The sequence below is a fragment of the Drosophila suzukii genome, chromosome 3 (genome assembly GCF_043229965.1).
Source record: "Drosophila suzukii chromosome 3, CBGP_Dsuzu_IsoJpt1.0, whole genome shotgun sequence".
Taxonomy (NCBI): Eukaryota; Metazoa; Arthropoda; class Insecta; order Diptera; family Drosophilidae; genus Drosophila; species Drosophila suzukii.
In genome coordinates, this window is record NC_092082.1 from 24,697,171 (window position 1) to 24,750,261 (window position 53,091).

At 41.5% G+C, this 53,091-nt stretch overlaps 10 protein-coding genes and 1 non-coding gene across 16 annotated transcripts; 5 read left to right on the forward strand and 6 right to left on the reverse strand.

The window, feature by feature from the left end:
- The first annotated feature begins 6,882 nt into the window (after positions 1-6,882).
- On the forward strand, positions 6,883-8,474 carry CycH (cyclin H). The gene is made up of 5 exons (XM_036816105.3): positions 6,883-7,281; positions 7,563-7,764; positions 7,818-8,046; positions 8,106-8,217; positions 8,277-8,474. Exons 1-5 carry the CDS (start codon positions 6,968-6,970, stop codon positions 8,392-8,394), a joined length of 975 nt encoding a protein of 324 aa, XP_036672000.3. The 5' UTR covers positions 6,883-6,967; the 3' UTR covers positions 8,395-8,474.
- Positions 8,475-8,794: 320 nt separating this feature from the next.
- Positions 8,795-9,858, forward strand: LOC108017613 (matrix-remodeling-associated protein 7). Its single transcript, XM_017084706.4, has 2 exons — positions 8,795-9,007; positions 9,066-9,858. The coding sequence occupies exons 1-2, from the start codon at positions 8,876-8,878 to the stop codon at positions 9,438-9,440; spliced, it is 507 nt and encodes a 168-aa protein (XP_016940195.3). The 5' UTR covers positions 8,795-8,875; the 3' UTR covers positions 9,441-9,858.
- An 861-nt stretch (positions 9,859-10,719) lies between these two features.
- eIF2A (eukaryotic translation initiation factor 2A) lies at positions 10,720-13,607 on the forward strand. 2 transcript variants are annotated; one of them, XR_001767823.4, is made up of 4 exons: positions 10,720-10,871; positions 11,042-12,206; positions 12,260-12,808; positions 12,868-13,217. XR_001767823.4 is itself a non-coding variant. In XM_017084722.4 (4 exons), the coding sequence occupies exons 1-4, from the start codon at positions 10,832-10,834 to the stop codon at positions 13,296-13,298; spliced, it is 1,914 nt and encodes a 637-aa protein (XP_016940211.4). In that variant the 5' UTR covers positions 10,721-10,831; the 3' UTR covers positions 13,299-13,607. The 2 variants fall into 2 exon arrangements, 1 of the variants encoding a protein (XP_016940211.4); XM_017084722.4 differs by having other exon boundaries at positions 10,721-10,871; positions 12,260-12,537; positions 12,868-13,607.
- On the reverse strand, positions 13,492-14,053 carry LOC108017628 (small integral membrane protein 8). Its single transcript, XM_017084729.4, has 2 exons — positions 13,854-14,053; positions 13,492-13,787 (listed from the first exon to the last, which is right to left on the reverse strand). Exons 1-2 carry the CDS (start codon positions 13,950-13,952, stop codon positions 13,629-13,631), a joined length of 258 nt encoding a protein of 85 aa, XP_016940218.1. The 5' UTR covers positions 13,953-14,053; the 3' UTR covers positions 13,492-13,628.
- A 730-nt stretch (positions 14,054-14,783) lies between these two features.
- Positions 14,784-16,111, forward strand: LOC108017626 (putative nuclease HARBI1). The gene is made up of 2 exons (XM_017084725.4): positions 14,784-15,079; positions 15,136-16,111. The coding sequence occupies exons 1-2, from the start codon at positions 14,865-14,867 to the stop codon at positions 15,980-15,982; spliced, it is 1,062 nt and encodes a 353-aa protein (XP_016940214.4). The 5' UTR covers positions 14,784-14,864; the 3' UTR covers positions 15,983-16,111.
- LOC108017627 (uncharacterized) lies at positions 15,937-17,092 on the reverse strand. Of its 2 annotated transcripts, none has more exons than XM_036815860.3 (3): positions 16,509-17,092; positions 16,120-16,451; positions 15,937-16,067 (listed from the first exon to the last, which is right to left on the reverse strand). In XM_036815860.3, exons 1-3 carry the CDS (start codon positions 16,858-16,860, stop codon positions 15,990-15,992), a joined length of 762 nt encoding a protein of 253 aa, XP_036671755.3. In that variant the 5' UTR covers positions 16,861-17,092; the 3' UTR covers positions 15,937-15,989. The 2 variants fall into 2 exon arrangements, with proteins under 2 accessions (XP_036671755.3, XP_016940217.4); XM_017084728.4 differs by having other exon boundaries at positions 15,937-16,051; positions 16,509-17,091.
- Positions 17,093-17,448: 356 nt separating this feature from the next.
- LOC108017610 (uncharacterized) lies at positions 17,449-19,192 on the reverse strand. The gene is made up of 3 exons (XM_017084702.4): positions 18,463-19,192; positions 17,707-18,403; positions 17,449-17,648 (listed from the first exon to the last, which is right to left on the reverse strand). Exons 1-3 carry the CDS (start codon positions 19,011-19,013, stop codon positions 17,526-17,528), a joined length of 1,371 nt encoding a protein of 456 aa, XP_016940191.4. The 5' UTR covers positions 19,014-19,192; the 3' UTR covers positions 17,449-17,525.
- A 724-nt stretch (positions 19,193-19,916) lies between these two features.
- Nopp140 (nucleolar and coiled-body phosphoprotein 1) lies at positions 19,917-23,889 on the forward strand. 3 transcript variants are annotated; one of them, XM_017084699.4, is made up of 4 exons: positions 19,917-20,123; positions 20,332-21,795; positions 22,093-22,251; positions 22,484-23,889. In XM_017084699.4, exons 1-4 carry the CDS (start codon positions 20,025-20,027, stop codon positions 22,910-22,912), a joined length of 2,151 nt encoding a protein of 716 aa, XP_016940188.4. In that variant the 5' UTR covers positions 19,917-20,024; the 3' UTR covers positions 22,913-23,889. The 3 variants fall into 3 exon arrangements, with proteins under 3 accessions (XP_016940188.4, XP_036671313.3, XP_036671312.3); XM_036815418.3 differs by having other exon boundaries at positions 19,920-20,123; positions 23,016-23,889; XM_036815417.3 differs by lacking the exon at positions 22,093-22,251 and having other exon boundaries at positions 19,920-20,123.
- A 1,205-nt stretch (positions 23,890-25,094) lies between these two features.
- On the reverse strand, positions 25,095-28,167 carry P5CDh1 (delta-1-Pyrroline-5-carboxylate dehydrogenase 1). The gene is made up of 8 exons (XM_036815325.3): positions 28,035-28,167; positions 27,694-27,861; positions 27,024-27,497; positions 26,721-26,892; positions 26,474-26,661; positions 26,194-26,416; positions 25,760-26,127; positions 25,095-25,706 (listed from the first exon to the last, which is right to left on the reverse strand). Exons 2-8 carry the CDS (start codon positions 27,756-27,758, stop codon positions 25,472-25,474), a joined length of 1,725 nt encoding a protein of 574 aa, XP_036671220.3. The 5' UTR covers positions 27,759-27,861; positions 28,035-28,167; the 3' UTR covers positions 25,095-25,471.
- A 3,201-nt stretch (positions 28,168-31,368) lies between these two features.
- LOC108007763 (neuropeptide-like protein 31) lies at positions 31,369-32,015 on the reverse strand. 2 transcript variants are annotated; one of them, XM_017071518.4, is made up of 2 exons: positions 31,658-32,010; positions 31,369-31,578 (listed from the first exon to the last, which is right to left on the reverse strand). In XM_017071518.4, exons 1-2 carry the CDS (start codon positions 31,959-31,961, stop codon positions 31,508-31,510), a joined length of 375 nt encoding a protein of 124 aa, XP_016927007.3. In that variant the 5' UTR covers positions 31,962-32,010; the 3' UTR covers positions 31,369-31,507. The 2 variants fall into 2 exon arrangements, with proteins under 2 accessions (XP_016927007.3, XP_036671702.3); XM_036815807.3 differs by having other exon boundaries at positions 31,378-31,604; positions 31,658-32,015.
- An 18,156-nt stretch (positions 32,016-50,171) lies between these two features.
- On the reverse strand, positions 50,172-50,243 carry TRNAC-GCA (transfer RNA cysteine (anticodon GCA)). The gene has a single exon. It is a non-coding gene; the product is annotated as a tRNA-Cys (tRNA).
- Between the last annotated feature and the right edge of the window lie 2,848 nt (positions 50,244-53,091).

Below are 53,091 nucleotides of genomic sequence, written 5' to 3' on the forward strand. Positions count from 1 at the left end.
CCTTTCCGGTAAAGCCATCAGCGCCTTTTCGATTTTTTTTATCTCCTCAATCGACTTGAAACGCGTTTCCCGGAGTGATCTCTTGAGTTTTGGGAATAACCAGAAGACACACGGAGCCAAATCAGGCATATACGGTGGTTGCGGAATAATATGCGTCGAATTTTTGACGAAATGGACACGAAAAACTAGTGAAATGTGAACCAGATCGTTATCGTGATGCAAAAACAAAGAGTTGTTGTTCTTTTTAGACGAATTGCTTCACGCAAATAATATTTCTTATCTACAGTTTGGCCGAAAAAAAATGAACCTTACTTTTTCCTAATAGTTATATTTCTCTCCCAGCAAGCTGACGTAAAAAGCTTCATTTTACTGACACATGACCAAACTTTTTCTGACCATCTACAGCAGAAATTTGTTCGATATAAAAATACATATCAACAAATATATATATATTTTCAATTCAACTGTCACGACGTCTCTGTTTACGTGTATATCCATCAAGTGGAACCAGAAAATCCTGGCCAGTCAATGCGTTATTCATTACATAACAGTGCGGGCTGACATATTTCCAAATGTCAGGCTACCTAGATGTTGACTATATAAATGTAATTATGACAAGCCAAGACAGATGACACAAGTTTATATCAGCTCAACGGGAGAGCAAAGACTTGACCGGGGAAAAGAGACCAAAACAAATGACTTAGGAAACGAACTCGAACTGAAGTCGGCCAGAGAAAAAGAAAAAGTATATTGCTAAATGTGAGTAGTATTAAGTAGAAATGGGTTATAAAAGAGATAAAATGATTATTTCGATCACTTTACACATAATTTTCCTTTAGAAGAATATTTATCAATAAAAATGCGTTTATTAAAATACGATTTAGGATAAGCAGTATTGGGAAATATGACACCTGGACTTTTATTACGTTGTATACTAAAGGTTTCCGTCATGTTGACTATTTGCCACCATTTTAAGCGGGTCCTTCAGTGGAACAAACAGCCATTATAGAGCCAACCTCTTATGCATATACATATCTGCTGTCGTCTACCCATCTTCGCTGATTTATACACCTTAAACACTTCATTCCACTTGCACTTAGCCATCACTCAGTCGGAGGTGTGCATATATACGAAGACATAACTCTCTTGATTGGCTGTGAAACTCTCGAATGGCAATTCACACGTCTATTCGATGGGTCTATGTCTGTCGGTGTGTTCGGGAGAGTATCTTTGGGAACACGCCCCCGGAGAGCAGCCTGACAAAGTGAGATACAAAGCTGAATAATCGCACGACACACGCACAATTAGCCGCGCAAACAGTAGCAGCTAAGCAGAAATAATGCTCGGAGCGAAATGAATACACCGATGGCCAGGGGATAGGAATCGGGGGACTGGAGATCGTGAGCATGAAACATCGACTCGCGTGCTCAATATGCTTTTAAAATGCATTTATGCACGGTGATGGGGAATGGGGCGCCGAGATACAAGTGGCCACTGGTGTAGATGCTTGTTGAAGATACTTTCGCAATGAGTTTTATTGGTGTCGTCGATAGAGATCTACCGATCGAAGAAAATGCCCCGGGCAAGAAGGGATACAGATCAAGTTAACTTAAACTTGGTTTCGGCTTAGGCCCCAAAATGTCACAGACCACCCAACTTATGTAATACAATACCTGCTCCAATAATAATCATAACATTTTGTGACGATTTACGACGGCTGAACTTGAAGCATTCAATAAAATGAGAAAAATAAATAAATCTATGGCACAGGGAGAAAATGAAATCAGTTTACAATCCGATACAGACACAGCGGGCGAGCATTTACAAACAATGAAATTCAATGCAATAATTCAAGATTCAATTGAATTTTAAGTACGCCCAGAGCCGAGCTTCTTTTTGTATCCGTAACTAGAAACTGACGATAAGCTGAGGCCAACCGACTGTCAGTCAGTCAGTCCCGCCGACGGCAATCCATCTCATCTCCGTCCGTCTGCCTCTGTGTCATTTTGCCTGTGTGTCGCGCACGCGCATAAACTTTTCAGTCCCAAGATTGAACAATCGAAGGCGTCGTCTTGCTGAGCCAGTTAGCTCCTTAAGAGGGAATTGGCCCCAAAACTAAGACGGTTTTTGTGTGTAGGTTAAACAGTGGCTTGCATTTTCATATTTGATGAACTACGGAGATGCACTTATTTTCAAAATACCTAATCACAACCGATAACTACTGTGAGTCCCACACAGTATTTCAAATAAAAATGATCTCTTATCAGTTTAAAGCTTAAGTTTTACTTTCTTTAAATAAATTTCGCATAAAAAATTTTTCAATTGAAATTATGCTTTAAAACTGTGATTTGAATAACCATAAAGCAAATTTAAAGAACTTGTGAATTCGTCTGTTCATTTATTCGAGAAGAAATGTTCTTAAATGCAAAATAAACGTACCAAATGTAGTTTCCATTTGATTTTCAAGACGAGAGAATGTAGAACCAAGCCAAGATTATGAAAATTTAACATTTAGCTTATATTTAAAATCAATGGAACGGTTTTGTGAACTATTTTTTCCCGATATTATGGACTATCAATAAGTAAGTGACTTTCGACTCAAGATATTATAATATCCACTTATATTTATGACCAGTTAAGCGGAACAGCGTAATTTCAGAAACAATATTTTGATATTTGAATAAAATATTGTGGTTTACTCTCTGACTAACGAGTGTAATTATAAGAAAACAAAAATAATTAGATGTATATCTACCTAAAATTTCCTTAAATTTAATGTACAATTTTATTTCTAAGCCCCAAATAAAGCTGCTCTGTCCGTTCCGTTTAAGAGCACTGAAGTCCGACACCAAAACCTCCGATCACCTTGCCGCAGTGAAATCGCTGAAAGATCAACAGCAAAACGCTGCAACAAGAGTTCAGAGTTGTCAATAAAAATTAATTGCAATTTTATTGCCACAGAAGGCAGCTCCTGCATACAAAGTACTGAGTACGCATGGCTCTTGAATGCTCTTTAGGACATGGGGGATACCACACCATTCAATGCAACTTAAAACATAAACAAGAAAAGTTTAAGAAAAAATAAAAGATATACGATATACTACGCTTAAATGTCTTACAAAAAATATTTATATTTAAAATTGGAGAGGGTAAATCAATTGCAGCTTAAAGTCTTTACTTTTTGTTCACGTGTTTTTCCCGTCTAGAGATCCAAGTGACCCAATTTTGCAGCCCAATACAATAAAAACAAAGGCAAAACAATATTAATTCAATTTTGAGCCGACTGATGCTGCAGGCACCTTAAACGTTAATAAATGCATAACACGTGCGTCCCAAAATGAGACCAACAAACGAACAGCTGTAAACTGGACCCATGAATACAGCTTTGTTGTGAATCTGATGTCGAACTTCCTCCTTCTTTGCTAAAAAGCCTAAGAGTATGCATCAAAACATTTGCTTTTATTGTTACCCACACAACCTTAATCTTAATGGTAATCGTCCAGCGGTCTAGTTGCGAAACACACGATGACAAAAGATTGGAAGGGGTTGATGGTGATTGCCAGGAGATTTATACCAGCTCCCTGCTAAACCACTTCCCCATGGCAACACGTGACATTGGGTATATACGTTCGGTCTCTAAAAAGGTACATCACAGGGAACCGCTGGTGAACATCCCCCCTAAGTAGTTTACAATAAGAAAAAACTTCAAACTGTCTTTAAAAACATTTATAAAAAATAAACAGCAAGAAATAAATGTGATATAAGTCGTTAAAAAGGTATAACAAAATCCTAGTTACTCATTCCTAACGTAATCTGTCAAATTTTGGCTTATGTAGAACACATTGTTGTAAAAATTAGTAATCAACAAACAGTAAAATTGACCAATGCAGATAGTTTAGTAGCTATAACAAATTTTACTTTACTATTATAAATAAAAATCCTGACGTAAAATCTTTCCCACAGAAGTATGCAACAAAAACTTTACACATTTTCTCTCATGTGTTGCTTATATATCCCAGCTGGGTCTAGCGTCTTGTAGGTGTAATGTACATGTCTCCCAAGCAAAACTCAAAAAGGTAAGGAAGAAAAATTGTTGAACATTCGATTAAAAAAATACTTACACTTTCTAAAATGTGTTCATTCAAGCTTCTCATATTCAAAGGAATTTTCTATTACAGCGTGCCGAACGAAAAATTTTAGAAAGTGAATTTATTTAATCGAATGTACAAAAAGTTATTTCACAAAATTTTATATCAGATCTTTTGTATGTTAAAGGTGCGATCGTCACGACCCCTTACCTCGTTAAGATGTGTTTTTGATTGATATCAGACGTTTTTGTTTTAAGAATCATTTATAAAATGGGAGTTCTATTCGCTTTTGCTGTAGTAGGAACTCATATGAGCTATTGTAATAGCGTTTAAATCAATAAAAATATTTCCGTTAGCAAGGCCAAATCGATTTGGTTAACGTATTAATTAAACCAACAACATTTTTTTAGTTCTAATAATTTATTTATTACAAAAAATTTGTAGTCTTTAAACTTTTATTACAAACTTCTAAATGTTTTTCTTTTTAACGACGGATTTTTTTGAACATGTGGACTGGACCACACAGCTCTTATCGTGGTCCTGGAGTTCCTCCCAACCATGAGTGCATCCTTCACATCTGGACACATCTCCCAATTCTGCCTTGTGGGTCGTGCTACCTCGCCTACACCATCTCACCCCCCAACACGAATTTCTATTCAAACGAATTCATTTCGTTTTCACATTATAATTCAAAACTTTCTCTTAAATTCTAACATTTAATAATCCTACCTACGGTACCGAACTTTTCCATGGAACACATATATATAAATAAATAAATAAACAAAAATAAATAATATTTCAGTAGTTTTTTGTTTGCATAAATAAATAGGTTAAATAAATAAATAATTTGAATAGATATAAGTTGGAATAAATTAGTTTGGGTGGGTTACATAATCAAATATATTATCAGTCTCGTTTTTGTTTTAATTTTCGGCTTGCTGACTTTTTTAGCGGGAACAACTTTTTAATTTTCTTTGGCAAATATAATTTTAAGGGCGAATAAAAACCTGGTGCCACCCGGGGTTGAGTGGCCAATTTTCTTGCTGAAAATTTTGATCTACTCCTGGTGGCTGGTCTTCGTCTCTCCTTATATAAATCTATCTTCCTGATCCAGGCTTATCCCTCACGGAATATTCTATAAATATTTAAATTTTAACTCCACTCACATCAAGAAGTATTGGTTTTATCACTCACTGGGTAGGAACTTGACTTCTTTTAATAATATTTTTCTTGCCAACAGTACCGTCTGTAACCACTTATTTTCGCCCTTTAATTACCCTTGCTTGTTTCACTTTTCTAAGCCTCTCCTCGCCAAAAACCACTCAAATGTTTCGGCTTTAAACTTCGGTTCATTTGGGACTTATCCGGTTTAAGGAACCAGTTCCATGATTTGACTCAGCTGCACGACTCCCTGAACTCACGAGTCGTCGATAGTCGTGTATCGATTTTGTGCCTATCGTTATCTGTCTTAATGTAAACAGCTTTGTTAAATTCGTAATTTCTGTATTCTTTTGTCGTTTAGCACATAACAACCTTCCAAACAGTAATGTTTATGGAAAAAAGTATTATATATCAAAAGTTGAGGAATCTCAAGGCCTATATAGTTTAAAATTAAAAAGAAAATGTTTGACACGATTTCTGAAAATAGCCAAAAGTGGTTAAAATTAAAAACTTTTAGCTTTAACATTAAATATATTATTTTTAGACAATTTATGCAAAGGAAGCATGAATAGAAAATTGAATTACCTTTTCAGCGCCCTTTGCCACGTATCAGTAACATTTGTTGTTTAGAAACTAAAAGCCTTAAAAATATAGCTGTTTTTTTTTTAATGTATTTCCCGACAAACTGCGGCTGTTTTCAAACGTCGTATCTAAAAAAAGTTTTCTATCTTACCAGATCCCCAAAATACCAAACAAATAGGGATTCATACAAAACACACAAGCAAAGGGAAACAAGTTTTTACTTTGGAAAGTCACTTAAAATCTTGTTTTAGAATAACTTTTGAACTGAGCAGTGGATTTTTACAAATGAGGTGTAACCCGACGCGTGTTTTCAGTAAAAATAAAACTAGACTAACAGCGTGGGGCATTTATACTTCAACGCAGTGTTATTGCACTTTATTTTGTTTTTTAGGTTGTATAACTTTATAAATAATTATTTAACTACAATCCATGGGCTGGGTCCATTCTACCCTTTTTAAACGGTTTTTAAAATTGACGATTCGATGGTTGGGGACCGCTTTACTATTATGGTTATGGTTGGTTAATTTTACCAATCTATTTGTTTGTGTGGCTGTCTCTATCTATTTTGATATCATTAAGTTTGTGTTCAATTGCTTAAGTTTATTTCTTTAGTTCTATGCTTTTAAGAACCGGAAAATGTAGTCCGAAAGTAAAAACTTATTAATGTATTGTTTCCACTAAATAAATAACATTTACCACTGCTAGCAACTAATGTAAAAAGTAGACAAATTACATGAATGTTTAAATCACAAATTCTGATACAAGAAAACCTCTTAACGAGGTAAACGAACTAGTGACGGTCACACCTACAACATACAGACGTTTGGATAGTGACGAAAAATAATTATGCACTTGACCTAATACACTTGCAGGCATCCTAAAAATTTAGAAAGGATTAGAGATCTTTTCGCCTTCATTATTCGTTTTTTAACAACGATTATAAAAAAAAAGTTTTACCAGACGTGTCGATTGTTCTCAATACACGAATCCCCGCAATATTTTCAAGCAGTTTAACGAACATATACGCTCTGTGGAGTTATTTCCTCGTACTGCGATTGGTCACACTATGCCGGCTTTCTGAAAGTTTGCGGCGTTGGAGTTGTTTTTAATTTACAAATTGCCGAATAATATGCAAAATGTATCCCGTGAGCTCACAGAAGAGGTCCTGGACATTCGCCAACGAGGGTCAGCTGATGGACTTCCGCGTGGAGCAGAACAACAAGTACATCGAGAGCCATGAGGAGGAGGCACAGGGCCGCGACCTCGAGGAGCACTTCCTCACCCCGACGGAGGAGCGCCTGTTGCTGAAGCAGTACGAGATTTACCTCTTCGACTTCTGTCGCCGCTTCGATCCTCCGATGCCCAAGTGCGTGGTGGGCACGGCCTTCCACTACTTCAAACGATTCTACCTGAACAACACGCCTATGGACTATCATCCCAAAGAGATTCTGTAATAATGTCCTTTTTACTTCCAGTGTTTCGGTTTTCAGTACTTTTGATACACACACACAGTTTGTATCATCTATCGGGTCGACCCTCTTTCAATTTCCATAAACTTAACAAAAGTATACAAAAATGTTCTATAAGGAGATTCTCACCACATTATAAGGTTCTCTAAGAACCAGCAGTTTTTAAATCCCACTCATTTTGCAAAGCGTAAAGCACCTAGCCTAATCTGAAAACCAAAACAGAAATGTAAATGTACTAGTATTAAACCCAAGATCTTTTCAGAGCCACATGTGTGTTTGTCGCCTGCAAAGTGGAGGAGTTCAACGTATCTATCAACCAATTCGTCAACAACATCAAGGGCGATAGGAACAAGGCCACGGACATAGTGCTGTCAAATGAACTACTCCTGATTGGTCAGCTCAACTATTACCTCACCATACACAATCCATTCAGACCGATCGAAGGGTTCCTAATAGATATAAAAGTGAGTTGAATTGAAATTGAGATCATCAATATCTACCTTTTGGTTTATTTCAGACCCGGAGCAATATGCAAAATCCTGAGCGGTTGCGCCCACACATTGATAGCTTCATTGACTCCACTTTCTACACGGATGCCTGTCTTCTGCACACACCCTCGCAGATTGCATTGGCTGCCGTTCTTCACGCTGCCAGCAGGGAACAGGAGAATCTTGATAGCTATGTGACGGATCTTCTATTCGTTTCCGCCAGAGATAAGTTGCCCGGCCTCATCGATGCCGTGAGAAGTAAGATCATCTTATAAAACAGGGGTCCTCCTAAATACATCTTTTGCTTTTCCTGACAGAAATCCGTATTATGGTAAAGCAATATCAGCAACCTGATCGGGACAAGGTTAAGGCCATTGAAAAGAAGCTGGATAAGTGCCGCAATCAGGCAAACAATCCGGATAGCGATCTGTGAGATAAATTAATCATATAAGGTCTCCAGATTCTAATAACATTCATATTTTTAATAGGTATAAGGAGCGTTTGCGTCGATTGTACACCGATGAGGATGACATGCCTGCCGAAGATGCCTCGTTCCACATTGCCGATGTGAGTTCGGATACATCTGCAATGAATATAAGCCAATAGTTATATAAATATTTACTATCGTGATTGAAGCTGTTATATTTTATGGATTTCATGATATTAAAGTATCACGGTTTATTTAATTTATTTAAAATTTATGTCAGCTGTCTCTGACTAGTTTTGGATTATATTTTATTTTAAGGCGACCTGTTTACAGAAGAAGAAGAACTTTTCCTTAATCTTTTCAGAGAATCAAATTTGTCTTTTGATAGTCTCAGCAATTGCAGCTACTTATGTATAGGATGGATAAGCATATAAAAGTGAAACAAAAACTGGGATACATTTATTACGTACAATATTTATGAACATAAGTCAAAAAATGTAACGACCCTAATTAAATACATAAAAAACTTTAAATTTAATGATTTAAGAAAATCTCAGCGCCAATTGGGATTATTTCGCTTGCAGTCTGCGGTCACACTGCGCCAGAAGGAAAACAAAAATAGAGAAGTTAAACACAACAAATAACAAAAGAAAACACAGAATGCAGGCTATACTTCCTTCACTGGATGTCCTCTTCCTTGGATTACCGGGTCACTATTCGGTGGCCCTGATCACCCTGCTCCTGTGTGTTTTGATCGCACTCTACTTCGCCAACTTCTTCAAGGACAAAACCGTGGGTGTTGCCTAAACAAGTGGCTTTTCTCTGACTATTTTGGCTTTCCAACTTGCAGGAACTGGAGGATGAGGGACTGGGAGCCGACGAGCCGCGCGATGAAGAGGATTCAGAGTCGCGGACTCCTCAGGGGGAGGAAACCGACGACGACGAGGCCTACGAGGAGAACTCCACCGAAAGCGAAGTGGAGTTCATCGAGGAACAGCTCCCCGGCCACAACTACAACCACCTGATGGGCCAGCTCAAGGCCAAGCGGCTCCAGCACAAGATGGAGAAGGCCCTGACTCCAGGCCAGATCGAGGAGGAGCGCCGAATCGAGCGGGAGCAGCTGGCGGCCATCTTCGACCTCCTCCGCAGACAGGAGGCGGAACTGAATCTTCAGGATCGCATCAGCGATCAGGAGCTTAAGCAGCAGGTGCGTCTTTACCGCTGAAGAGAAGGGAAACGAAAGCTCAGCTTACCTGAAGGCAGAAACTCGTGTGATCTATTAGTTAAATGTTTACAATTTCCCTATTTGCTGCTACCATACGCCGCTCACTTAGAGTAGGACCGTCATTATTAAAGAAAAGTAGCTTATGAGTTTGTGATGTTGCAGTATTTAAAGAATTCCTAATGTAATTAAATTCTTATTTATTTAATACGCGAACTTGAACTTGAGTCTAAATAGCTTGTGAACTAATGTCTATTTTTCGATGGTTTAAGCTGCTTTAGGGAGTAATCGGTAGAATAACTTAAGTATTTTCGCATAATTAGTTGCCAAATCCGTTGGTTAGTTTTAAATTGCTCTTTTATAGGCTTAGTTTCATTACTAAAGGTATTCGTTGAATAAAGAATGTAAATCTGTGTTGAAATTGTATTTGTTTTTACCAGTTTTTGGTTATGGACAACATAAATTTCATATGATCACTAGGCATACCTTTACCTTGAACATGGCTCGCTAATAGCCTCTGGATCATTATCCGATAAACGGATGGGATTGGACCGATTTATTGAAGTAAGTTTCGGATTGCTAGCTCTTAAGCTGAGCTCGCAAACGGCATTAAAATGGACTGACAGACGGACATGGCTACTTTTTACATACTTTTTAGGATCGAAACGTGTCCTTCACTACGTGACAATCTTTCGAAACCAGGGTGGAGCAGGGGTCGACCGTCCCGCAGAAATTTCCAGCGAAGAATGTGGCTTTTAAAGTTCGGGATGGTTTTAAACTATTGTCCTATGCTATTTTATAAAACAAGAGCAGGAATAATACATCTTACGAAAGTTATGTTTCATAGTGATGGACTCTGTGGGAAGAGCCTATAAGGCAGATCTCGAGTCTTGTCTTGACAGTCTGGACAGGTCGAGTCTCTACCCCTCTAAAAACAATTGCTAAACTGTTCGATTTTTGTTCGCTGTTACATACAAACTCCATTTTCAAAGATTTAAGCCAGTCAACAACCATAAAATTAACTCAATGGCCGAAATCTCCTTTTGAACTTTAAAAAATGTAGGTCTAGTACGGAAAGTATTAGTAATCAACACACCTTCGATTGGACCATTCACATCCCTGACGTTTTAGTTCCGAAATTGTTAGTACTAAAATGTTTTTAAATTCACGTGGAGCAGACATTTTGTTGCAGTTCTAAACGTTCGGTTCGGTTTGTTAAACCTGTCGTTGTGGCGCCAATGCATGTTGACTATCGTTCATCGATACACCGCGTACACGGCAACCGTGTGTGACCACAAATCCGTTACCAACACTGACTGCAGCAGAGACAACAACAACATCGACGTGCGTGTAGCTCTGTAGCTCTGTGTGTGTGCGTGTGAGATTGGAAGACAATGGCTGCAGCTGCGGATCTGGTTGTTCCTACCCTTGCCAGTGAGTATATTCCGGGTGCAATCCTGACCAGCTGGTCTCCAGGATGTTGCTGAGTCCGTGGGGCATCAAAAGCAGTCTTTCGCTGGGCGCGTTGGCGGAAAAATCCAGAACCCCTTGACCTCGTGTTTCCACCTGCTAATCGGGGCCACTTCTGCTAATCTCCTCCACAGTTCGCTCTAGCGTGGGCGTGGAATTGTGGTCCACGGCGGGCCCCAAGCAGCCCTACGAGCACAAGCCCCACCTGCCCCGCGAGGAGACGAAGAGCTCCCGCTCGATCTGCTTCAGCTCCGACGGCCGGTACTTCGCCTTCTCCAATGGCCAGGAGGTCAAGGTGCTCCAGGTGAGCCAGGACAGCGCCGCCAGCTGGCCAGTCAAGTGCGTCCTGCCCAGGCCCAAGGCCTTCTACCTCCAGTTCTCGCCACGTGGCAGCTACCTGTGCACCTGGGAGCACTATGCCATCACCAAGGACCGGCCGGAGGGCTCGCCCAACCTGCTCGTCTACGAGGTGGCCACCGGCGCCGAGGTGTTCGCCATCGTCCAGAAGAACCAGACAGACTGGCAACCCTCCTGGTCGGCGGACGAGTCCATCTTCGCCCTGGTCGTTGGAGGCGAGGCGCTCTTCTATGACCTCGGCGAGGGAGCAGACAAGGGATTTGCCTCCACGTCGCGCAAAATCGGAGGAAGTCGCGGCGGAATGCTGTCGCTGGGCCCCGGAAACTGTCCCCCCTTCTTGGCTTTCTACACGCCAGGCGCCAAGGGCGCTCCTTCCATGTGCAAGCTTTACAAGTACCCAGCACTGGGCCAGAACCAGACCGTTGCCTGCAAAAGCTTCTTCCAAGCGGACCGCGTCGAAATGCTGTGGAACAAGCGGGGCAGTGGATTGCTGCTTCTGACCAGCACGGAGGTGGACAAGAGCGGTGCCTCGTACTACGGCAACCAGGCGGTGCACTTCATGGCCACGAAGGGCGACACCTGCTCAGTGCCCCTTTCCAAGGAGGGTCCGGTCCACTGCGTAAAGTGGAGTCCCAAGGCAACTGAGTTTGTGGTCGTCTACGGGTTCATGCCCTCGAAGGCGGCCCTCTACAATCTCAAATGCGATGTGGTCTTCGACTTTGGCGAGGGGCCGCGCAATTGCGCGTACTTCAATCCGTTCGGCAACCTCATAGTGCTCGCTGGCTTCGGCAATTTGCCCGGAGCCGTCGAGGTGTGGGATGTGTCCAAACGTGAAAAACTGGCAAACCTCAAGTGCGCCGACACCACGGTCTTCGAGTGGCATCCGAACGGGGAGTGGTTTATTACGGCCACCACGGCGCCCAGGCTACGCATCAGCAACGGGTAAGTGGATTAGACTTTGTTCACATCGTTACATTAACATAAACGTACTGCAGGTTCAAGGTGTACCACTACTCGGGAGCCCTGCTCCACGAGACCATGTGGCCGCAGGGCCAGGAGCTGCTGGGCATTGAGTGGCAGCAGTTCGCTGACAAGACGTTCAGCGAGCCAAAGATCACCAAGGCAAAGCACGAGGGCATTAAATCCAGCCAACCCGAGGCCAGCAAGAAGGCCTACACACCGCCCCATCTGCGGCTGTTAAAGGAAGGCAAGAATCCGGAGAAGTATCTGCCCCAGCCGAGTATTCCCGGACTGGCCCCGGCAGCAGCAGCAGGTAATACGACGCGGAAGTTTTGGCACAGGCAATACGACCTGGACAATCCGATCATGCGGCGGAGCGAGCAGGGCCTGTGCCAGGTGGTGGGGGCCAATGGCCGCGAGGGTCCGCCGACTACAGGGTCCTCGTCCAGCCGCCACAACCGGCGCTATCGTCCCTACCAGCACAAACGCTACTAGGTTCACAGACTCACGAAGCTTGTCAGCTATTTTCACCCCTCCACACATTCTGTATTAACATGCCATTAGGATTAGGGACTGACGCGGCCGTAAGTAGGCTCGGCTGTGTGTTTGCTAATTGCTGTTTGCATTTCTATTTCGCCTGCAGGTGGTGCCAATGGAAACAAGAGGCACAACAAGAACAAGCAGCGGAGTGCTAGGAAGGATGTAAACGTGAACGGCGGCGATGCGGAATCTGTCCCGGCCGAAGTGGCTGAGCCAGGTGATCTGGGTGCTCGGCAGTCTTCCGTTTCGGTGCCTAAAGTGGAGCAGAGGCAGCAGCCCACTCCCAGACCAAAGTACCAGCAGAACAACGCCGTCGATCAGTCAGAAAATCCCCAGGGACAGGGCCAGGCCAATGGGCAGAACATCAGCGAGAAGGACCGCAAGATCCGCAGCGTCGCCAAGAAGCTGTCGGACATCAAGAAGCTGAAGGTGCGCCGCAGCCAGGGCGAGAACCTAGAGCTGAACCAATTAAACAAGATTAAGATGGAAGCATTGTACCTGGACGAGCTCAAGGCTCTCAAGTTGTCAGCCTAGTAGGACGATGAAAGCGATGACGACGACGGCGGCGAGATGAAGGATAGGGAAGCGAGGAGTAATTACTCTTGTGATTGTGATACACCACCTCTTCTCAGCTCCACTCCATTTCCACCTCCTGTCCGTCCCTTCCTGCTGTTTTACGCTCACTTTGTGGCCCCCATTTGCCGCGATAAGTTTCTAGTTAAAAACATTTTTCTACTATTGTGATTTCTTAACTATTTTTTGGCAAAACAAGCAGTCTCTCCCAAACAACAAATTTATGTACCAAATTGTGCTACTGAGTAAATAAAGATGTTTCCACCAAGACCGATGTTCAGAGTGAGGGATTTACTGCTCCCAATTCGATTTCTTCTTGATGAACTTCTCCTGTCCGTTTTCCTGGACGGCCACATAGTATCCCAGACTTTCGTACTTGTACCGCATGTAGGCGATGTACCCGAAGACCCCGGCAAAAGCGGTTAGTCCCAGGCCCATGATGATTTTGTTCTGAGAATGGGAATGGAGGATTAGTAATCTAAGGGTCGTTAATATCCCCAGTTTAGATGTCCCTACCGGCTTCGTGTACAGCTCAAAGTTGATCAGACGGAAGACTCCGGTGCTTCGCATGGAGCGGATGCCATCGCCCGGGCTCTGTTGCTTACCCTCACTCATCGTGTTCCCTAGCTCAACTCAATTACCCGGAGAATTTATTGCACAATAAATTTGTAAATATAAACATGTGAAAAGAGTGGAACATTGGAGCAGTGTGACCCTTGAAGTGAAAAATACCTCTCATTTCAGCTACAGTGAAGCTTGCAGTGTTAGTACAAATTGCTGAGAACTAAGGGAAACTGTCGTTCAACGCGAAAAAAAAACAGTTTTTCTCAGTTATGCCATAAGGAATAGATCTGATATTTATCTAATAAATGATTATTACGATTTTTAAGAGCCCACGATTTATAAATTTTGAGCGAAATAAAATAAGGACTAAAAATAAGTATTTTAAATAAATTGTTACTTTGTTTAGTTTGATCTTCACCTGTCCCATGCAACCTTCGAAAAAAGTAGTTTTTATATTTTTGGTCAGAAGAAGAATAGGCAGTTTAAAATGATAAATTAAATTATTTTCAATTACTATTGAGCCAATAAAAATGTCATATTTTAAATTGAAATATAGTATAATGCGATTTTTATTTAGCTAATGGGGTCGCTTACCAAAAATAAAAAAAAAATTAAACATAGTGTCTGTAATCAAAGCAATATTTGGACAGTCAAAATTGAACTCCATCTAATGAATAGCAGATTAATATTTTATATGGGAACAGAATCTTCGTTGAATAAAAAAAATAAACATTTTTACAATCAAAAAATTGTACAATTTTGATTATTTAATCCGATTACGTAATTTTAAAATCATAATTTTAAAGCCATAAATTGGAAACACAAAAAAATAATTAGGACATTTCCAGATGGCAAGGTCCTATTTTTTCTTGCAACAGCTGACCAGTCGGCATATTAACCATTCACCAAAAATACTATTTTGAGCAGACAGCTGTCAATGTTTTCTAAACAAATTTATTAAAAATGAATTTAAGTCGCGCCATATACCTTCATTCGTTGGAAGACTCTGATGAAGAAGTATCAGTAAGGCCCCGGAAACCTAGAGTCTACCAAACCAGACCCAACTTTCTTGAGGATATGGAAGATGATGAGTTTGTGTCTAAATTCCGAGTTTCAAAGTCTACTTGCTCCCTACTTTTGGAAAAAATAGGAAAGAAGATGGAGCACCTAACATCTAGGTAATTGAGTGTTTTTCGATGAAAGTACTATATATTCAAGCATTTACTTTTTCCAGAAACTATGCCCTGAGTCCCGATGAAAAACTGCTGTTGGCGCTACGATTCTATGCCTGTGGAAATTTTTTAGTGGCCGTTGGTGATGAGCACAAGATGAGCACATCCTCCGCGTGTCGAGCGGTAAAGGAAGTTTCTCTGAACATAGCCGCACTGTCCAGAGAATACATAAAGTTTGGAGACCCCGATGAAGTCGTTGAAGATTTCCAAAGAATATCCAAATTCCCCAATGTGATGGGTGCTGTCGGCTGCACGCATATTCGGATTAAATCCCCAGGTCAAAACCAAGACGAAGAATTTCGCAACCGAAAAGGCTACTTCTCACTCAATGTCCAGGCGGTTTCGAGTGCGCAGTTGATTATCCAAGATGTGGTTGTAAGATGGCCCGGATCAACCCATAATACCACCATCTTTGACAACAGTCGATTGAAGCACAGGTGGGAAACCGGTGAATTCGAAAATAACTTCCTTTTGGGAAAGGGGTACGCATCAAGCAAATATATGATGACACCCATCAAAAATCCTACAACAGAGGCAGAAAAACTTTATAACGAGTCCCAAATACCAGCCTGCAACACCGTTTCCAGATGTTTTGAGGTTTGGAAACAACGATTTCCGGTGCTGTCTTACGGAATGCGAATTAATATTGATACTGCGAAAGTGCTAATCGTTGCATGTGCTGTGCTGCACAATATAGCCATCCAGGAGAAAGACCCATTACCTCCAGCCCCTATCGACCAGGAATTCCCTTTCGACTCGCTTGAGGATGACGAGGAATTTGATGAAGAGGTACATTTCGTCGATGGGCATCATAGAAACAATTTAATAAGTAAATATTTTGAGAGGTGATGAACTATTAGCATAGGTTTGGCACAATCTGTGTACTAAGAATAATCTGCGTCATTCCTTCGGAGAGTCCTGTAAAGTAGTAATACTAATAAGGTAGAAAATAATAATTAAAATTATGCAAACGCCTAATTCCTTACCTTGAGTTTCCTTTTCTTTTCAGCGATTTCTAAATAAAGCAATTCGCGTTTCGCACTTAATGTTTCCATTTCCTCCAGATGCTTTTCCTGCGCTCGTACATTCTCTTGTTCATAGAATCTACGCTGTGCCCTTATCAAACGTAATTTTTCCTCTTGAAATTGACTGTCAAAATCTCTTCTGGGCTGTGTCCTTTCAGTTGGTGGGGCAACCAGTTTCGCCTTAAAGGCTATAGGAGTTCTAGGTTTGGAAGTCACATTTTCACTGGAGTTCTCTTCATTGAACTCGATTATGTCTCCAAGTGATCCGTCAGTCTGTAGTTCATTCATAATACCTGCAAAATATATCGTTTAAAGGATGTCCTTAAATACAATAAATGCTCTATACTTACAGTCGCTGTCTGAGTTTTCGTCACCAGTGTCCTCATCTCCAAGAACTTGTCGGAGTTTTTCGGCAACCGACGGTGTTTTGGGAGGCTGTCCGTACGGCAGCCCAGCTGCAAGTTTCTTTTTCAAGCTCTCGTACTTGGATCGGAGGCTCAGAGCACTGCGCTGAACCCCAGACTTGCTCGCATAGGTGACCGCCAGGTTTTCCCAGGCCAATTCCTTTTCTTTCCAAGTCACGCCATCATTTTTCTTATTTTCGAAAATATTTCTCTGCTCGGCCGCCAAAGTGATGAGCAAAAACTCTTCTTCCGTGCTAAAATTTTGACCACGCTTAAATTTGTTTCTTTGGCTATTCATTTCCACTATTGTTCAGACCACTATGAGAATTCTCTCAAGCGTTGGTTTCTGGGAAAGATCCAGATACGTTTTTAAAAAGTAATATTCTTGAGTAGTTTACTTAATCTTTAGACTAAATAATGTAGCAGATATCAAGAAGTATTAGTTTTTCGCTTTCTTTTAACTACATTTTGGTAAACTAGCAAATAACACAGAACAACCTCTCAGTTAGAATTATACCTGTTAGTTAAAGCGAAACAGATGTTATGGTTGCCAATCACAGTGAACGTGCTATTATGGGTATTCCTGTCGCCTAGCTATTTTAAAGCTAAATGTCTCTAAATGGTCCGATTTCTCAACATATATTTATTTTTGTACCGTCACGTAGAAGGGTAATATTAATGAACAATTTCTTATCTCTTCTTGTCAAATCACAATCGGTAAAGATTGTCCAAGGACGCTTTCCTCAAAAATTGAGTTCTCGGTTATATATTCGATTAATCAAGTCGGCCCTTAAGAAAAAGCCTACGTCTTCGTTTAAAATTTAAAAAAAATGTAAGTAAATAAAATCTGCGGTTTTGATTTCGCGGATCTGGGAACAACAAACCATTTTTTTTCTTTTGTGCAACATAATTTTTAATAATAAATATTTTAGGTATATATGTTTGTATATTTACATATGTATTTTAAGGGCAGTCAAATTCAAATTGGTAGCCCCGGTCCACAAAGCTTAGTCCCCGTTCCGAGTCAACGGGAAAGTCGGCTGTGAAAATAATATAACCCCGATATTCCGGAGAGCTTTTAAGATTCTGCAGTGGATAAATGAGTTAGACAGACATGGTGCAATATTAGTTAGTAGTTAGTTACCGCTTTATCCACAAAATCCTCGAACCCACTGAGTTCATAGTAGAGCTGCAAAGGGGGCGACCGTCCAAATCCTGGCTTCTGCTTGTAAGGTTCTCGCTGCTTAAGGACACTCAGGGCGCGTTGTAGAAAGTTCGGCGTAAGATCTCGGCAGTAGGACACGTCAAGATGTTCTAGTCTTGGACAGAGTTCCACGAATCTTATGAGAATATCGTCGCTCAGGTCGTTCCAGTTGCGGAGGCAGAGAAGCTGAAGATCTGTCATACAGGTATAGCGCTCCAGGTAGTCTGCCGGGTGGGTCCAGCTGCAAATGGCCATGCGCCTCAGCCTGCGATGCGTCCAAATGGGCAGCTTTTCATCCCAGCCCGGTTCCAGGGGCATGTAGTAGCCGTCCACGGCAAAGCCCACGATGTCCTTTGCCATTCGCTCCATGATCTCGTAGAACTCGCTGACCTCGCGGATCTTGTGGTCATAGCTGTCCGGACTGACCAGCGGTGGGATGTGCCACTCGTTGTCCAGCAGCACCACAAGTTTTCTGAGGGAGGGCAGCTCTAACACGGCAGGCAGAATGGGTTTTAAGGTGGCCAGATTCAGCTTGAGAACGACGAGGTTCCTGAGGCTCGGCAGGCAGTTTCCCAGCTGAAGTTTACTGATCATGTCGTACGTCCGAATGTCCAGAACCCGCAGATCATGCAGCTTCCTGAGGAGCAAATGTAGAATGAGCTGCGAAAGACCCAGCACCTGTGGATCCCTACTTACTGGCACACCTCCTCCAGGTACTCCTGCTGCAGCTCATACGCCTTGTGCTGATCCTCGTAGAGATGCAACTCCTGAAGTTGCTGGAAGTGGGACAGGTACCGCCCATCGATGGGCGTGGTGAGGCGCAACTTACGCAGTCCCGGCAGCAGCTGGGCCAGTTTGCGGATGCTCCGGTTCGAGGGATAGCAGTCCACGTCCTCGGGGTCGTAGTAGAAGCTGGCCACCAGGGGCAGCTCCGCAATGTGCATTTCATCCAGATCCTTTAAAACGGCGCACAGGCAACTGCTGACCGACATCTCCCTAATGTGCGGTCGCATCTGGGTGAGGAAGTAGACCAGATCTTCATAGTTGGGAAGCAGTTCCCGCCACTTGTCCAGATCGAGGTGCTCGTAGGCACGGCTGGTGCGCCACTTGGCCAGGCAGATGTGCTGCAGTCGCTGGCAGGTTTTCGCGAAGGACACTTCGGTCGGGAGGTCCTGCAGGCGGTCGAAGATCTCGTCCAGACAGTCGTCGTTCAGCCGCAGGATCTGGGGAACCGGCTTGGCAGCCATGGCCTTTTTACCTGACCGGACTAAAGGCCTTCTGTGTTTTGCTCGAATCAAGGTATATAATATATATTTATACGTCTACATGCAGTTCTCTGGATACTTCTAGGAAAAGCAACTCAATTGAATAACAAACAAAAATACGGCACCTCCTTCTCCCTCCCCCGCAGTGTGACCGTGGGTGAAGCGTTTAAATATACCGTTAAACCAACCGTTTAAGGGTCACACGACCGTTGTTCCCTACTTAAATATTCAGGGTATTCCCTAAACTGTTGAATTGCTGAATTGTTGAAAATTCAACATAAAATTTCAGAAATTAAGGGAACGACCCTAAAAGTTCCCTGTTGAATTTTCAATTTTAAGATGTCTGCTGTTTGACATATTGTTAAATTGCCAGGCTGTGTTTACCAAAGATTATGTTTAAGATTAAGGAAAACGCCGAGAATAAGCCAAAAAACTAAACTATTAGAACTGCTAACAGGCAGCATCCTATCAGATATCCTTTACTTGCATATTTTATACGATGGCAATTCCTCCAGGTTTACAAATGACTAGAGTTACCCACTTACTTTTACTCTAAACCAGCGATAACTCTGGTTTTCAGCAACTAAACAAAATTTTCAACAGCCCCGAGGCTGTTGAATTGCTGAAATTCCTAACAGTATTAACAGCTGTTCAATAGTTTAGGGAATACCCAGGTTTATTCGTCATGCTGTTGAATTGCTGAATCGTTGAGTATTGATTATTCTATCAGGTGTTCTATAACAAAAAAAATTGTCCGAAATTTAAACTATTAGAGAACTGCTATGTCGATTCAGAGGAATATTTACTGTGCCATAAGTGTTGCAAAACCTTTCAAAGCCACGAATAGCAGAGTGGCCAAATCCGCGGCCGCCGGTTTGAGCTGCCATACCGGTGAAAACTGAAAACACGTGTGTGTGCGCATTTTTTGTGTGACGAGCGTGCGGCTAAGAATTAAGTGCGGACCGAAAATATAGAGAAATAGTTTAAACAATCATGACGGACCTGCTGAAGTTAAGCGATGCGATCGTTCTGGAGTACCTGCAGTCGAAGGACAAGAACCTGGCCAAGGTTTTCCAGCAGAAGACGAAGGCGGTGAGTGTCAATGCAAGGCGGCAAGTGCAGCGTGTTCGATTCGGATGCACCGAAAACAGGGGCCATCTGCATGCGCAGAGCAGGACCAGGATGCCGGTCTCCCGATCGGTCCATCGGATCCCTTTTGACCCGCCCACCTGTTATACCAATCCGCCTCCGTGACCACGTGTTCGCTAACCAACAACATTTTCCTCTTTCCAACCCCCAGGCTAGCGTAGCTAAGAACACGCCGAAGCTGAGTGAGATTCTGCAGTTCTACCAGACCAAGAGCACCACCAAGATCCCGGCCATCAAAGCGACGGCGGCTGACAGTAGCGATGACAGCGACTCAGACTCTGAGGCGGATGCGACTCCCAAGCAGCCAGCAGCTCCACTGACAAACGGCAAGGCCGCAAAGAAGGCAGCCTCTTCCAGCAGCGAAGACAGCGATTCCGAGGAGGAGAAGCCGGCGACAAAGGCCACTCCGGCCAAGGCTGCTCCCGCCGCCAAGAAGGCAGACTCCTCCAGCGAGGATAGCTCCTCGGAGGAAGAGGCACCTAAGAAGGCGGCGACACCAGCCAAGCCAGCTCCGGCCAAGGCGACTCCCACCAAGAAGGCCGCCTCCAGCAGTGAGGATAGCAGCTCCGAGGAGGAGGCAAAGCCCGCCGCCAAGGCCACACCGGCTAAGGCTGCACCTGCCAAGAAGGCCGCCTCCAGCAGCGAAGACAGCAGCTCAGAGGAGGAGGCCAAACCAGCAGCCAAGCCTGCACCCAAGGCTGCACCGGCCAAGAAAGCCGCGTCTTCCAGCGAGGATAGCGACTCCGATGACGAGCCTGCAGCTAAGAAGACTGCAGTCCAGCCTGCTGCTAAGCCTGCCGCCAAACCAGCCGATTCCAGCAGCGAGGACAGCGACTCCGATGACGATAAGAAGCCCGCAGCAAAGGCTCCGGCCAAGGCAGCCCCTGCCAAGAAGGCCGCTTCTTCTAGCGAGGACAGCTCCTCGGAAGACGAGGCACCTAAGAAGGCGGCAGCTCCAGCCAAGGCTGCTCCTGCCAAGAAGGCTGACAGCTCCAGTGAAGACAGTTCTTCAGAGGACGAAGCACCCAAGAAGGCGGCTCCGGTAAAGGCCTCGCCGGTCAAGGCGACTCCAGCTAAGAAGGCTGCTTCCTCTAGTGATGACAGTTCCTCGGAAGACGAGGCACCCAAGAAGGTAGCTGCTGCACCAAAGGCAACACCGGCCAAGAAGGCCGATACATCAAGTGAAGACAGCGACTCTGACGAGGAGGAGGCTCCTAAGAAACCGGCTGCCAAGCCTGCTGCAAAGGCTACTCCCGCCAAGAAAGTCGATTCAGAGGACTCGTCGGACGATAGCGACAGCTCTGAGGACGATAAGCCGGCCAAGGCTGCTCCCAAGGCTCCGGCCAAGGCTGCCGCCTCGAGCAGTGAGGACTCTAGCGACGATGAGACGCCAGCGGTGAAGCCAGCTGTCAAGAAGACAGCTGTTCCCGCTAAGAAGGAGCAGAGTAGCAGCGACGACAGTGACACTGGCGAAGAGTCCGGCGAGGTCAAGCCCCAGGCCGTGGCCAATGGCGGACCGAAGGCCGGTCAGAAGCGCAAGTTAAGTGGTGGAGACCAGGACGAGGCTACCCCCAACAAGAAGTACAACAACTTTGTCAAATCCGGAGATCAGCAGGTGAGTCGGGGTGCTTTATTACAGGCCTTTATGTTATGGTTATCTGCAGTCCGGACCTCCGGACTTATCTTAATTAAATATTCCTGTTCGGAACATATACGTTCCTTTATAACGTCGAAAACATTGTTCATAAGATCGTAGAGCATGATTTTTAAACTAAAGTACATTCTTTAATTAACAGAATTATCATTGAAAAACTAATAAAAATTCTACTAAAAGGAAGTCAAATCCGCGAGTTCCACCACTTGTCCGAATCCTGTCCAGAAAGTTCATATTTTACTTATTTGCCATTCGCAGAAGAATGAATTCGCCTCCACACCCAACAACAACTATAGTCGAAACAATCAGTTGAACAATAGCGGAGGGGGAAGTGGCCGACGGTCACCCTTCCGGCGGGTTCGCACCGAGGATGTGCTGGTGGACTCCCGAGTCCAGGACATGTCCTTCGAGGCTAAGGTGAGTGCCGCAATGGATTTGAGTCCCGCGTGTGGGTGTGTGTGTTTGGGGAGCAGGCGAAGATGGGGTGGGGTTTTCCGAGAGGCCGAGAAGAGGCGGACACACAAATTAGCAAGATGGGCCGCGTAGAAAACTCAAATCACTTGTGGCACTTTCCTGATTTATTTTGAACATGCATTTCAAATCGTTGCTAATTTGTGGTTCGCCCTCTTTGGCGTTTCTCTCCTTTCAGGACAGCGGCTTCAAGAAGAACAACGGACGCGGCGGCAGGGGCGGTTCAGGGTTCTCCGGACGCCCGGATCGCAGCACTTGGGAAACCAACAAGAACAACGGCGAGGGTGGCGGTGAAGGAGGCGGCTTCAAGAAGATTGGCGATCGCAAGAGCTTCGGAGGCTTTGACAACAACCAGCGAGGAGGTCGAGGTGGTGGCGGACGTGGAGGTGGTGGCCGCGGAGGCGGTGGTGGCTTCGGCGGACGTGGAGGTGGCGGCCGTGGAGGAGGCGGTGGTTTCGGAGGACGCGGTGGAGGCGGCCGTGGAGGTGGCGGTTTCGGCGGACGCGGCGGCGGTGGCCGTGGAGGCGGACGTGGCGGTGGATTCGGCAACAAATCCTTCGACTCGTCGGCGCCCAAGCCCAACAAGAAGATCACCTTCGATAATTAGAGATAGCTTAGTTAACGCCACCCACCCGCAAACACACACACACACACTAGATGCAGTTATGTTATCGAATTAACCTGTTTATATTATTTGTAAACCACGATAGAAAAACGCGGCCGGATCTTGGGGTGAGAGGGCCAACAAAGACCTGAAGCACACGCGCGGTAAGTCCTTCAAACACGAGAAGACCAAGAAGAAGCGCGGCAGCTATCGAGGCGGCCAAATTGACATAGGAGTCAATTCAATAAAATTTGACTAGATTTATACATACACTATGAAATAATCAATATTCTAACGGATACGTTTAGTCAGTAAGCAACAGGAGTAACTATGTAGAATAGTTCCTTTATGCAATAATTTCGCCAACTTGTAAAATCTTTCCAAACTTTTAATTTGACTCGCGGTAGTACGCACATCTGGGGTGCTACGTAAATCTTCTCCAACTTGTTTGGGACAGATTTGTGCGCCACCCCGGAATGTGAACTGATTCACACGAACTGGCGGACAGTAAAACCGTGACCAGGACAACTTTTTAGTTACATATTCACGCATTTTAGTAATGGTTATTACGACTTTAGCGGACAACAACTTCTTTCTCTGATCGCTCTGGATGTAGACGGAAGACTTCTTATAAACCTTTTTAGACGTAAATACTTATACATTATTTGTATTGCCTCTATGTAACCAATATTGTAATTCTCTATTTAAAAAGGTTTATTAAAAATCAAAAACAACACCCATCGGATTTGTCAGTCGCTTGACCAAACAGAACGACTGCCTAATTCGATTAGTGTTCAATACATTTTCCGTTAATTTGTGGTGATAACCAGTTTTTGGTTCCAAATCGTAATAATGTAAGATCCAGTCAGAACTTCAATATGTCAAAGTTTAGATCACTAATTTGTCCAAGTGGACAAACAATAAAATTAGTTCAACTTAAGTAAAATGGAAAGAAATACAAGTATTTTTTAAAAACTAAATCTATTGTAGTTTTTATTCCAGAATAAAAATCAAAAGTAATTCAAGTATCTTTCGAAGTAACTTTCGAAACTTTCGCCTGCAAAAAATAATAATTCAGGGGACAAGAAAATACTATTAGAACAAAGGAAAGGGGGAGGCTGCAATGTTCTGAAAAAAAATCCCTGAATAGCAGGGAACACCAAAAAAAGTTATTGATAACAGAAAAATCACAGTGAGGCATTATAATTTCAGTCGGAAGTTTGCATCGATTCCGACTGCATAAAGTAAAAATATTCTGGATCAGCATGACGAGACGAGTCGATCTAGCCATGGCTGTCTGTCCGTTCAATTTTAAAGCTAACGCGATGAAACTTTGCCAAGTCTTATTTTTATTGAATGCCCGAACGCGACAGATCGTACCAATATATTTTATATATGTTATATATATTTTATAGGAATATACGAAAAAATAAATGAAGCTTCGCTGCCTTCGATCATAGTTTCTGCTACTTGGGGTATAGCTTCTTTTAATATTTCTGAATATTAATTTAACGAAAAATATTTAAGCATTTACGTGCATTTTGCCGAAACTATCCAAATTAAAATTGTTAAGTTTTTAATTTCAAGTAAGCATTGTATTGTAATAAAAAGGGTTCAGTTTGAAAAAGTGTATGGTTTGTTCGATTTGAATAACAAAGAGCAGTAAAAATCAAGGTTTTCTCTAAAATATGGTTGAGAATGCGGCGCATATCTTCATCACTGTGAAGCCGCAATAAAAAAAATTCTTAGTTTTGATTTTTTTGATAAAAGTAGAAAATCATTCCTAACTTGTGATTTTTAAAATAAAAATGATAGTTGTCATATTTTAAAAATAGTCAATGTTCTCAGGGAAAATAATTAAAATGCAATGGAGCTGGATATAATTATTGGTCTAATAATATAATAAATCAGTAAAGTAAAGGTATGTTATGGGCGTTAGAAATACATCCATTAGCATTGAAATTTATTTATTTATTTATATGAATTTGATGCTTACGTTATATGTAACTAGGTTTCAATTTATCTCTTCATGATCTTCCACATTTAGTAATCAAAATGTATTGTCAAGTGTTTGCTTTCACATACTTAGGTGTGTACATAGACGCGCATATATAGTTTATAACTGGAAAGGGTGTTACGGAACACGAGTAATATCGGTATAGATAAAAACAAAAGACGGGCCATGTAATTATAAATCATATAATTAAATAATCACATTGCGTAAATCGTACGTTAAATTAATGATTTTACATAGTATTAATTTAAAATATCCATGTCACGGTGTGTTTGTGGTTCGAAAGGTATCAGCATATCAATTTACAATCTTTTCTGAGGCATACTCATGGTAGTTCTGAGATTCTTAGAGTGTGTGTGTATACGAATTGTAGCTAACTGAAGTAGATAGGTGTTACGGGGTAGGGCATGGGGTGGTGTTTAAAAATATTTCAACAAAATACATTTATATATATTTATATAGTTAGTAGTTATATGAGATTCCTGTCGGTTTTTTCTGCTTCTACTAATTCTCATCCCACTCCCCATTCACATCCTACTTCATTCAGCTTATTCGCACATATATGGATAGTTGACATCACGCAGAGGCACAAAAGTCTCCTTGATGGATTGCGGAGACGTCCAGCGCAGAATATAATGTGGTCCTCCGGCCTTGTCATTGGTGCCGGACATTCGACCACCGCCGAATGGCTGCTGGCCCACCACGGATCCAGTGGACTTGTCGTTGATGTAGAAGTTTCCGGCGGCCATTTTGAACTCCTGCAGAGCGCACTTGACGAATTCCCTGAAAGAAAATGTTATAAAATAAAGGTTATTTCATTTGGGGACTCGGCTTACTCGTCCTGGCCGAATACTGCTCCGGTTAAAGCAAATTTGGTTGAGGTGTGCACGAGCTTCATGGTTTCAAGGAGGTCCGACTCCTTGTACACATAAATCGACAGTACGGGGCCGAAAATCTCCTCGGTCATTATGCGGTCCTTGGGATCCTTGCTGAGAACAATGGTCGGATTGACGAAGTACCCCTTGCTGTCCGAGTACGTGCCGCCAGCGAGAATTTCGAGGTTGGAGGACTTCTTGGCATGCTCAATATAGCCCGTAATGCGTTTAAATGCTTTGTCATCAATCACAGCCGACGTGAAGCTGCTAAAGTCTTGAACGTCGCCGATCTTCAGTTTCGACGCCTCGCACAGTAGGCCCTCCTTGATCTGCAGGTGAGGGGTTTAACAGATCAGCATGGTGAAAACATCGTAATATGATGCCCTTGAGCTTACCTTTGGCCACAGGGACTCCGGCACATACATGCGGGAGCAGGCGGAACACTTCTGACCGCAGTACTCAAATGCCGAGCGTATCGTGGATGTCACCACCGACTCAACGTCGGCTGAGGCATGCACAAAGTGGAAATTCTTGCCGCCACACTCACCAGTCAAGCGGGGAAAGTTCACGTACTTGTCAATGTTGTTGCCCACCTGCTTCCACAGGCGATTGAAGGTTCTGTCGCCGGAAGGGTTGGGTTACAATAGGAAAATCAATAGACCGACAATTACTTACGGCACTGAGCCGGTGAAATTGATGCCGGCCAGGTGTGGACTGGCGGTTATGGTGTCCCCAAACACGGGCCCGTCGGCTGGCACGAAGTTAACGACTCCATCGGGCACTCCCGCTTCGCGCATAATTTTGAAAATAAGCCAGTTAGACAGCATGGCTGTGTCCGATGGCTTCCACAGCACACCGTTGCCCTGGGAAAGAGGAGGTGATGGTTACTTTATTGGAAATTTCAAGGATAGACTAGCCCTACCATCAGAGCTGGCGTGTAGGACAAGTTGCCGCCGATGGCAGTAAAGTTGAAGGGGCTGACAGCCGCGATGAAGCCGTCAATGCCACGATAACGCAGAGAGTTCTTAGTGACCTTGATGTCCTCGCTGATGGGCTGATATTTAGTGACCTCTTTCAGAAAGTAGGCATTCATTCTGCGATGTAAAATATGGATTTTGTTTCAGAATCAAAAGGACTGATTATAAGAGCTTTATTATATATGTAAAACACACACGAAATAGTACAACTGTCGCTTATAGATGGTAATGTATTGTTGGTCACTCACCGTATAAAGTCGATCAGCTCCGCTGCCGCATCGATTTCCGCTTGGATAGCCGTTTTGGACTGACCCAGCATGGTGGCGGCGTTCAGTTCCTGGCGGTATTTCGTCGCCATTAGATCAGCCGCCTTCTCCCAGATATTCAGACGGTCTGCGATCGACACACGGTCCCACTTGGGCTGCGTTTCCACGGCTGTTTTGATGGCCTTCTCAATGAGCTTCTTGTCGGCGTAGTAGAAGCTGGCCAGCTTGTGTTGGTGGTCATGGGGCATGACCTGGTAGCGCACCTCCGATGTTTTGTACTCCTTGCCGCCGATCACGATCGGAATATCCTCGCAGCTCGAGGACGTGCCCTTCAGAGCCTGCTCGAGGGCCTTGCGCTCCTTCGAGTCCTTGCGGTATGCCAGAATCGGTTCATTTACGATCGGGAAGTCCTTCAGGTTGAGGTTTGGTATAACGGAGCCCAGACTGCGAGAGTAGCTGGAAAACATAATCAATTGAGTTTTGAGTAATCAGAAACTAATAAAATCATTGAATTATAAAAGTAATACCTTATTAATTATATAATTCTTTATAACACGAATAAGGTGGACTTTATACCTATTAGATTGAAAATGATTTCTAGGTACTAGAATAGGTGCTTCCAAAGTCTTTGTAAGTAATCGATGTAAATTACCTCTTCATCACGCTCTGCTGCAGACTGGAGCATCTGGAGGAAGAACTTCGTAGCGCTCGCAACATCTTGTCGGGATTTGGGGGCCTGCCTGCTTCGCTGCCGAATTATATAAGCGGTCTTTATGGGTTCTTTGTCGTCGTCGGCTCGTGCCACCTAGAATTTTGCTATCTGGGCGATAAGCCAGCGGAACGAACAAACTTTTGATTAGTATTCATTTATCAGCAACCTTGGCAATTCATTGGGGGTCCGCGCTGAGTCGCGTGATTTTGATAAGCAGCCAAACGTGAAGCCCCAGACACTCCCCCAGATAAGGCGACACTGCGAGGCAAAAATATACGTACTGCCGAGAAGTTCTAGATCAACTGGAATGTTTGTCAATTGAACTGATGACTGGTTTCTTTTTAGTTTATTTTTTTATCGATATCCAAGTTCCCTCGCTCACTCACACTTGCACTCAAAGCGCTTTTATATAAAATTTGACGGGCATCAGCTGTTCTGTCTACGATGCGCACAGTGGGAGAGGTGCGTGTAAAAGGTGGTACACTTATATTATTATTATTTGATGCTTATTATAATGATCATTGTTTTGAATGATAAGTAACTAAATAAATAAACTGTATAATTGATATTTTTAGAATTTAAAAGTTGTCTTAGAATAAACGTTTATGTTAGTCCAAAAAATTTAAATTGATTTAGGTACGACGCTCGTTTTATAGTCTTAATTATTAAAATGTTAGTATGGCTGAAGCGGTTTAAGGTTGTGCTTAAAAGAACTCTAGTTTTAGATGTGTGATATCTGGGTAAATATTTATTCAGTTTTACTAAGTTTGAGGTATGAAAGTTTGTCTGTGCTTTTATCCATCATCTTTGGGCTCGAAACTGAATTAACTGCCCATAAAAGCACCGATTGCAATCGGGTAATTTCATTTGTCTATTCCCACTGTGCGGTGGGTACGGAAATTTCCCATTGCCGAAACGAGAAAGATAGAAAAGGGGTTCTGAAGGGGACTTGGGCAGAAGTAGTTCTTGTTGTTTTTTAACTGACGCTGCCTTGATTTATGAAATTAAGCTGCTCAAACAGTGGGTAAGGGGTGCGAGGGCAGGAGCGGTACGCAAAAAGTGAAAAAAACACCCCACGGTGCGCGTGAGCAGCCCCGTGAGAGGGAAAGAGACGGCAGAGGAGTGAGGGAGAAAGGCGGCGAAAATGTGGAGCAAGCACTTTTTAACGTAAGCATACTTTTGCTGTTTTGTCTTCCTCTTTCTATTCACTACTCGTCAAGTACAATCCACTGTGCAATATTAAAGAAATTGATTTTCATCCGCAAAAAGCAAAAAGCACACAGCAAGCACGTAAGTAAGTTGCCTTTTGAGGCCAAATAAATAACAAATAAATTTGCAACTCAGCTGTAGATACACACACACACACACAGGCGCATTAGAATGCAGTCAGTTGGCTTTGTGTTTTTAGTTGTTTTTCTTGTTGGCCCCAATTACGCAATGCAATGTTTTTATGCCGCCTTTTGGCCTTCCCCTTTAAACAGGCTATTTATCCCATTTTCCACCTTTAAATTCTATTATTCGCCGATTTTTTCACTGATTTTGGGATTACTTTGTGTTAGTTTTCAGGCGACGGCGGCGGAATTTGGCGGAGAGCGCGACGTCTGTGCTTTCCTTTTGTGTTTTGCGAGACTATTTTTTGGTCGAAATAGTCCAATTGGCTAACGGCCGGTTGGAGATGGGATACCGCTATCGTATAAAGTATCGGAACAAAGTATCTTGAGTATCGACAAGTCGCCCGCCTCTACTTCGCGAGGGAATTCAAAATTGGAAAATTAAAGTAAAGTCTACCTGCTTTTTAGCAGTGTACTTCTCCTTGGACTTAAAAAAATTTTCGCTGGACCTTTGATCTTAGATGATTTTGCTTCTTTCTCTAGTCCACTCGAAACTAGTTTATCTTTTCTCTGCTTATCCATTTGGTATTGCTTCTTAAGAGAAACATTTTCTTCACGGAACTTCGATCTAGAAAACATTATTCCAGTTACATGATAAATAATCATTTTTTTTGGATTTTTAACCAAGCTTACTTTTCTTCTGAGACTTACCGACTTCGTTCTTGATCGCGTCTTAACAGAACATCCTCTTCGTCCTCAGAATCAGTCTTTTCTTCATCCGGCTTGGATTTCTTTTCCGTCCGGCTCTTTGAACTCTTGGACAGCTGTATTTTAATAAGACCTGAGCTGGCAGTGGAATGCTTATCCTTGACACTCTCCTCCGGACAATCGTCGGACAAGGCTCGAGGCCATACGCCATACGAGGCCACACAACAGCAACAACTGGAGAACCAGGATACAGCGAACAGGATTCGAAATAGTCGAATTGGCTAACGGCCGGGACTTATCGACAGACCGATATATTCATGGCCTCTTGTGCCGCGCACTTTTCAACACTAACCCAAGACATCGAGTGGGCGCCAACATTGCGCTCGATTCGAATTCGGTCGCAAATAAAATGTGGCCAAGCTGCACTTTTCCTTTGGTCTACGTTGTTTTAAATCTAAGTGGGGGTATATGTTAAATTGAATAAGTCGTAGAAGGTCAAGTTTTTAACATTTAAAACCAATTTCTCTTATCGTGCCGACAATGTATTTACAATAATATAACCAGGAATTCCCTTAATTTGTTCGTGACATAATTTTAAATAAAACGGCGGAGCATAAATTAGGAAACCTTTTTAATTTAGTTGTAAAGGTTTGAGCACGGCCAGATCAAAACCAAGTAGGCTAAATATATAGACGTATTAACAAGATCTTTAGCAACAGTTCTTGGTAATTTGTGTTTTATTCTATTGTTTCCAACAGTACCTTGTAGGGTGTGATTATTTATTATTTCGATATTTGTTTCTTTTCAACAGCTGATAACTAAAACAACTATTTTTTAGAAAGTAGAAATTGAAAACCTTTTTTTGTTTAATTTAAACTCAGAACTGCAGAAGACATTTTTTTAAAGTTTAAAGTTAAATTTGTATTTCATTATTGTGCAATTTTGACTTTTCTTGGAGAAAAATATATAATTTTTACATATGCATAGACTCTTAATGTATTGTATTTGTCAGTTACTTACTCTTCAACTTTTAAAAGCTTAAAAAATGTTGGTTTACGCCATGAGCGGTAGTAGTTAACTCTGCTGGAATTTTACCAACGGGATTAAGCTTAATATATGTTAGCAACTTTCTGCATTTAAACCTTTGAAATATATTTATTTTTGGAAAAGTGACATTCAAAAAACGAAACGTTCGTCACTTTCCCTACGTTCTATTATCTTTTTCATTGTATCCTGCAAGGTTATAGCCAATAAACCAGGTTTTCTCATGAGAATACTATGTTTATGCTATGAACTTATGCATTCTCCTACAGATGAAATAAAAATAGACAATTTTATGAAATGATCAGCTGAACTCTCAGATTATTTAATATTTGTAAAGAGCTCTGTAGAATAAAGCAGGCTGTGCCTCAGCATTTCATGGATTGATACTGAATTCTTTGTCATCTTTCGTGCGTCATTTCATGAAATGATTTCATCAAATAGGCGTAGCATAAATACATTTAAGGATAGTTTTTTATTTAATAATTGTTTCTATCCCAGCCTGAGTTTTCTTAAGGTAACAAGGCAAGAACACCCTTTAGATCAAATACTTTTGTCTTTATTTACGAATTACATAACTATTATATTTATTCAGATTAACACACTTAAATAGTAGGAAAACTTAACCAGTATGTACAGTAAAACTAGCTTAGGACGCGAATATCACTGATCTCTCAGCCGTAGTACCCGCTTCCGCCCGCACTGGCTGTGGCGAATCCTCCACTGCTGCTGGCGTAGGCCACGTCTAGAGAAGAAAACAGGTCCAGAACACTTGAAGATTACTTGGGTGCAAAGAACAGGGAACGCGCAGTCGGATTACTCACTCGTGCCGCTGCCGCCGTAGGGATATCCTCCATAGGGGTACCCGTACTGCCCATAGCCACCTCCTCCGCCGAACATGGAGTAGGGGTTGTAGCCGGGGTACGAGTAGTACGGATATCCGCCGTAGCTGTAGGGGTATCCGTACATGCCGCTGCCGTAGAGGTTCCCATAACCCGATCCCGCTGCTGCACTGGCACCTCCGTACCCGAAGGGATATCCGTAGTACTGGCACTCGGAAGGCTGCAGAAGCATCGCGACCAGGACCAATCCCAACCAGAGGCAACTGCTCGTTTGTTTCGCTGACATGACTGTGCTGGCCGTGTTTGTGGCGTGTAATCCTCGAACGTTGACTGAATGGAAAAAGTCCGGCATTAACTGTTTTTATAGAGAGCGCCGCCAAATGTTTGCAATTTTTAAAGCATAAAACGCTTTTTTAATGGAGCTTAATCGGCCGCCCATCAGCGGCTGCTTGGTTTGCTCGTTCGTGCATGACCCAAGCGGCGTATACGCAATATTTTGAAATCCCCATATAAACGCATTTCAAACGTATTTAGTAGGCGGTAACTAAAATGGAACAAATCATAACAAAACTTTGTGGGCCCTTTTGGGCAGCTCCTCGATTACTCATGTCGTTTTGCTATCAATTTAAATTACTTACCCATTTTTTTTCGGCAGAGCTCACATTTATTTTCCGTAAACACAGTCATTAACCTTAAAATTGGTTGATGGTCCGCTTCGTCATGTGCGTTCGGTGGTTTCCACTCTTTGAGGTTCATTGCCGGCCTGGACCGTGGTCAACGCTCATCAACGCCCTTCGGATGAGGTCAACCATGATAAATCTGATACAATTAGAACCATATTGGTTTTCGGGTTTTCCACTGCGATTAGCTTGGCCATTGGCCGAGAGTTCATTGTGAGGGACGTTTTGGAAACAAACTTTACCCTTGGTCATGCATCGATGGTGGTTATAGTATTCCATATTTTTGCACTGTTACCTAAAGCTCTCCCATTGATAAGTTGCAGTGGTCAATTTTTGGAAGCATAATGCACATACAGAGGAAGCAAGGGATTTACGAATAAATATAATACATTCGTCAGGGAGTTGTCGCTAAGACAGCAGCTTTTCTGTTCCTATTTCTTAAAATTCGTTTTCATATATAACGCTGTGCAACATTATTACGGTTTTTGAGTGGAACCGCAGGTTGGTTTTGAAATGAAATGAAATTACTGATCGAAACGAGTCACTTGGATATTATAGCAGTGTAAAGATTTCAAGTAATAATTGGCTATATCTAAAGGGCCGATTTCAATTTTCTGTTCATTTCTTTAAGAATATTAATGGCATAGACATAAAGATAAAAAATACAAGACAACGTTTTTACGTTTATTTTAAATGCTCCTATCGGGAAACAGGCTTTGAAATTTCGTAGATATACCATATTGTGTTTAATGTATTTTAATACCAACTTCTACATTTCCATTGCGTTTCTGAGTCTACTGTTTGATATTCGCTGTTCTGAAACAAACTATTTATATTTTGCACTTCTCTGTGTTTTTGGGTAAAATACCATAGATGATCTGTACCTGAAATTCGGATTGCCCTAAGAGACATTCCCCTTACAAATCGGGTTTTACAACAAATCTTTAAGTCGCTGTTATATCCAACCGCGACCTGATCTAGTGGAACAACAAATGGGGTCTGACTCGTTTTAATGACTAAAAAAATATATACAATTTTATTTTACAAGATCTATACAATGATTCGTAATGCTAATTACATTTTAATACTAGATAATGGACGAGTAAAAGGCAAAAAAAATTTATAGTCATTGAAAAAAATGTATAGGTTGCGTATACGCTTTACCCTTGACTTTTGACCATTGCAACATTCCTTGCTATTGGGATTATATAATTTTTACCTTTAAGGCCATCATAAATGATTGATGAATTTTTTTTAATTGAGACCCACTTCTTTCTTCATTTTTTAGCCTAGAGTTTGAAGTTTAAAACCTGAAATCTTAAATTGATGGACAATTGAATAAAATTCTTTTCTCTGTACTAGTTCCGGCGATTGTGCCCGAAAAGTACACAACATTTCATTCATAAATATTTAAAGCCTTCCCGCGCTGAATTCATACTCATTCGTGTAGCTGTGTGTCATTACACTGGCCAACAATGGCAAATGTCACAATTGGAATCGTCCCGCCTTTGGATTCTCATGCAGCTGACGTTCGTTTTCCGCCCGCTCACTCACTCTCTCTCCCTCTTACCCCCTTATCGGGCTGTCCCTCTCTGTTTGCCACATTACTTTGGGTTTTCCAGGTGTGCTTTTGAGTCGCGTAGGTGTTGCATTCTTGTTGCTCTCCAGTTGAGTGAGTTTCTTCTGCTTAAACGCCAATTGCGCATGCTCAAGCCTTGATGTGCACGGATTTCGGAACACCCTGTTTCGGGCCAGGCTGAGTTTTCTGATTCCGAGTGAATTTTCAGATAAATTCGGCTTCATCTGTTTGGAACGCTATCTATGTAAATCTTACTACTTTTAAGTGGCCCATTAAACATATAAATCATATTACATTCTGTACACACACGTACACCGAAATATCGCGAACTTCATGGAATTTTTGTTTTCAAAGAAACAATTGAAAGTTTATGGAAAGCTACTTAAAGGAGAACGAAAGTTGACTTAATCCCATTGCAAAGTTTACGAATTAAAATGAGATATCTGAGATATCTTAAAAAAAATTTCTGTTCCATAGAGAAGAATTTTGACTTATTCGATTTGCTGGGTTCCATATTGATAGCTCTCAAGCACCACAGTTTATAAATATGTATATGATTCATTTGACCAACATTTTTTTAAATTACAAATTATTTTTTATAAGCGTTATAAAGTATTCGGTAGGGAGCCAAATTGAGTACAAGTTTGGAACTATTGACTGTAAGCCCACTTAAAAATTTATTTCCAATGCAATTGAACCACATTTGTTGTCTTCATTTTTTGAATATTAATTAAGAAATTCTTATACAAAGCAACAAAATAATCGGATTTTTTTTTTAACAGAATCAACTTGCATGTTTTCAATTATGCTCCCTATGGGCTGTTCCGTTTGATGCTTAATATAATCACGAAAATGGGTTCGAAATTATCCCAAATAGTATTTTTTTCTTCGTTAGCAGCATTTTAATGTAAAAAATCATCAATACACCAAATATAACAGCTCTACCCCTCTATATATATATATGTATGTTTTATTGAAGAATTGCTCCTTGGCCAAAATTTATATGTTGGTATAGGATTATTATAGTTATCAAACATGTACTCGATTTTGCTCCCCACTGTTATCTGCTTAATCAGGATCAGGATCGATCTGGCCATGCCTTTTCCTATGTCTGTATGAACGCTGAAACCTCGGAAATTACTAAAGCTAGAATGATGGTTTACAGATTCTAGTGGCTCCTACGAAGAGCATGCTTGTTTAAGCTAAGTGCCACGCCTTTATAGTTTTTGTAGAAGTATAAATGGTATTTCGTTTTGTTTATCAATACCGTAATTATTGAAGTCTGACTATTCATTAAAAGCAGTGAAAGTTTTCGCCGATAGGTGAAGCCCCTTGGCGTGGTGTAAAATCTCGAAAACAGCCGATTTGCTGCATGTATATCTCCATCTCTCTCACGCTCCCTCTAGCCATCGACTGTACCGTTCTTTCTTGTTAAGGCTAGAGCGTTAAAATTTGGGTGTATTCTACTAGAGCGTGTGGTTTAGTCGAGTTTCACGTCCACTCTAACGCCCACAAGTCACAAAAATGTAATGTGCTCACATTTTTATACCCGTTACTCGTAGAGTAAAAGGGTATACTAGATTCGTCGGAAAGTATGTAACAGGCAGAAGGAAGCGTTTCCGACCCCATAAAGTATATATATTCTTGATCAGGATCACTAGCCGAGTCGATCTAGCCATGTCCGTCTGTCCGTCTGTCCGTCTGTCCGTATGAACGCTGAGATCTCGGAAACTATGAGAGTTACAATACTGGGATTAGGCACGCAGATTCCTGAGATTCCTGCGCAGCGCAAGTTTGTTTCAGTAGAGTGCCACGCCCACTCTAACGCCCACAAACCGCCCAAAACTGTGGCTCCTACAGTTTTGATGCTAGAATAAAAATTTTAACTGAAATGTAATGTTCTCATCAATACCTATCGATTGACCTAAAAAAAAGTTTGCCACGCCCACTTTAACGCCCACAAACCGCGAAAACCTGTGACGCCCACAATTTTTATGCTAGATAAAAAATTTTAACTGAAATTTATTTGTCTCGTCATTACCTATCGATTGACTCAAAAGAAAGTTTGCCACGCCCTCTTTAACGCCCACAAACCGCAAAAACCTGTGACGCCCACAATTTTCATGCTAGATAAAAAATTTTAACTGAAATGTATTGGTCTCGTCGATACCTATCGATTGATCCGAAAAAAACTTTTGCCACGCCCACTCTAACGCCCATAACGCTTAAATCTGTATACCGCCGGTAGGTGGCGCATTTTAATCTCGCTTTGCTGCTTGCATATCTCCATTTAGCTGAGTAACGGGTATCTGATAGTCGAGGTACTCGACTATAGCGTTCTTCCTTGTTTAAGGTTATTTTTCTTTGTAAATTTTGCATTAATTTGTCAATATCTATGGTAAATTGGTTAGATGAGTAACTGGTGTATGATGATCGAGGCACTCGACTAAAGCGTGCTCTATTTTGTTTCTCTCAAAATTCTAACTGGCATTCCTGTCGTGTGAGTAATATTTGGCCGCTGGGCAATGATCAAAGAATCTCAAATATAAGTTTTTAGTTTTGAATACAATTTATCAACATCTAAATCTAGAAATACCTAAGGGTTAGACCAAGACTCTATTTTATGGACCACTCTATTGTACACAAATATATGGAGGAACTCCCTCTGAGAAAATATATTCTTACCGAATCAAATACATCTCCTCAAATCACCTAAGGAGAAACAAACTACCAAGGAACAGGTACAATTTTTGAGCGCACATAATTAAGTCATTATCAAAAGACTCCATCAAAGTTAAGTACGTCCTAGACTTGAATCAATCGAAAAGGGTCCATTTCCCCAGCCGCCAATCCATCCACTTAATTTCCTCGACCCCAAACGAGCAATTTTCATATTAAAAACTTTGTCTACGCCGAGCCTAACTCCTCGCCCTACTGCCTTCTTGAAAAAACGAAAGCTATCCCTCACAAAACTTCCGCAAACTTTTCTTTCACTTGGCCTCATACTCTTGCGTTATATTTGGGACAGTGAAATGCTAATTGTTTGTCCAAAACGAATGGAACCTCGTCGGGGCCATCAATTTTTCAGCATTCCTACGTGTAATTAATTTAAAATTTGATGCAGCAGCAACTTTTGTTTGCTGTCGAAATTACAGCAGCAACAAAAAGCTAATTAAAACTTAAAATTATGGAGGAGAGAAACTGGAGCCTGACCCACAGGAGATCGCCCACCGGCAACTCACTCAGTTCGGAAGGAAACTCACTCGAGTCCCCGAAATGCAACTGTAATGTTACGCATACGCCGCGTGGGACCGAGCGAGATGCGAGCACTCAGGCCATCCTGCTGTGAGTGAAAGCCGGGGGAAAAATGAAGAAAAAATCAATTAAAATGCACTCGAGTGCACCGCGCTTCTCTACTCATTTTTTGGGTTTTAGCAAATTTGTAAGAAATTTTTGAACGAAAATAAGCGAAGCAGGCATGCTTTCTCGCTCCCTCGCACTTGTTCTCTCTCGCTCTCCCTCCCTTTCTCTGCGGGGGTGTCTGTGTGTGTGTGAGAGAGGCGGGGGGATATTTCAATTCAGTTATTTGTGCAATTTCGCTCAGTCAAGTTGTGTGTTTCTTGTGCAGTGTGTGCGCTTCTGGCATCCATCAATCAGCCGAATTCGACGAAAGGAGATAAACCAGAAATTACCGAAAAATTACCAAAACTCTTCCCGTTTTCCCCCGATTTTCGACCGATAACAGCGGATCAAGTGCACCATCCAAAACGCCGCTAACTTCATTCGAAATCCCGAAAGAGGGAAAAAGACCGCAGCAAGAGAGAGATAGGGAGAGTGAGTGAGACAGAGAGACGGGGAAATAACAGTTTCGACAGCTAATAACAGTCGCTCTATGCGTGTTTTGCCTCTGTGTTGGTGACTGTACCTTTTGGCGCCCAAAAACATTACCGCGCAGCAACAAACAAACAAGCAGGAAAACATTCAAACTAATTAACCAAATTTTCCCAAAGCGAAGTTTAAAGTAAACTCTGCGCTTCTAAATTGACGGGTGAGTTTTCACTGTGCTGAACAACTGTTCAGAAATTATATATTTACAATGCTTTATTGGGAAATATGAGTAGTTATGTGGTGTTCTCATGTTAATGGGTGTTTGATTGATGTTTTATTTCAATGAGCGAAAATATTTATTATGGCATTTTGTATGTGTACTGATTATAATAGTTTTGGACACTTCATAAAATCTGGGAGCATTCAACAGTTTGTAAAATTACTTTATAAGTAACATTTAAAATGTTTACGAAAAACTATTATTATAGTAATTTATTTTATATTTTCTATTTAATTTCAGTATGATAAAGATAGGTTTAGTCATTTTTATTTTTATAAAAACTCTTTTTAAAGAACCAGCTTTAAAAACATAAAATAAATGAGCAAATTAAAGTTGTAGAAGCTTCCCATAAAATTTAAAAACAACAACACATGGAACTCACACATTGACTATTCTAACTTTTATAAAGTTTTAACGAAAATATTTAAAGTGGTTGTGTTCTTTATGGGGTATCAAAAAAAACCAATTAATAAATTACCATCAAAGCCAAGAAATAAGATAATTATTTAATTATGAGGTACTAAATCTTAACTGGTAAAGTAATTATCATCTGTAACTACGAAACCACTTGTATTTAATTTTCCCCCATTCCTTGAGTTGCCATGGGAGCAGAGAGGTCCTTAAGCGCACTCTACTTTAAAATAATTCACCGAGTAAATCGCATAAAAATTTCAACAACTTTGGCTATTTTGTTGCGATGTCATAATGCATTTTGTTCGTTTCGAGGCAAGACAATGGCCCAGACACAAGGACACAGACAATACAAAGGGGCGAGGAGCTGCAGGATCGGGGGTCTTGAGTGGGGAGTAGTACGAAGACTAATTAAAACTCCGCTAGACGTCATAATTGGGGGTGCTGATGTGGTGCGGTCTGTGGCGAGGTGGCGGATCTGAAAGGATCTGGAACAGGAGCCGGCTACAAGTACATTAACTAGGCGAAGACTATGAAAGCAGCCGCCCCGTGGACTGAAAAATTTTCACTTAGTAGCCATGGACCAAAAATCCGGAAAACAGAAGAAAGGGGGCGGGAGAGAAAGCGAATGGGGGGCACAAAGCAACATTCCGCACATTTGCACAGCGCAAAAAAGTAACAAGAACTAAGAACCGGCCGACACAAAATGGTGAAAAGAGAAACCAAGGGACGGCGGGAAAAGGGGGGACGTAGAATAGAAGAGTGAAATATATATTTTTACCGTGCACAGTAATGAAAGGCCTCGGGCATAAGTTTTAAATAAATATTTGTCCCTCTGTGTGTGTGCATGTAATTCAACAAAAACAACTGCAAACACAAACAAAACTGCACGAAATGATAGAAGAAGCAGGCGCAAACCGAAGAAATGGGCGAGCAGGGAACTAAAAGCAGTGGACTGAAAATACTGCATATCAAAATTATGAGAGCCGAAAAAACAAGCCTTGATGTGAAAGTGTAAAAGTGGGTGATACTCTGGCAAGCAAATGGTGTAGTGAAGAAGTCTCCAAAAGTGGAAAAAGTATGCTTATTTATTGGATGTTATACATAAGTAGATAAGCAGTGTACTAAGTAGATCTAAGGATCTAGTTAATGCTATAAATTTTAGCATGAATATTACACTTTTTAAATTGTGAAACTTTGTGAAATAGGAACATAAATATTATTTAAACAAATAGCTGTTTATTTTACTGAAATGTTTTTAGAAATTTTCAATTAACATTAGAGAAACATGATATTACTTACAATACTTCACAGATCTAAATCCTTATACTACAGCAGACTGGCTTTAGAATCAGGTTCACAACAAAGGTGGCAACATGTACTAAATATTATACCATGTTTTTATTATGTTTGCTCGCTCTAACACGAAACACTTTATGGCCCACTCATTTGTAGGGTATAATTATGGGGGGCGGCACACGATGAGGCGAAACGGTTCCATGGAGGGTGGCTCTACGATGTGGCAGAGGGGTCGGGGCTAGGTAAACATGCAGAACACAACAGGGGCAAGAAAACTGGCTGACTGACTGCGCCTCTTTCTCTGTTGACGTACCAAAAGGGGCGTAACTAGCGGGGCTGGTATAAGAGGGTCTAACTATTAAAGTCTGAACGACGGCATCCAAGCTACACAAGAAAATATTGTTACATTTAAAAGATACTTTAATTTAGGATTTCATTTTATTGGTCATGTTAATATGGGTATCATGGACACAGGATACTTGTTTGTCTCGCTAAACTAGTGATCTGAAAGTTACCTAACAAACTTATCCTTTTGGCAAAATGATTAGGTAGTTATATATTTATTGGTCGAAAGGACTACAACTCTGGAGTTCTACTATTTTAAAACTAAGTCAAATATGTGTCCAAAACAATATCTTTTTTTCTGTGTAGCGGGCGAAGGAACAAAAAGTAGGTTGAGGTAGCCGCTGTTTGGCGCCGCCATGTTTAGAAAGTGCACACAAAGCATAAGGCTAACAAAAAGGCTAAGAGAGAGAGAAAATTTGAGAATGAGCGAGTTTTCTCTGTTAGGCAGTGTAACAAAAGATTTGCTTAGCTATCATGTAAAGCGTAAAATACAAACAATTATGCAGTTTGTAGGCGATCTTCTCTTGCTACCCATCCACTTCTTGGTACAGAGAAAATAATTTATTTACAATAAGCTCAATGAATTATGTTTGTATAAAGTACAACATTTTATAATGTATATGAATTTTAAATGCTTCGAATGCCCTATATTGTAACGTCTTCAATATAAGCAAAATTATCAATTTATTGCACATTTGGAGAATTGTAATATTCATAGGTACACTTAGAGAAATCACTTCTATATTGATGAAACTATAATAAGTGCCAGGCCATTTTTTTAACGTCAAAAGTTAAATATTAATATTTATTAAATTGGTTTTGCAGACGTTAAACAGCACAAAATATTTTTTATTTTTTATAAACTTAGATTTTGGTCATAAATTATTTTAAGTGCACCATCTGCCCCCACATTCTCTGTTTAGTAGGCCGTCAAGCCACTTGAGTCCGAGGCTCTGCTACTTGAAAATTTGGACAAAGCAGTGATGACCTGCCCCATCTTCCTGCCACCCACTTCTCCCGCCACCGTCCCGTGCAAAGTGCAACGTTGTCTGACTTGAGCCGAGGCCTACAAAATATGACAAATTACAAAATAATTGTGCGCGCAGTCAAAACGATGTCCTCGTTTGCTGTTGCTGTTGTCCTTCCTTTCATTCTTTCCTTTGCCTTAACCCCCTGACCTGTCCCATCGTCGTCGTGAGCATACCTTGCAATATTAATGAACTCTTTTACATCGTCTGTCATTTCCATGGCGGCAGTGTAAACCGCAGCAGGACCCCGCAGCCCACCCCAGTTCGAGATCCTTCTGGGCCATATCCCCCATGTCTGCCTCTTTCCAATACTCATTTGGCTCCTATTTGCATGGCTTTGGATCCTGAAAGGCGGGGGAGGTCGTCCTTATAGAGCCGACTTCGACAGCGGCCCGGCAACATGCTGTATTTACTTTGGGGCAGGCCTAGCGAAAATGTTATACGTTTATGCGGTTCGAATTAAGTTTCTGCTCAACACATATTTACTTTAAGACTGTAGAATTGTCTCGATTTGATATCACTATCACTATTTATAGTATAGTAGAGTTTATTTTGTTCGAAATTATGTCGGTTGTAAATGCTTTAAAGTGATAAAAATATATTTCTTACCTATATTTGGAATAAAAACAAGCTGACAAATATAATCCATTAATCAAAAGTATGTATTAACCTTTTATTAAAAGCACATGTTACATAAAAAAGTTGTAATGTTAGACTTAATAATATAAATTTGTGGGTTTCAATCTGTATAGATAGACAAACACACATACTTTGCCAAACGACTATTTAAGGAATGATTTTTCTTCAAGATTTATTAGTATTATTTAAAATATATTCAATTCCAAATGTTTACCTATTCAGAACTCCTCTTTTGTACCGCAACATTGTTTTGACGAAAACGATTCCAATCATTCCCTTTTAGTCGCTACCCAAAGACAGGAAATCATGGCGCATAAACTTGTATTTTTACATGCCGTAATTGACTGTTGTGCAGGCAGCCCTCAACTATTCACCCACAACTGTCGCGCTAGGAGTCGCCCAAGTCCCCAGATCCTGGGACCACCCCTTTGGGGAGCATCCACGTCCATGGCGGTCCCAAATGAACGCGTTCACAGTGTTTAAAGTTTGTTACTCGAAATGCATTTTATATGGCCCGTTAGCCGTTACTGTTGTGTTTGCATTGGCCCGCGGGTACTCATTAAAGTTGAGGGATCTGCGCGTGGTAAGTGGGTGTGTGTATGCACGAATGGCCGGCTTTAAGCTGACAATATTCCGGGACTGCGATACGGACGGAAGCCCGGATGGGCAGGAGTTCGCTGTGGCAGGGCATGGCAAGTTAGTTTGGCGTCGAAAAAAACTAAAAAGGAAATTAAAGGAAAATGTTGCGTCGCTGCCCTGGTTTGAGTAATGGAAGTTTTGTCGGGTTGGTTCGGGATACGGAGCGGGAGTGGGGATACGATGGGTCTCCGACTGGGGCGATGAATGGATAGACAGCCCAGACGCCTAGAGTTGGCTTATTACATGGGCCAACTCCTCTACGTGTGAGTGTGCTGGCCAAAAACTTATTAGACAGTCGGAAATTGAATATTGTTCCTGCAAAATTGTTAAATGTTTGTCCTGGTCTCCTCTCTGTCATGTTGATGTTTCCTGTTTCGGCTTGATTCCATCTCCATCTCCTCCGGGGATACTTTGTCCTGTGTGTGTGCGGTTTGCCCCTCCCCCTATCCACCTCCCCCTCCTGACTTTCAAATTGTTTTGTTATGCCTCGTATGGGGGCAAGTAATTAGAGCAATGTTCAAATGTGCAGCCAAAGTTTGCCACACATGCACATTCTCCGATGTTCTGTTGATAAAGTTCTATCTGTGGGCCCTTGGCTAAAGTGTGAAAAGTGTTGGGATTAGCACGCAGTGTAAGGAAGCCCGGTATACGGGGTAAGCCGGATCAGAGAACGGATCAGGATGTGCGGCGAACATTCTTTTTTCTTAGTTTCGGATGTTTAAAGTCTGGGAGCGGTTTGGGGTTAGCTGTACACGGGAGCAGGGATTTTAATTAACTAGATTGACGATGTTTTACAATGCAGGTGCTTATAAAATGAATTCTTAGCTCGTTCACCTTAAAGGCACTCGAATGGTGAAGCAGTTTGAAGATAAAAATTGCTTTACATACAAAAAGTGATATATATATATAGACAATATAGTGACTACACCTACTGGCGTAACCCAATATTTTTTCCCCTTTTAAAAGTTGTAGGGCGAGGTGTCGAACTGATAAATGCATGTGAATATTTTTATTTTTTCTTGAAAATGTACAATATTGGATTACAAATTTAACTGTACACTTACAAAGATGTCTACTTGAGTTCTAAATATAAATTGAACAAATTATTGTTCAATTTCGAGTTCACAAAAATCATCAACAAATAATTGTTTTCTTAGTTATCGGCTGTAATAAAGAAAAAAATAACTATATAATGTCTACAAATGCCGAACAAAAATTAATCTTCATACCCTACAAATTGTTCTTAACGATACCATACAAGGAACTGTTGGTAATATATGTACATCACTATTATAATGCGCAACAGAAAAAACACTAATTACCAAGAACTGTTGCTAAGGATAATATTGTTACTTGTATTTATTTATCTGAAATGGTTTTCCACATATACTTGCTCAGCCTCTGCTGAAACACATATAAATTGAATAGGTTTGTTAATATATGCTCCACCTTTTTAATCAAAGTTATCCCACAAACAAATTATCATAAGAGAAATCGACTAAAATTATTTGAAAATTTGAGATTAGTCGAGTTAGTCACCTAATCCTACACTCCCCTACTAATTTTTTTTAATTCCGAGTGACACAGAAACAGAACAAAATTGTTAGCGTTACAATTAAAAGTAATTTCAAAGTTAATTTAGGACTTTTTCCATATTGCATTTAACGTAATGAAATAGTCCTGCTTATCCGTTCATTGCAGGGACCATTTACTCTGCAATACCGGACCAAATTGGTTTTGCATAAGCACATATCTACACACGTTCAACTTATCTTAGCTATATTATTTTGTAATCTCCTGAAATGCAACTCAAAAATAACAAATCTGCCTTTGTTGGCATGGCGCATAAGTCCTCTCTGAGGATAAATATAAACAGAACCGAAAGCCACAGTCGGTTCATTAGTTACATTGGAGGCTCTGATAAGCTCATTAGCGTAATGCAAGTAACAATGTTGTCATTTCGCCACGGTTGCATGACGATCCCGAGGTGTCGGGGGGCCCACGCTGCGTATACGCAACGTATGAGGGGGGTGCTGCAAGGAAGCGGCTGCTTAAATTGTAAGTAAACCATGGAAACCACAGTTTGCCCAAGAGCGTTCCCCCGAGCGGCCCACCCACTCCTACTCCCACTCCCATTCACCTGGGCTTATTAAAGCCCTTCCGTTGCAGACGCTTTCAAAGCGATTTTCATTTTCCTGCTCTGCTCTTCCAGCTCTTCCCGCTCTTCCCAGCTTTCTCCGGCTATCCAGCTATTCAGCTACAGCTATCCATCTATCTATCTTTCTTCTTGTCTGTGTCCCTGTCTTAATGCCTCTTGAGTGCTTCGCTTGGCTGGGCTTAAACTCTTTGCTGGCATTTCAACGCTGCAGCAGTTTGCAATTTCACTCCCCACCACCTCCAGCCGGCAACCTTTAACCCCCGAACCCCGAGCCCCGAAAACGAACCCCAATCTCCCGATTCCCTGCAACTTTGCCACTTTGCATTTGATTCACCCACACACTCACAGAAAAACTCAAAATTGAACTTCAATCTTCCTCTCGTACAGCAACAACAGCGCAAAACACAAACGCATGTAAATTGGCCAATTTTGTGTAGCCGCCTCCCACTGCCCAGACACGCCTCTCCGCCCCCTTTTGCCACCCCGCTGGCTGCTATTCCAGCTTGGCATCCGGGCAGTTCACTGAAAGAACCATCTTCTTAGTCGAATTTTCGTTTCCCATTTAGATATAAGATATAAAATATTTAAAATGATTTAAAATGTATAAGAACGTGTTTTGATTTCAAGTTTTAAATGTCTATGATTGACATATATGGAGCTTGTTTTTATTTTTGAAAACATTTTAATTGGCTTGTAAATCAAATTTGACGTGCAATTTGTTGACAAGTTGGAACCCAAGGCCACTATAAAAAGGTTTTGACGTTTTAATCATGAAACTGATACTAGCCTCTTGCATATGACTTTCTTAAAAGTATTAATATTTCCTTTATTACTAAATCTTTTATATAGTTGTCTATGTTCTTTTAAACGTTTGTTTTGATGTTCTTTTTACATTTTGTGGTAAATTTATATTTATATTTTCACATCATTATTCCAAAGAAATAGGTGAACATTTGAAAATGATAAGAATTTGAATAAGAACTTGATGTTCTAATCCAATTTAACGTCTTTGAAATCGAATTCGAATTAAATAGAAAGTTTCGGCCTTATTATACCCGTTACTCGTAGAGTAAAAGGGTATACTAGATTCGTCGGAAAGTATGTAACAGGCAGAAGGAAGCGTTTCCGACCCCACAAAGTATATATATTCTTGATCAGGATCACTAGCCGAGTCGATCTAGCCATGTCCGTCTGTCCGTCTGTCCGTCTGTCCGTATGAACGCTGAGATCTCGGAAACTATGAGAGTTACAATACTGGGATTAGGCACGCAGATTCCTGAGATTCCTGCGCAGCGCAAGTTTGTTTCAGCACAGTGCCACGCCCACTCTAACGCCCACAAACCGCCCAAAACTGTGGCTCCTACAGTTTTGATGCTAGAATAAAAATTTTAACTGAAATGTATTGTTCTCATCAATACCTATCCATTGACCCAAAAAAAAGTTTGCCACGCCCACTTTAACGCCCACAAACCGCGAAAACCTGTGACGCCCACAATTTTCATGCTAGATAAAAAATTTTAACTGAAATGTATTGGTCTCGTCGATACCTATCGATTGATCCAAAAAAAAATTTGCCACGCCCACTCTAACGCCCATAACGCTTAAATCTGTATACCGCCGGTAGGTGGCGCATTTTAATCTCGCTTTGCTGCTTGCATATCTCCATATAGCTGAGTAACGGGTATCTGATAGTCGAGGTACTCGACTATAGCGTTCTTCCTTGTTTTCTTAGTAAATTCTACACGATATTATTTTATAAAATTGTATTGACTTAGAAAGAAATGTTCTATTCAGCATTGTCAGTTTTTCTCTCTGCACATCAGTAGCAATAGCAGAAGCAGCGAAAAAATTGCATAAAAATCCTTTTCTTTTCGGTTTCTTCTTTTGATTTGTAACTGGCGCACTTTGTTGATTTCTCTTGGCCTCCGCCTGGGCAATTCCTCCCACTCGTCCTTCGTCCTTCGCAGCTCCCCTTGGCATTTTATTTGTTATTTGCTTGACAGCCGCTGAGCTGAGCTTCTCACAGGAACTGCATTTCTCCCGAAAAAATGCTGGAATATGAAAATTGGCAATTGCAAGCTTTTACATTCTTTTTTTAGAAACCGAACTGAAAAAGTTGGCAAACATTCCTAAGCTGACATTCTTATAGCTTACGTTGAACAATTTTTCTTGCCATTAATTAGAAAAGTTATCTTTTTAGTAAAATAGAGAGAACAAATTCAGGAATTGTTAATATAAGTTATGATACAGTAATTTATAAGTAAAAACAAGTAAAAACGCTATAGTCGAGTACCTCGACAGATTTAAGCGTTATATTTTTTTTGGATCAATCGATAGGTATTGACGAGAACAACACATTTCAGTTAAAATTTTTGTTCTAGCATCAAAACTGTAGGAGCCACAGTTTTGGTCCGCTTGTGGGCGTTAGAGTGGGCGTGGCACTCTGCTGAAACAAACTTGCGCTGCGTAAGAAGCTCAGAAATCTGCACGCCAAATCTCAATAGCCTATCTCTTGTAGTTTCCGAGATCTTAGCGTTCATCCGGACAGACAGACGGACATGGCTACGGGTACATGGTACATGGCTACACGGGTATAATAAACCAAATTATAAATTCTACATTTTTTATTTTTTATTCCTTCAGAAAATTATGAATGTTTTATATAATGTAGACGGGTATTAATTGAATTGTTAATAATTTTACTCGCGATTGTATTTATTTTTAAAGAATGATACAAAAACCGAAGATTGGCTGTCAATCTTGTAGGCTTATTCAAAATGTATTATTTTTTATAAATATTAAAACCATCTAACAGAAGATATATAATGGAACATGTTTTGAAGTTGCGAATTAATCCATGGGCACAAAATGAATGAAAATCGGAATTCATATCCATTAAAAAATCAATTTCTCCTCTATAATTTTGTTAAATCTTCTAGGGCAGTTTTTTCAGGTTCAGCTATGCCCTTTGTAATTTTAGGAACTGAGTTATGCCCGAATTTCTTGCCAAAGATAAAGGACATCTGTACTTAAGGCCAAATCAAAAGTAGAATGAAAACATTAAGTAATCGCTTAAATTATTTCGGTTTCCCTATCAATACCCTGAGTCCTTTGCTGTAATTACATGCATATCACTTAGGGAAGGCAAACCGATTTCGATTTGCGTTGCAATTAGAAGTGCTGCCGCATCTTGAGCCGTGTTGGCAACCGGAGCGGTAATGAAAAGTTGTGGTTTTCCTTTCTGTTTGCAGCTCTAGCGCAGACCACAACCAATCGCTCGCTGCAGAAACGCGGGGCGTTGCGAGGTAAAAGTTTTAATGAAGCTGCCGCTGGGCCCCGGCCCCAGGCTCACCTGAAACCGCTTTCGACTGACGAAAGCCATCAATCGGGAAATGGAGGCAGCGGCAGCGGCCGTACTTCAATCCAAAGCTGTGGCAAACGCCTTCCTGGGCCGATGCTAATCAAATTAGGATGCCAAAGCTGGCGCTGCATAGTGACTGCTGAATTATGAGGCAGCTACTTTCTGCGGTCAACCGATGTTTGACGAAGGCGGTTCGGTTGCCTGTGGGCTCAAAACACTGGTGGTGCTGATATTACTTTTCATTAATTATTTGCACCCTCGGCTTTGCCCGACCCAGCGTAATATTTATTTAAAATTTTAATGAGGCGGTGCGAGTGAGTGGTCCCCGGGAAACGGCTCCTCCGCAGCCTCCTCCAATGCCTCCCATGCGGTTGCCTTGACAAATCTTGCCTAGAAAGGAGCCAGCATATTTGTGCGGTTTCTGAGGACCACAATATAAATTCACGCACACACAAACAGTCGCAGGGGAGTCAAGCTCAGATACAGATACATATACTTAAGTGCAAGCATCGTTGCATACTTTTCGGTGCACTTGGACAAGGACACGGCACATGATTGATGTGGCCGACAATGCCACTTGGGGATGGGGATGCGAATGGAGAAGGGAGGTGGGTGGGAGGGAGCTTACATGCTCTTTACATGGCCATTAGATATATCATACGTATCTCCAGCCGAGGCTGCCAGCAAAATAACATTTCAAGCTTGATTCCTCGTCTCCACTTTCTTCAGCCTTTTCTGGGGGGATTTGTGTGCGTAATATATTTAAACTGATTTCAGTTTGATATGCTTCCACCGGAATAGTATTCTCTGCAGTATAAATAGCTGAGATATAGAATTGTATGGCTCTACTTGTATTTGACTATGGGGAAGATGAAAAGTATCTTTCTTTGCAGTATTCGTCGAGAATCCCGTCCTTTTAGCTTATCCCTAGTATTTATAGTTTACTTTGAACCCTGACTAAAAAGTACCAAAATTTTTAAGCGTATTCACTTTCTTTATAGTACTTTAACAAAATGAGGGCCTAGCCTGCAACTCTTTGGTCATCAAAATCCAATTACATTACCAAAATATACATTTTTGTATTGGAAAATAGCCCAACTCATTGCGATTCGAGCTTGATTCACTTCTTCATTTACGCAGGCACTCTTGGAAGATATTTTTTGCGAACATTATATAAGAAATGTGGTTTTATGCCCGCTCGTTGACATATCTCTTTTATTGGCTTGTCATTTCGACCCATGTTTTCGCATACGCCAATTAGTGGGTTCTTTTTTCGGAATTCAGATTTGATATTCTACAACTTGTAGATATTTGTATAGTTTTTGCCGAATGCGTAGCTTTCAATTAATTTAACAATTATTTTGTGTGCTTTGGCCATACAGAAAACATGCACAAAAATCAAAAATAATTACACAAATAAATTTATTCGTTTTGTTTTGCTGCTGTACTTGCAATTTTTGCATATTTTTGCGTAGCCATGTAAATGGCAAGGGAAAATTGCTGAGAAGAAAGAAAATAAGCGAAAAATAAAAGCAGAGAAATCTCGGCTATAAATACACGACGTCAGCGAACGGCGACAACGACAACTACAACTACGGCGCTGGCACTCCTAAGTGCCCCCCAATCTTTCCGCCTTCCCCGATACCGCCTCTATAGAGGTCCACCATCCGCCACTTTGGAGGCGGGACGGATCGGATGGACGGAGATTCTTCGCTCTATGCCAAATGCAGTGGCCTCAGCACCACAACAACGCTCGAGAGTCGTCACAGGGCTGGGGGCAACAACTTGGGTCTGTCCTCGACCATTTCGTCTTCCCGGCACAGTGGGAAAGGCAGGCATTTCAGATCCAGGGATCTGTGAGTCCTCGGAATATCCCACTTAGCCACATGCAATTATTACAACCAAAACTTATCACCAATTGCTACGATTTTTCTAGGAGTTTTCCAATCCCTAACAACCATTATCTGTCATGATAGAGGTATCCTTATAGCACCGAATCACAGCCACTGTGCTATCCTTTTGGAGAGTCTCACTGGGCGGAAAATGTTTACGCAGCTCAGGCCAGGAGAAGTGGTTTATGATGCCACGGCAATGGCAACATTTTAAGCTTCATCGGGCATGGAGAGCTTGACACTGGAATAGTTGAGGAAAATGTGAAGAATGTTCGTGGGAAACGTCTCGAGAAGAGAATCCACCAGAAATATCTTCTAGTGTGCATGAAAAAATAACGAGAATGCTTAAAAAAAATAAGGGGGCACCCGGATTTGAACCGGGGACCTCTCGATCTGCAGTCGAATGCTCTGCCCCTGAGCTATACCCCCAGCTGAAATATTGAATTCGGTTTTCACATATAACTAACTTAAGTCAGTCAAAGTTTCTAAAAAGGACTTTAACTATGTATATTTCGATCTGCAGCCGGTTAATCTGCTTCTGCCCCTATTTTAAAAGTCAATAATTTATAGTTATATCTGTGCCATTCAAGCTATCATGTTGAGTTTTTGTTTCCTTGTTATCTTGTCAATGCTTAATTATGTATTGACCCATTTATACCCGTTAGTGGAAACAAATCTTGGACATGTCCTCTTCATCCCCGCAAGCCCCTTTGAGTATGAATTATATGTTATAGCACTACAGATAACATGTAAGCTATAAATCGATGTCCTTTGATGAAGATTGTAAGTCAAACCTCTATCAACCACAAAAAAGGGTCTCTTGCCAAAAAAAGTAGCTTGACATACCACGGTGTAGCATCTGTTCCATGCAAATTCGTTTGAAATCGAACCGTTATAAAAATATCCAACAAACTTTAGTTGGAACATATTTTATTAGCATCCGGGTGAAAGGTAAATTGCATTTCCTCTTGCCCTTTTAATAAAGTTTTTTTTACATTTTTAGTTAATTAATTAAGTTATAAAGTTACAATTTTTTAAACAACTTTATATGGTAGGTTACGCCACTTACTTATTTGTTGTTGACAAGCATTATGACCATTTTGAACGAGTGCATCCGATTTATTGAGGATGCAGCCCTAGCTGATTTCTCTCTCTGTTGTGTCTGCATCCGAGGCGCATATATGTTGTCTATATATTATGTACTAAATCTGTCGTTTTCCTTCAATATGTCAACGTTGTCGTGGCATAGCCCCTGCCCCGCCCCTCAGTCTGGGTCTGTTCTGTTCTGGTTGCGTTGTCGTCGTCGCTGCTGAAATTTAATTAATGTGAAAATTTGCACAGACTCAGGCTATTTATAAGTTGTTGTAAGTGCTCGCCATGACATAGCCAACCCCTTCGCCCCTCGGATCCCGCAGAGCCTCCGGTAAATGCCATGTGGAAATTGAAAATTGGGAATTTTCCCTGGAGAGCTGGGAGCCATACTTGGCTTTCAGTGGGCGGGGGATATTTTTTGGGTTTTTGGCTAATTTAAATATGCAGAATGTTGCATGGATTGATTTTCGCTTCTGTTTGCAGAAGGTTGCTCTCATTTCGGTGGGTGCTGATGCAGTGGGGTGGGAAAATGGTAATGGAAATGGAAAATGGGAAGTGGCAACTGGGTAGGTGTGCCAGTGCCACAATCAAACACTTCAAAGTGAGCCTGAAAGCCTCTGAACTCTGTCACTGCCAGGCGGCTCCTCTCGACACAATTTCGATCGACCTCCCTTACCTACCTTTGCCCACCCCTTTCCCGCCATGGTGTTGATACTCAGGTGGGCCTGGGGTTGGCCATGCCCCCTGCCGGCCCCCAATTCTTGAGGGTTCTACGGTGCGGGAGGTGCGGGGCCCAGTGTAATTGAATTTTGATTTAAAGTCCTTTGATATATCAGAAACAAAGTGAAGTCTTCGACTCACTTACGCCAGCAACAGACCGGCCGGACCAACTTAGGTCAATTCAATTTGGATGCTCCGCCCCTCTGGTGCCCACACTTCATTCGAAAGTTAATCGATAAACCCTCGTTCCCCCTGAAAATCCCCAAAATCCGAAAAACCAAAACCAATAAAAATTCGTTGGGAGTAAACTGCACAGCATTGGATGCAATGTGTGGGCGAAGTTGAAATGTTGTTGCAATAATTGATTTGTTGCAGATGTTTTGGGGCTTTGCTGGCTTTGTCTGCATTTGCCAGGCATTTGCCAAATGGAATTCTTTCACTGAATTCCCTCTATCTCTCCCTTTGTCCTTATAGCTGTTGAATTATTGCTATTCTACAGTACAGGAGTAGTAATTACTTAGATTAAACGGCAAGTGTCTAAGTGTGTGCGGTTGATAGCCGTGGAGATTTCAAACTTAATTGTAATTATAAGTTAGCTTTCAATGAAATTGAAATGAATATTGATTGGTTTGATTTTGACGCTTATTAAGGCTACCATAGTAATTTTGCAATGAAATCGAAAATACGACTTTAAATTAACACAATAAATACTGCTAGTTATTTCAATCACTCACAAAAAGCGAATTTACTGAATTTTCACCGCTCAGGAAATTATATAAATTCTTTACGACCTAAACAAACTTGGTTAAAAGAAATACGTACATAAATATGATGAAAAAATATCTTTGAAAAGAGACCATTTGAAATGAAATGTATAAATATTTTTTATAAACTCAACAGAGCTTATCAGAAATTTCGTTTTACCTCTAGTGAGCACTCTTTATACGTCGTTAATCCGCTGTATACCCATTTGCCTCCACAGGCTTAAGTCAAGCACCCACTAATAGAGGCCCAACCCGAAGCAAACTCATTATGGGCTCATTAAAGCTCAACACTCTAATTTAAATAAATTGCTCGAATTTAACCAAGTCAACCCTTAGAAGTTGGGGAGCACTTTATAATTGACGTGCGCAAAGTGTGGCAACTCTGGCGGAAAATATTTTTGTAATTCAAAGCGGGCGACAGAAACGAGAAAACTAGAAAACGAGACGAGAAAGCATTCCCAAAGCCAACAATCGTTCACCTTCTGTGGTGGCTGAGCCACGCCCCCTTTTGGGAATGCTATTCTGGTTTTCATTCTCCGCTGCTGCAATGCAAACGATAATAGACCAAGCTCTGGAGATTCCCACTCCCCCCTGTGGCATGGCCAAAATGTGTTTTCGAAAAAGAGCCAAAAAATAAATGGAAAAGTGAAAATAACGCAGAGAAACCCCCAAAAGCAGTGCAGAGTTATTTTAATTAGAAA

What these genes read in the sequence shown, in the direction of transcription:
- LOC108017613 (XM_017084706.4), top strand. Translation starts at nt 8,876, where the DNA reads ATGCAGGCTATACTTCCTTCACTGGATGTCCTCTTCCTTGGATTACCG. An exon ending in ACTTCTTCAAGGACAAAACC is followed by an intron (nt 9,008 to 9,065) that starts GTGGGTGTTGCC and finishes TCCAACTTGCAG; the next exon opens with GAACTGGAGGATGAGGGACT.
- LOC108017610 (XM_017084702.4), bottom strand. Translation starts at nt 19,013, where the DNA reads ATGGCTGCCAAGCCGGTTCCCCAGATCCTGCGGCTGAACGACGACTGT. An exon ending in TACCTGGAGGAGGTGTGCCA is followed by an intron (nt 18,404 to 18,462) that starts GTAAGTAGGGAT and finishes TTTGCTCCTCAG; the next exon opens with GAAGCTGCATGATCTGCGGG. An exon ending in AGGATTTTGTGGATAAAGCG is followed by an intron (nt 17,649 to 17,706) that starts GTAACTAACTAC and finishes TATCCACTGCAG; the next exon opens with AATCTTAAAAGCTCTCCGGA.
- eIF2A (XM_017084722.4), top strand. Translation starts at nt 10,832, where the DNA reads ATGGCTGCAGCTGCGGATCTGGTTGTTCCTACCCTTGCCA. An exon ending in GGTTGTTCCTACCCTTGCCA is followed by an intron (nt 10,872 to 11,041) that starts GTGAGTATATTC and finishes TCTCCTCCACAG; the next exon opens with TTCGCTCTAGCGTGGGCGTG. An exon ending in AGGCTACGCATCAGCAACGG is followed by an intron (nt 12,207 to 12,259) that starts GTAAGTGGATTA and finishes AACGTACTGCAG; the next exon opens with GTTCAAGGTGTACCACTACT.
- LOC108017626 (XM_017084725.4), top strand. Translation starts at nt 14,865, where the DNA reads ATGAATTTAAGTCGCGCCATATACCTTCATTCGTTGGAAGACTCTGAT. An exon ending in ATGGAGCACCTAACATCTAG is followed by an intron (nt 15,080 to 15,135) that starts GTAATTGAGTGT and finishes TACTTTTTCCAG; the next exon opens with AAACTATGCCCTGAGTCCCG.
- Nopp140 (XM_017084699.4), top strand. Translation starts at nt 20,025, where the DNA reads ATGACGGACCTGCTGAAGTTAAGCGATGCGATCGTTCTGGAGTACCTG. An exon ending in TCAAATCCGGAGATCAGCAG is followed by an intron (nt 21,796 to 22,092) that starts GTGAGTCGGGGT and finishes TGCCATTCGCAG; the next exon opens with AAGAATGAATTCGCCTCCAC. An exon ending in ACATGTCCTTCGAGGCTAAG is followed by an intron (nt 22,252 to 22,483) that starts GTGAGTGCCGCA and finishes CTCTCCTTTCAG; the next exon opens with GACAGCGGCTTCAAGAAGAA.
- LOC108017627 (XM_036815860.3), bottom strand. Translation starts at nt 16,860, where the DNA reads ATGAATAGCCAAAGAAACAAATTTAAGCGTGGTCAAAATTTTAGCACG. An exon ending in CGAAAACTCAGACAGCGACT is followed by an intron (nt 16,452 to 16,508) that starts GTAAGTATAGAG and finishes TATATTTTGCAG; the next exon opens with GTATTATGAATGAACTACAG. An exon ending in AAAAGAAAAGGAAACTCAAG is followed by an intron (nt 16,068 to 16,119) that starts GTAAGGAATTAG and finishes CTACCTTATTAG; the next exon opens with TATTACTACTTTACAGGACT.
- LOC108007763 (XM_017071518.4), bottom strand. Translation starts at nt 31,961, where the DNA reads ATGTCAGCGAAACAAACGAGCAGTTGCCTCTGGTTGGGATTGGTCCTG. An exon ending in CTACGGCGGCAGCGGCACGA is followed by an intron (nt 31,579 to 31,657) that starts GTGAGTAATCCG and finishes TTTCTTCTCTAG; the next exon opens with ACGTGGCCTACGCCAGCAGC.
- P5CDh1 (XM_036815325.3), bottom strand. Translation starts at nt 27,758, where the DNA reads ATGTTGCGAGCGCTACGAAGTTCTTCCTCCAGATGCTCCAGTCTGCAG. An exon ending in CCTACACGCCAGCTCTGATG is followed by an intron (nt 26,662 to 26,720) that starts GTAGGGCTAGTC and finishes CCTCTTTCCCAG; the next exon opens with GGCAACGGTGTGCTGTGGAA. An exon ending in AATTTCACCGGCTCAGTGCC is followed by an intron (nt 26,417 to 26,473) that starts GTAAGTAATTGT and finishes TTCCGGCGACAG; the next exon opens with AACCTTCAATCGCCTGTGGA.
- LOC108017628 (XM_017084729.4), bottom strand. Translation starts at nt 13,952, where the DNA reads ATGAGTGAGGGTAAGCAACAGAGCCCGGGCGATGGCATCCGCTCCATG. An exon ending in TTGAGCTGTACACGAAGCCG is followed by an intron (nt 13,788 to 13,853) that starts GTAGGGACATCT and finishes TCCCATTCTCAG; the next exon opens with AACAAAATCATCATGGGCCT.
- CycH (XM_036816105.3), top strand. Translation starts at nt 6,968, where the DNA reads ATGTATCCCGTGAGCTCACAGAAGAGGTCCTGGACATTCGCCAACGAG. An exon ending in TATCATCCCAAAGAGATTCT is followed by an intron (nt 7,282 to 7,562) that starts GTAATAATGTCC and finishes AGATCTTTTCAG; the next exon opens with AGCCACATGTGTGTTTGTCG. An exon ending in AACAATCCGGATAGCGATCT is followed by an intron (nt 8,218 to 8,276) that starts GTGAGATAAATT and finishes TATTTTTAATAG; the next exon opens with GTATAAGGAGCGTTTGCGTC.